The 72,089-nt window shown below is 45.0% G+C and overlaps 1 protein-coding gene, 2 long non-coding RNA genes and 3 pseudogenes across 3 annotated transcripts; 4 read left to right on the forward strand and 2 right to left on the reverse strand.

Moving 5' to 3' along the window:
* Positions 1–20,085: 20,085 nt before the first annotated feature.
* Positions 20,086–22,788, reverse strand: LOC147983275 (uncharacterized). Its single transcript, XR_015614952.1, has 3 exons — positions 22,212–22,788; positions 21,109–21,192; positions 20,086–20,916 (listed from the first exon to the last, which is right to left on the reverse strand). It is a non-coding gene; the product is annotated as an uncharacterized LOC147983275 (long non-coding RNA).
* Positions 22,789–23,088: 300 nt separating this feature from the next.
* Positions 23,089–24,190, reverse strand: LOC147983276 (L-lactate dehydrogenase B pseudogene; annotated as a pseudogene).
* Positions 24,191–25,599: 1,409 nt separating this feature from the next.
* Positions 25,600–28,497, forward strand: LOC147983277 (disease resistance protein Pik-2-like). The gene has a single exon (XM_087539476.1). It carries the CDS (start codon positions 25,704–25,706, stop codon positions 28,326–28,328), a length of 2,625 nt encoding a protein of 874 aa, XP_087395602.1. The 5' UTR covers positions 25,600–25,703; the 3' UTR covers positions 28,329–28,497.
* Positions 28,498–35,174: 6,677 nt separating this feature from the next.
* Positions 35,175–36,926, forward strand: LOC147983278 (uncharacterized; annotated as a pseudogene).
* A 2,999-nt stretch (positions 36,927–39,925) lies between these two features.
* On the forward strand, positions 39,926–40,910 carry LOC147983279 (uncharacterized). The gene is made up of 3 exons (XR_015614953.1): positions 39,926–40,203; positions 40,288–40,441; positions 40,541–40,910. It is a non-coding gene; the product is annotated as an uncharacterized LOC147983279 (long non-coding RNA).
* Positions 40,911–40,967: 57 nt separating this feature from the next.
* LOC125534812 (uncharacterized) lies at positions 40,968–43,321 on the forward strand (annotated as a pseudogene).
* Positions 43,322–72,089: the final 28,768 nt, after the last annotated feature.

Raw genomic sequence — 72,089 nt, forward strand, 5'->3', positions numbered from 1 at the left:
TACTATCTACAAAGCTAGACTTGTCAAAAAGGTTTTTTGACAAAGTTCAAGGTGTTGACTATGATGAAATTTTCTCACTCGTAGCGATGCTTAAGTCTGTCCAAATCATGTTAGCAATTGCCCCATTTTTATGGAATCTGGCAAATGGATAAACAAAACTGCATTCCTTAATGGATTTATTAAAGAAGAGTTGTATATGATACAACCAGAAGGTTTTGTCAATCCTAAAGGTGCTAACAAAATGTGCAAGCTCCAGCGATCCATCTATGGACTGGTGCAAGCATCTCGGAGTTGGAATATGCGCTTTGATGAGATGATCAAAGCATATAGTTTTATACAGACTTGCGGTGAAGCCTGTATTTACAAGAAAGTGAGTGGGAGCACTACAACATTTCTGATAAGTATATGTGAATGACATATTGTTGATCGGAAATAATGTAGAATTATTCTGTAAAGCATAAAGGAGTGTTTTGAAAGAAGTTTTTGAAAGAAAGACCTCGGTGAAGCTGCTTACATATTAAGCATCAAGATCTATAGAGATAGATCAAGATGCTTGATAAGTTTTTTTTTCAATGATTACATACCTTGACAATATTTTGAAGTAGTTCAAAAATTAGAACAGTCAAAGAAAGAGTTCTTGGCTGTATTACAAGGTGTGAAATTGAGTAAGACTCAAAGCCCGACCACGGCAGAAGATAGAAAGAGAATGAAAGTCATTCCCTATGCCTCAGCCATAGGTTCTATAAAGTATGCCATGCTGTGTACCAGATCTATTGTATACCCTACACTGTGTTAAGCAAGGAAGTACAATAGTGATCTAAGAGTAGATCACTGGACAGCGGTCAAAATTGTCCTTAGTGGAATAAGGAAATATTTCTCAATTATGGAGGTGACAAAAAGGTTCGTTGTAAAAAGTTACGTCGATGCAAGTTTTGACACATATCTGGATGACTCTAAGTCTCGATCTAGATACATATTGAAAGTGGGAGCAATTAGCTAGAGTAGCTCCGTGCAGAGCATTGTAGACATAGAATTCGCAAAATACTTACGGATCTGTACGTGACAGACCCGTTGACTAAAATTATCTCACAAGCAAAACATGATCACACCTTAGTACTCTTTGGGTGTTAATCACATAAACGATGTGAACTAGATTACTGACTCTAGTAAACCCTTTCGGTATAGGTCACATGACAATGTGAACTATGGGTGTTAATCACATGGTGATGTGAACTATTAGTATTGAATCACATGGCGATGTGAACTAGATTATTAACTCTAGTGCAAGTGGGAGACTGAAGGAAATATTCCCTAGAGGCAATAATAAAGTTATTATTTATTTCCTTATATCATGATAAATGTTTATTATTCATGCTAGAATTGTATTAACCGGAAACATAATACATGTGTGAATACATAGACAAACAGAGTGTCACTAGTATGCCTCTACTAGACTAGCTCGTTAATCGAAGATGGTTATGTTTCCTAACCATGAACAAAAGAGTTGTTATTTGATTAACGGGATCACATCATTAGAAGAATGATGTGATTGACTTGACTCATTCCGTTAGCTTAGCACTCGATCGTTTAGTATGTTGCTATTGCTTTCTTCATGACTTATACATGTTCCTATGACTATGAGATTATGCAACTCCCGTTTACCGGAGGAACACTTTGTGTGCTACCAAACGTCACAACGTAACTGGGTGATTATAAAGGAGCTCTACAGGTGTCTCCAAAGGTGAATGTTGGGTTGGCGTATTTCGAGATTAGGATTTGTCACTTCGATTGTTGGAGAGGTATCTCTGGGCCCTCTCGGTAATGCACATCACATAAGCCTTGCAAGCATTAAAACTAATAAGTTAGTTGCAAGATGATGTATTATGAAACGAGTAAAGAGACTTGCCGATAACGAGATTGAACTAGGTATTAAGATACCGACGATCGAATCTCGGGCAAGTAACATACCGATGACAAAGGGAACAACGTATGTTGTTATGCGGTCTGACCGATAAAGATCTTCGTAGAATATGTGGGAGCCAATATGAGCATCCAGGTTCCGCTATTGGTTATTGACCGGAGACGTGTCTCGGTCATGTCTACATTGTTCTCGAACCCGTAGGGTCCGCACACTTAAGGTTTCGATGACAGTTATATTATGAGTTTATGAGTTTTGATGTACCGAAGGAGTTCGGAGTCCCGGATGAGATCGGGGACATGACGAGGAGTCTCGAAATGGTTGAGACGTAAAAATCGATATATTGGACGACTATATTCGGACATTGGAAAGGTTCCGAGTGATTCGGGTATTTTCGGAGGTACCGGGGAGTTACGGGAATACGAGGAAGAAGCAATGGGCCTTAATGGGCCTTAGTGGACAGGACCAGGAGGTGGCACGCGCCCCTCCCAAGCCCAGTCCGAATTGGACAAGGGGTTTGGGGCGCAGCCCCTCTCTCCCTTCCTTCCCCTCTTCCCCCCTTCTCCTAGTTGGACTAGGAAAGGAGGAAACCTACTCCAACTAGGAGTAGGAATCCTACTCCCTGGCACGCCCCTCCTAGGGCCGGCCTCCTCCCCTTGATCCTTTATATACGGGGGCAGGGGGCACCCCTAGACACACAAGTTGATCCACGTGATCATATTCTTAGCCGTGTGCGGTGCCCCCTTCCACCATAATCCTCGATAATATTGTAGCGGTGCTTAGGCGAAGCCCTGCGATGGTAGAACATCAAGATCGTCACTACGCCATCGTGCTGACAGAACTCTTCCCCGACACTTTGCTGGATCGGAGTCCGGGGATCGTCATCGAGCTGAACGTGTGCTAAAACTCGCAGGTGTCGTAGTTTCGGTGCTTGATCGGTCGGACCGTGAAGACGTACGACTACATCAACCGTGTTGTGCTAACGCTTCCGTTGTCGGTCTACAAGGGTACGTAGATCACACTCTCCCCTCTCGTTGCTATGCATCACCATGATCTTGCGTGTGCGTAGGAAATTTTTTGAAATTACTACGTTCCCCAACACGTGTACCCGTGAAAGGTGCGGCCATGTTCCATCTCACGGGCGAGCTGATGCCACCGCCGAAACTGCTGGAGGCACTATCAGGGGATCTCAGAATACTGCACGACCATGTGTTGTCGACTGAGAAAAGCCTACTAGCCTCGAAGGATCCAGGATATCTGACATACGCGGCTCGTGTGCCCGAGGGGAAATGCTACGTCGACACACGGCCCGCGGAGGTGTTCTTCCTGCGTTTTGACCATATCTTTGAGATGTTTCTGACAAGGCGGCTCGATTTTACAATCGTCTGCCTTTTTGCGCTACATATGAACTCCTTCATGAAGAGAGAAGAAGTCACGTAAATCTGTGTGGCGGATCTGTACTACATGCACGGGTCTTTCTTGAGTCTCGGCGACTTTGAGCGTGAAACTGCTAGGAACTACCTCCAAAACTTCATGGTACACAATAAGGACCAGGAAATTGTCCTCCTGCCTTATCATCCAAAGTAAGTCAGTTCCGGACAATCCTTTCATACATTTCAATCATTACTTCTCACTCATATGGAGAATAATTTGAGGTGTCTTTTCCCCGCAGCAACAGGCGCACCGTCCTTATCGTTCTTTACCCGCGAGTCTCCCACGCCGTGTATTTCGACCCTTCCAGAGACTACGAGAAGAAGGACTACACCCACATAATGAATATTCTAGATGATGCTCTCCAAGACTTCAGCATTAGAGGTTGCCACATGCAGATCAGGAAACAAAGGAACGAGAAGATGGGTTTCGTGCATAAAACTACTTCTGCTGCATCCATGTACCAAAACCAAGCAAGAAGGATGGATTCTACATCCTCCATCTCATGATTGAGTTCAACACGGATCACCAAAAGCTTCGCATGACAAGCAGAAATGATGAACATATCCACAAGTGGCTAAAATCTCATGGAGAAGCGGATTATAAACTTAGAGATGACTTCTTTCGCATCCAAAGGGACATTGTGACGATCATCATGAAAGAAGTTGTCAATGAGAAGGGGATGTTCCACCACGGCCCTATATCGCGAGCTGACGCCCGAACTCGCATAGGCATGCAACGCCAAGACCTCACGCCATTCAAGAAGCTAGGGTCCATCCTCAATGATATGGAAGGATGGAATTTCTAGTGATTTACGATGTCGATGATGATGATATGTGTCGCTTGAACTTGTATACTTTCTGTAGCGATGAAACTTTGTGATGTCCACGGTCCCTGCCGAACTTGCGTAACGCTACTTTGGTTGTTTGGGTACGATGACATGCGTACCTCTAGTTAATTAGTTTGTGTACTGTATGTTGCATCTAGTTGCTAATTAACCCTTTCTTTTTCGTGTTGCTCTAATATATTTTGTTGCATATGATTGTACATTCTCTTGATGAACATGCATCTCTAACAGGTACCTAGTTTCTTGATGGCGAGATGGCGGTGCTATGTCGTGTACAAAGGGAAGGTTCCGGGGATGTATAACGAGTGGCCTGAGTGTCAAGCGCAAGTGAATGGGGTCTCGGACGCCAGCCATAAAGGCTTCAAAAGCAGACAAGAAGGAGAAGCTAATTACTTGAGGTTCACGCTAGCGCGAGAGAGGACTCGTAACCGCCGCCTCATGTACTGCAAGAGAAAAAGCACAAGGCCTTAGGGGAATCCTTATGTTTATAAAGATATAAATAAATATTAGCATGTCCGTGAGCTGCATAGTCACGTTACAGTACTTCGGGTTGGTGAAGAATAAGTGCAGGTGGTCAGTGTTACCCCCTTATAAAACTGAGTGAGGAGTGCTTCACCATATCAGATATCTGCATGTAGGTATTTAGTACGGGATGCTTGGTTACGAGATTAATTTTAAGTACTTTCATTCATTGTCATGCAAGAGAAACCATGTGTGCACTATTTATGTGGGATTCGGAGTCATCGGGATACATGGTAGTTACAGAAGCCTGCGAGGGTGTATGCATTGGACACCCGGTGTTGGGCAGCTCAGCGTTTCGGGCTGCATGCACTACCAGAAACTGCAATTTTTCTGTGTGTCGAATGATATTTCTGTGGGGCCCACAAGTAGCCTACAGGGAAATATAATTGAGCTGTCAGCCGAACTGTCCACGTCAGAAAATAGGAATATGGTTGTCGGTCCCATTTTGGCCCACAGGAATAGCTATATCGCTGCCGGGCCGTAACTCACAGGAAAACAATGAGCACGTTGGCGCCACGAATTCGGGCATGCACGCGCTTTTACCCAATTTTCGTGTGAAAACAGAGTTGGCAGTGCCGGACTTGCTGGATTGCAATGAAAGGCCTAGGAGCGAAAAATCGCCAAATCCCTAGATCCAAAGAATCCCCAAATCCATTTGCCATGCATTGAATGTCGATGACAAAAAGCGGCAGCCGCACATGAGACGTTTCCAATTATAGCGATATGATCTCTAGTCCTTGAGGACCTAGGGAGTCCTACTCCCATCGGGAGTAGGATTCCCCCCTTCCAAATAGTAGGAGTAAGAGAGAAGGAAGGGGAGGAGAGGGGAAAGGAAATGGGTGGGCTGGCCCCCATCCAATTTGGATTGGGCTAGGGGGGCGCGCCTCCCACCTTTTCCCTTTCTCTCCTCTATTCTATTCAGACCCAATAAGGTCCATATACTCTCTGGGGGTTCCGGTAACCTCTCGGTACTCCCAAAAATGGCCGAACTCATCCGGAACCATTCTGATGTCCAAACATAGGCTTTCAATATATCGATCTTTACGTCTCGACTATTTCGAGACTCCTCCTCATGTCTGTGATCAAATCCGGGACTCCGAACTACCTTCCGTACATCAAAACACGTAAACTCATAATACCGATCGTCACCGAACGTTAAGCGTGCGGACCCTACGGGTTCGAGAGCTATGTAGGCATGACCGAGACATGTCTCCGGTCAATAACCAATAGCGGAACCTGAATGTTCATATTGGCTCCCACATATTCTATGAAGATCTTTATCGGCCAAACCGCATAACGATATACGTTGTTCCCTTTGTCATCGGTATGTTACTTGCCCGAGATTCGATCATTGGTATCTCAATATCTAGCTCAATCTCGTTACCGGCAAGTCTCGTTACTCATTCCGTAATGCATCATCCCGCAACTAACTCATTAGTCACATTGCTTGCAAGGCTTATATTGATGTACATTACCGAGAGGTCCCAGAGATACCTCTCCGACAATAGTCATAGGAACATGTATAAGTTATGGAGAAAGCAATAGCAACAAACTAAACGATCATCGTGCTAAGTTAATGGATGGGTCAAGTCAATCACATCATTCTCTAATGATGTGATCCCATTAATCAAATGACAACTCATGTCTATGGTTAGGAAACATAACCATCATTGATTCAACGAGCTAGTCAAGTAGAAGCATACTAGTGACATTCTGTTTGTCTATGTATTCACACATGTACTAAGTTTCCGGTTAATACAATTCCAGCATGAATAATAAACATTTATCATGATATAAGGAAATATAAATAACAACTTTATTATTGCCTCTAGGGCATATTTCCTTCAGTTGGGTCATCTAATCTCTGTGTCAAAGAAAGGCTATATACACCACGGTTGAATTTCATTAACACGTCCTTATCAGGATAGCCTCTTAGAGAGTACATGATTAAGAATGCTGCCTCATTTTAGAGTACCGTATTGACCTGCTCAGTTCCATTCAGGCTGATCTCTAATTGATAAATTAACTAAGCTTCTGCTTTCTCACTAGTTAGGAAGGTTCAAGACAGAGGATATTCTACAAATTGTTCAGAAGTACAACTGGGCTAAGTCTTGACATTCCAATAGTTTGGAAGTTAAGTGAACTATTTGAAACACAAAATGAAAGTGAACGAACTATTTGAAGCATTGCAAATTATTATATCGTACTTCATCCCTATTTGCGTTGACAATGATCATTTCCCATATGTTTTTGATTTCCTTTTGATGACATGAGGTTAATCCTACATCATGTGTGATGGACCCCTAACCTATGGCACTCCTTCGCAAGATGACGGTTCAAAATTGTGTCAGCTGAAGGGGTTTTTAAACGTTTGCATAGGATGTTTCTTGGCAAGTGGGTTGGTGTAGCATTGTATTACATAGTTTGTGAAATATTGGTTTGTCATGTGTTATTTCCTAGTCTACCTTCATCATTCCGTTTAGTCTCATATTTCGTATCCCCGATTAATAAAGTAGTAATGCCATCCTTCTAACAGTTCAGAGGAAAACATGCAAATCACTCATATCCACAACTTGGCTAGGCTTGAAGGTTTAGCAGTTTATTTTATACCATAGAATCTTTCCAATAAAGCAACAATATCCGATAATAAAGTACTCCATATGTTTCAAATTATAAGACCTAACACCAAAAAATGTCTTGCCTTCTGGGACAGAGGGAGTACGCCGTAAAGCATGATGCACAAAGAATCTAGAAACAAAATGTTTTGTACCATCTTTACTCCATACCATGATCTTTTAATATTTCGACCAACTCTTAGCATGTTCAAAAAGTAACAAACATGGATTGAGTAAACTGGTTAACACTACTTGACCTATTTTTTAACCGGGATAGTCATGCGGAGTAAAGTTGGTTGGTGAGTGGCTTCCTATGTCTGTTAAGAATACCTTATTGAGAAGGTAGAGCATATGGTAGGGGACGCGGATTTGTAGCACATAGGTGCTCCACCCACTGAAATCTTACCCGGCCGTTACTCTCCCCAAATCGAGCCATCAAATGATAGAGTCATTTTTCGCGAGATAGATACATTGGATATACAACAAGGTAATACCTGAAAGCGGGCCCATGGATTTATTGACCTGTGCACTGAAGCAGAGACTGCAGGAAGTGTTTTTAGATGACCTGGTTACAATCAATCAATGCCATGCCATTGAATATTGCACTGTACTATACTTCCGTGTGAAAATGTGGAGAGATTGGTGCAGGCATAAAGATTAAAATTTGGAAACAATAGTGTTTAGCACTGACAGTGTATTTCATCTACAACACACTTCTGTAAACCAAGGATTACATGGGCCAATAATATAGACTTGACAGTACACCGCGTCAGCAACACATTTGAAAATTAGCTATGCCTTGATCCTAAAACTAACAATACATTACCAACTACTGACAACATAGGTTCAGTGAACAAGTGAGCGAAAAAGAAGCTTATATCAGTGATCATGCTTCCTGGGTAGTTAATTAGCCACTGTCCGGAATTAACACTGCAAATTGGCACTGACAACTACATGCAAGAACAGCTAAGTCGGAGCTGGCAAAAAAATTCACTGCCTTATCTTCATTAGCTGAAAACAACCCTTCATCACACCCATCCATGCACAAAAAAAATACTGCACATACATGATTCACAAAAATTAACTTGACAGTGAATCTTGACACACTGATTTCAGACAACATAGTTTGTCTGCAAATACATTCGAGCACGGTAGATCCATCAACAAATTTACAACTTTGACAGTGATAATACTTGATGAAATTATTCTGTGGTGCAACAAAAAGTAACTATAATTACATATCCATCAACAACTCATTAATCGAGCAATATAACTACTTGAAAGACCTACAGCCAACTCATTAATTCCAGGAAACTTTTTAGAGAGAAAAAATGAGGAAATAAAATGACCTGGAGAAGAGCTCGCCGCAACAATCTTATCTCCTAAAAAGAATTCCAGGAAGCCTCGAGAGAAAAATCGAGGAAAGAAATACAGTTTTCAGAGAGAAAAAACAAGGAAAGAAATATTTCAGAGAGAAAAAACGAGGAAACAAAATGACTCGGTGAAGAGCTTGCCGGATTGGTGCTTGCCTGGTCGCCGGCCTTCATCCCCAAAGTCTCAGCCCATGAAAGTCGCTGTCATGCTTCCACAGTACCTGGATTCATCAACGGCTGTGTGCGAGGTGGCGTGGGAGGTCGGATCCGTCGATGGATGGGGGCGATGTGGCAGCAGAGCTTCGTCCCAAGCACCGGCGACGCATGGGTGGCATTGGAGGCGGTGCCAGGCCGTACAGGAGGCAGGGGGAGCTGCGGTTGGCCCCGTGGGTCGAGAAGGGGCACGGCGGCGCAGGCCGGAGCATGGCCGTTGCTCGCTGGGACGGAGGAAAGCAGAGGGATTGTGGTGTGGGACGGGGCTAGTAACTCGCGGTGGTGTGGGGTGAGTGTGGGGAGGAGATAACGATGGGAACGACTACATCAAGGAGAGCAAAGAAACAGTGCAAGGCGGCTGCAAATATTAACACCGAACGGGTAGTTAATGCGGTGGGTCCAGCTCGTACAAGGGGCATGCATATACGAGATGTTTTAGAACCAGTACTCCGGCGATAAAAAACTAAGGGTCTGTTTGGTTTCGAGCCATATATTGCCACATTTTGCCACATATCATTTTAAGCAAGTTTGATCAAGTTAGGTGGGTGTTTGGTTCTAGCCACAACTAAGGCAAGATTTTTTTACGAGCAGTGAACCCCACATGTCATAGACCAAAAAATATGACAAGGTTTTCTTAGGCAAACCAAATTGTGGCTAACAATTTGAGCAGTTCAAGTTAGGCAAGTGTGGCAAAAATGATGTGGCAACATAAGACAAATATAGTCACAGTCCAAACAACCTCTAAATACATCGCATTAAACACTATCGATCCGAATCTACACGCATAGCAACGGTAGTCATGTGGGTGGGGGGAGCACCTAGGTGCTCCTGTGTAATTCCCAGAGGGTAGGTAGACACGTAGTGCTTCAGGATATCTCATCGGTTAATTTTTAGTTCAAGAAAACTGCGGGGCGTCGCATAGCTAGGCCTATATGTTGGGTCTCCAGAGCCGAAACGAGGTGAAGGCAAAACACCTATAGTTGTCGTCTAGTCTGGATCCATTCCCAGGTTATGTTTAAGTAATTTATTTGGATGGGAGAAATCTTGCAGGCACTACGTGCTTGTACATGAGGTAGTTGTAGGATCGGGAGTCACTGGAAAGCACACTAGTACGGGGGTGACTGGTTGAACGTGGTTCTGCTTTATATTAGCTTGCACAACCGGAACTGGCAGAGCTCTCCAGTGTTAAGAGTTGTGTCGAACATAGTGTACAAGGTAGGTTACAGTTGGACTTGTAGTTGTATTGTGTTTAGATAGGATATGGAGTCGTGTCCTAGTAGGACACTAGTATCCTAGGCCTCTCTTATATAGCGGGGGTGACACACGATGTAACCTATGCCAACATAATAGCACAGGCACGCGGGGGAACCGGCGGCGTGTGCCGGCGACCGGGCCGCCGGGGTGCGGTATTGTGACGGTGTCACGGGGAGGAGCGCCCGTAGTCAAGCCTCGGGGATGTAGCCATATCGGTGAACCTCGTTAACAAATCTCGGTGTCGTGCTTGTATGATTGCTTGGTCCTCGGTAGATCGACGAAGCGCCTCGGGTTAATTCTAACAAGTGGTATGATGAGCAAGGTTGATTTGAGATCCGGTTGTTGATCTAGAGAAGAGCGATGGAGACCGGCTGCAGATGAGCACGGCGTGCGTGCGAGACTTCGGGCAGTAATCGGAGATTGTCGCGTGCAAAGCGATCAAGAGCAGATCGGATGGATCCGATGGGAGCGGCGGCACGTAACACGGAAAGAGCTCGGAAGGTGGTCCAGTGTCAAGCGGTGGTGCACGGGACTGCTACGAAGCAGCAGCTGTAACAAGGCATCGAGCAGCGGCCAGATCGATCGGAAGTAGCAGCGGCACGTACGTGCAACGCGTGTGGGGCGACAGATCGATGGGTAAGGCGACGGCTTGTACGAGCAGGGTTGCAGACAGAGGCAACGAGCGACCGGTTGGCGAGCAGCTGGGCCAAAGCCTGGTGAGGCTGGCGTGCGTGGCAGGTGTGCACAGGTGGAACAAGGCCCGTGGCAGGCTAGCTCCGTTGACGTGCACATCAGCGTGCAGGAGCGCGTGGTCATGCATGGAGGCCGCAGAAGTGTCCGGTGAGCCGTGTTGGAACAAGATTTGTTTGAAAAAAGGATCGGTTTCGAGGATTTGCACAGCGTATTGAACATGAAAGATGCTGGCTATACTACTAGGTTGATCTGCATTAAAGAAAGAACAAGAAAATAGTCAGGTGAGTCACGGGTGTTAGGTCGTGGAGTTGAGTTAATTGGAGTACTTTGCTACACCTACACGTAGACAAGACTACCAGGGACTTCTTTTGGGTTCTTTGCTTGGTAAACTGGTCAAAGATGGTGGCGTGGCAGCGATGTTGTTCACCGGGCAGTCAAATTGAAACCGAGGCTGGCGACCTGTGTATAAGGCTCGGAGGAGTCTGGAGTGCGTCGTGACAAGGATCATGCATACACAGGGCGTCAAGGCAATGCACGGAGATGTGTAGAGGCGGACACGATGCAGGATGGAGCATGGTTGCAGTCGAACATACACGGCTGGGTCGGACTGGACTGTCTGACGGATCGACGGGGATGTCGGTCAAAGCAGAAGACGGAGGTGATTTCAGCGACGACGTAATATGAGCGTGATGCTGATGGTGGCCGACTTCTGGGGCGTGGAAACACGTGGTGCGGGCCTGAGGGCTTGTGCGGCTTCGATAGACTATGGCGCAGGGTTGATTCAAGACGGTGCACATGAGAGAGCTTGAAGTTGACGGGGCGCAGGGTGGCACGTACAACCACCATGGAGTCATGTTGAAGGTGGAGCTGGAGTCTGACGGATGACTACACTCTGTGCTGATGGAGGGGCTACGGCGTAAGTTAACAGAGAGTCGAAGCCTATTTCAGCGGGATAGCGAGAGACACGTGGTTTTAGACTGGGTACCAGTGGTCTGATGGAGGCGTGATACTCGGCATCGGTCGGTGATGATTGATGGTCTGCAGTGGGAGTTGAGATAGTGGGGGCTAGCTACCCGGGAGACTCGACCAGGACAGCAGAGACTCGACGCGGTGATAGCGCCAAGGCGTGCGGTAAGCACGGGACACAGCGACAGGCCAAGCCACTGGTGGTCAGACATGTGGTCAGACAAATTATGCAGGGGTGCTGAAGCAGTGTTGACGAGTAACGGATTCAAGTTGGTGACCGGGTCTATCGGTGCCAGAAGATGGACAGGAGTTAACCATGAAGAATCTGTGAAAGTGACGGAAAGTCTGAAATTGTCAAAAACAGAGAGAGTACATGGCCGTATATTCTGTGGTGTTCGGTGCTCATGGCAAAGTGCGGGTGACAAGTACAGAAGGAGGTGGAGTGCTATAGTTGTGGGACATGTCAGAGACTATCCGGGGAAAAGGGTGAGACAACTGTGAATTTGACTCAAAGTGACACAAGGCGACGGTGAAATTCCTTCAAGTTTCAGACAAGCAGTCAAGAAAGAGCGGTGACGTTGAGTTCAGGTAATTCTTATATGTGGCGTCCAATATGTGAGTTGTTCATTTTTTTCACGCAGACAGTGGTCGGTGTGTGATGTCGTTGAACGGATACTCCGGAAGTTGGAAGCACAAGGTAGAGTAATGAGGAATTTAATTTTGCTCGAGTGTTGACTGTGAAGAAGACGAGAAGGGACTACAGTTGCAGGTGGAGTCATATGGAGTCTGGGAGTAGCAGCGGTGCTCATGGCGTATCTCAAGTCCAATGTACATGAAGGTTCGATGCACGGACGAATTCAAGGTGGTGGAGAATATTCACCAAGGTGGAGTTTGTTAGAGTTGTGTCGAATATAGTGTACAAGGTAGATTACAGTTGGACTTGTAGTTGTATTGTGTTTAGATAGGATATGGAGTCGTGTCCTAGTAGGACACTAGTATCCTAGGCCTCTCTTATATAGCGGGGATGACACACGATGTAACCTATGCCAACATAATATCACAGGCACGCGGGGGAGCCGGCGGCGTGTGCCGGCGCCCGGGCCGCCGGGGTGCGGTATTGTGACGGTGTCACGAGGAGGAGCGTCCGTAGTCAGGCCTCGGGAATGTAGCCATATCGGTGAACCTCGTTAACAAATCTTGGTGTCGTGCTTGTGTGATTACTTGGTTCTCGGTAGATCGACGAAGCGCCTCGGGTTAATTCTAACATCCAGTACCCAGATATTAGTGACTGCTCAAATATGTTTACAAATTTGGGATATCATTCTAGCTACCTGGTTTGTCTCATTCCAGAACAGGTTGACTTTTGCATGCCCAGTTAACCCAGCAGTATTGAGCCCTAAGTCCTCGCCACATCCAGTGTGAAGATTTAGTTTTTAGATAGGTACCCTTGACTTTTTCAAGAGTAACATTACAGAATAAAACTGGACTGTCGGAAAATTGTGCTGATTTTTACTTGAACACGAGAACATTTCTCTAGTATTATGTACTGCTGTATCCGTATTCTGGGTGTGTGTTGTAACAAACTCTTCTCTTCTTATTTAATATATGAGGCAAATCTTTTGCCTCAGTTTCAAAAAAAAAAACGAACACCTTTTCTCTTCTGTGCTATGCTGAGAAATGAAATACAAGCGGGGATTGGAGGACAGGAATTTTGATTGCAGAAAACTAATTTTGGAAATTCAGACATCTCTTTTTATAAAAAAGGATAGCCCGGCGCACATAGCTCCAGCTTGCACAGGGTCTAGAAAAGCGTCAGGCAACTCTCTTTTATCAAGGAGGGAATTCTCGTACATAGTTGCAGGACACATGTTTATTCTTTGCACGTGCTATTCCATTGTACTAAATGTAGAACTATGCTGTTTTTCCCTGTACATCTGGTTTATTCTTGCATGTGCTATTCTATTGTACAAAATTGAACTTTACACAGTGCAACGTTATTCCATTAACAGCGTTTGTTCTACAAAGCACGTGTCACGTGACAGGTACTGCACAAGAGAAATACCAGAAACAAAAACGCACATTGTAAACTAACTAGGAGTCGCAAAACCTTCTACAGTGTGCACTATGTATCTGCTCTTATACGATTTAGATTGTCTATCTAATTTGGCAACCAAACTAAACAAGTATCCCAAATCTTTGTTGGTTGTAAGAGATCGTTGTATATGATCTTCAGCTCAGAACAATGCTTTTCTAATGAGATAGCTTTGTACTCTGTTTTACTCCTCCTCCTCCTGAATCTTAATACCCTCATAGAAAATTTGTGAAAATGTGCAATGTCATTTGAGAATGACATATTTAGCGGCTTCACTCAAATTTGTTGTATAATTGGCTTGAACAACTCATCAATTAGTAATGGCATCCCTCTGTTTTATCACAGTAAAAGAAGTTTAAGTCATAGAAGATAGAACAGCAAGCATATGACTCATTTGACAATCCTGTCCAGGCTTGAAACTTAGAAATTGGCGGTGGGACCAAAATTTCAACTCCTTTCAAGAGGTTATATCTAACACAAACATGTCACAAGTAGTTATATTGACACAATATTTTACAATTTCCGAATACAGAGAAAATCCACTAAAATTAGTTATATGTTGACGCATTGGGAGTTAGGAAACACAAAGGCCTTAGGAAAATGAAAATTACTTAAATCATTGCAAAAAGACGTAAATAATTTTTTGATAAATTTAGCATGTTCACAAACTTATAAACTAAACCCAAGTAAGCCAGGCCCGGTCCCGAGAATTTAGGGGCCTGGGGCGAAATTACAATTTGGGGCCTCACAATGCTGCTAACGATAATTGAAACACAAAGGTAATTAAAGACATGCCTTCTCAAAAATTCTGAAATGGTGTCATCTAAATGGTGGCTGTGGTGGAGCCCTCTATCAGTGACTCGCCTTTTGACATTTCCAAGTGGGGCAGGTGGTGATGTCTCCAACCAGGGCACGCTGGAAATCTAGCGCCCGTCGCACGCAACCAGCAATGTGGTGATCGTGCATGACATCAAGCCAATATCACTTTACCATCTAATTGCAAAAACTACAATCACGTGCATAGGTAGAGGAAGTCTTCTTTTTTTCTATGGTGAAACCGATGGCATAAAGATAAAACTACGTGGCACAAAATTTATAATCACTTACTAGATAAAAACACAATCAACCGATATGAACAAATTAAGACCAGAGCATGATATAGAAAAATTATATAAATAAAGCTGACAGAACAATCAACCATCAATTTGAAATAATATGTATCCAAACTTTAAAAAATATTGAAAGACACCAGAAGAAAAACACTAAATCTTGTGTTTCTAACGATGATATAATTCATACTGAACCCATTGTGATCCCTAGCCCAACCTAGTCTCCCAAACCAGCACTTAACAACATGTTGCGGTAAAACACCTAAGGCATAGATGGCAGAGGAAAAACAAGTCAACTTTATCCTTCCAGTGTCTAGGGACGCGGAGAAGAGAACCGATACTGGAGCTCTAATGGCAGACTGATGGTTGAGGAAAGGGTTCTTCGTGCTCAGTACCTGGGTGGGGCCCCTTTTCTTGCCGGTGCCCAGGGCCGCGGCCCCCTCCTTCAATAAAAGAACGCCCTGGGGTAAGCAAGTGAGCATTTGTTGTCCTTGTTCGTGATATGCATAGTCACCTCAAAGTAGATATGATTGGTGGATGTCTAACTTGCTACCAATGCATGTTACCACTGCCCTCTTCATAATTAATATGAACTCATCGACACGACCTTTTGCCAAGTTTGGCCAAATATTTCAAAGCTATTTTTATTGAAAGTTTTGGCTCTTGCGTTAAACGTTCTTTTCATAGATAGTTGTAGGAAATCTACTTTGATTTTTGCATCTAAAGATACATACAACTAAAACCATGTCAATGGGTAAATGCTTGTTGCTGAATGATAAGTTCAATTTATGGGTAATGTCCTTGTACTTCAAGAGAGAGACGACTACTTGAAGCCTACAAATAGTTCATCTCTATTATTGCAATATACATGGTCAGGGAAATGTATATGTTTGTATCATTTGAATTGCTAGGCATTAGGTAATCCATTTCCCATGCTAGGAAATCTGGTAGCCATCACATGGTAGTGTTTGATAATTTTGTAGGACTAGGAGGAATTGGGTAACCATGTATACACTTGAAACGCAGTTTAAGATCCAAACCCGCAGGTTGTTAAATGAGAGCTAATTGGGGATTACCAAGGTCTTCCAGTCCCTCAGCACTTAGAAAACTCATATGGTGTATATCAACCCTTAAAATGTTACCCCATGAGTAGTGATGTGGACATTCGCCATTGAAATGCTCCATAACATTGAAAACTTTCTACCCGGGTTAAGAGCGCATGTCGAACCGATCTTGTAAAATTTAGAGTAGCAAAGGTATTAATCATTGAACTCCTTATATTTGCTCCTCTAAAAAAGTGTGGTTACTAACTGATCCCCTACATTTGTTAAACATTAATTCATTTATTTTTGGGCCATAGAGTTAAACTTCACTACTCAGTTATTTCATTAAATGACATCTTGATAACATACTACACTAGTTCTTCGGTAAGAGAAGTAATCGAAAGAAAGCTACAAGAAAAAATACAGATCTCAATAGAAACACTACTTCCTTAAGTGCTCTCGCTAGTCCGACCAATACATTCTCCATCTCATCATTGCTTACATTGTTGGGTTTTTTTATGTTAGGCTTATTGAGCTTGCAGACTTCTTTCTTCTTTGCTTCCTCAAGCTTGGACATTACATCATATGTAGTCTCATCACAGGAAGTAGTGCACCAACATCTAGCAGATTTCTACCAATCAGTAGATCATTGTATTTTCTTCCTAATACCAAAACTTGCATCCCACCTACATACAAATTTAAGTAGACAATGAGCTATAAATAGCGATGAATCGAAAAACAACTATAGAAAATTGCACACACTTCATCATTTCCACACTTGTATACAAGGCACAACACCTGCCGCTAGTAGTGATCAAACTTGATGACCAATAGAGGCTTGCAGATGAGTTGTTGGCGAGGGCTGAGACTGGCTGACGGGCAGATGTAATTGTGCCGGTGGTCGACCAACAGGTCAGATGTGAGTGCTGAGATGAGGAGGACATAACGCAATGCGACACGGATCAATTGAGGTGGCTACACGGTTAGGTCACCGTTGAATCCCACCAAAACACGACAAATGTTGGGGCCAGGTGCATAGAATCATACGGCAACAATGGGCATAGATCCGTCGATTTAGGTGCGGACGATGATAAGTGACCGAAAGAGACTATGAACTATGCACTTCACTATACCGGATACCCATCGATACTTAAAGGGTATAGTGATGTGAATTGGATCTCTGATGGTGATGAGATGAAGGCCACTACTAGGTATATGTTTACTCTTGGAGGTTGTGTTGTTTCCTAAAAGTCTTCCAAGCAAATGATCTTAACGAGATCGACAATGGAGCAAGAATTAACAACACTAGACACGTCTGGTGTCGAAGCAGAATGGCTTCGAGATTTTTGCCTGGACTTGCCATTGGTTGAGAAGCCGATTCTGGTCATCTTATGAAATGTGATAATCAAACCATTATTCTCAAAGTAAAGAGTTGAAAGGACAACATGAAGTCCAACAAACACATAAGAATAAGATTAAAAGCTGTGAGAAAGTTATGAAACTCCAAAGTGATAGCATTGGATTATACCCAAACGGCTAAGAATCTGGTAGATCCCTTTACTATAGGGCTATCACGTGTTGTGATAGATAATGCATCGAGGGAGATGTGTACGAGACCCACGTGAGTTGCCGTGGTGGTAACCCAACCTATGTGATCGGAGATCCTGTGAAGTAGGACCTGAAAAAACAAGCCAGTGGTGAACTGAGGAGAGTGGCTTCACTAACCCACTCTGTTAGAGATGCAATGCTCTCGGAAATCGTATGGTAGGTTGACTAATGTCTTAATGTGTTCCTAAGCTTATATAAGCAAGATGCTATCGTACATAGCGATCTTTGGAGGAACACACCTATATGAGTCCGACTACCAGTCACAGTCTTTGAGATTGGTGTGATCTCTAATAAGCTCATGAATAGGCCAGGAGTGTGACTAATATGCTCCACCCGAGGAGTCAGCCTTCAGCAGTTTAGTACTAGTAAGACATGTAGTGAACTTGCGCCAAACTGAAAAGTCGAGGTATAGTCCATTGTTTAGTTGAGAATGAGTGTAGCTGGCTACTTGCGCTAGTGGAGCTCAACCTTAACAACCACTGAAATACTGGTATATCAAAACAGTGTTTGTAGCAAAGGACAATATGGGCCCTCGAGATCTGGCGCGGATTGTTGAAATATTAGGGTGGGCCTAGGGCCCATCTAACAATTTCAGAAAAATCTCTAAGGGCCCATGTGAGTTAAATGACAATGGATGTGGTGGGAAGTTTAGTCCCATACTACTAGTTAGAGAAGAAGTTGGACCTTCTTATAAGGGATTCCCTTCCACATGCTATTGGAGCCTAAAAAGAGAAGTGGTTCCCGCGCGCTCCTCAGCCGCCGCCCACCTCGCCACACCACGCCTCGTCATGATGCGTTGTGGGTTGCGGGAATGAGCCGAGCCAAACTCACACCTATGCGGTCGATGATCCGAGGCGTCAGATCATGGACAATTATCGACTCGGACGTGGGTCCATGCCACGTCTCTCCACGCGGCTGCGCTTATGTATGTGAGGCATCTGCCAACCCTAGCCGTCACGTGAAACATATCACATCTACCTCCACACACCCGTCGTTCCATTGCTGCTGCTGCCGCCGGTGATCCCATCCCGTACGCCGTGTACACAATCAACGAGAGAGCAGGCCTCCAAAGTCCTACCTCTTTGGATCCTGTATGGGAGAGGGGTGATTAGGTGGGGAGCGTCACATACGTGACTACTCGCCGCCGTTCGCCCACGTCTGCTGCATCGTCTTCATCGTCACCATATTCATCGACGTCGACAGAGCCGCCGACAATAGGCCGTCGAGGACGCTGTTGCTGAGACCGCTGCCGCGGCAGCTTCCGCCTGGCCTACTGGAGGGTATAAATCATTTATCCCGCTCATGTTTATTTCTGTGTTAGCCGTACTAGCATTATGTGTAGATGTGTCTACTGTTTGCGTAGTACGTGCTTATCTAGGTCGTAATCAATATGTCGTAAATTATGTCAATGCCATGTTCATGATTATTTCCTAGATTAAGTTAATCGATAAACTGCCAGTTTACTCAGCAACTATACCACCTTTTTATTTCCTATAGAGCCCAAATAGACAAGAAGAGTATATCTTCCAGTTCGCTTGATTCTAGACGTGTTGGCCGTTGTGAGGAACAGGAGGTTGCTTGTTCTGTAACAGAGCTGTCTTTATACTAGGTCGGACATACAAGGAATAGGGGATTGCTTGTTCGATCCGTAGTAGCTTTACAGCCTAATAAAGCGGTCTTTGTATTAAAGAAGAAGGTGGTGAAATATTCCAGTTCCCTGCTCCTTGGGAAGAAAAGAGGAAATATTCGAGTCTTTGAGGTTCCGCTATAGTATACATATGCTTTCATTGACGTGCACAGTGTAGCAAGTATTACTCCTAGAATCTAGCTCTGACGTATGCATGCGTGCCATTGTGGGCACAAATTAAACGTCCGACTCCTTTTTTATTTTTTTAAAGAAGCAGGAGCACTGCTATGTCATCTAAGGAGGAGGCAAGCAAGTCTTTACATATAATTTGATAGGGTTACACAAGAAAGTAAACACACACACACGAGAACAAACTTAAAAAAAGGCTCCACCTCTGGGGTGCCACATACAGCTATGCGCAGCCCCACCTTTTTCATTCACTAGTGGTTGGGGCGCACCCTTGGTGCGCCGCCTGAGAGGAAATTAGGGTGGTACCAGATTGGATGCGCCCCTTACACCGTCTTTTTTATTCTTTGTGTTAGTCTTCTGGATACAAGCTTTGTTAGTGTTGCATACTATATTTGCATGAGAGCACAAGATAGTAATATAAAAGTATCACAGGTGCAAGTTGCTGACTGAAGCAATATAAACAGTGACAACATAGATCCTAACAGTGATAGTATGGACACTAAGATCAGTGATAACAAAAGACAATAGTAATTCAAAAGGAACTGATGAGAAGTTTCAAAAGTAAAGCATCATACGGCACACAGTGGTAATCTAACACGTAGTTCCCGTGCGGCAACTCCCCAGTCAGCAACGACCCAGTGGATTGTCAGTGACAACATGGGCACAGGTGCAGCCCGCCACCCCACCACTGCCTTATGACTGAATAACAGAAAAATAGGTTTTTGTTTGCAGAAAAACAGAAAAAAAATACGTTAACAAAAGAACAAGAGGATGACAAAATGTTGGGCAATATCATACTCAGTGCAAAACCAATGGAGAATCAGGCTCCAAGCCGCTAATGGAGGCAAAGGATAACATGTCATCCTTGGAAGCCGTCGAGAAGTTGAGTGGGGCCACCGTCATCCTCGGGTTCTCCTTGAAGTAATTGTTGCACCATCCAGAGTACGAGCATGGTGTCAAAAGCTCGGCTGTGGCACTGTCAGCCGACACCCGGCAGGGCATCGAAGTCATGATTATGGCCACTGGTCCTCCTGTTAAAACTGTGTGTCTTCCTCGGAACAGACTTGGACCCAAAGATCATCTCATTCTCTTTATGCAATAGATTGTGCAGGTTCTTCTGGTCCTCTGGTAAGAGTCAGTGAAGAAGACTGATGACTTTTGTTGTGAGTGTAGTACTTGAGGATGTGGAATTTATACCCGATATCGTCTCTTATCTTCCTCTTTCTGTACTCTCCTTAGTTTTTGCTCTTCCAAAATGGCAACCATATGAACCTTCGCATGAAAATTCAGTGCATCGGATCTAGTGTGCTTGTTTTCTGATAATCATGGTGAGCTAACTCAGCGACTTACTGCATGATGGCGTATTGCTTTCATCCTCCCAGGCAAATGTCTTGTCTATCAAGTTGTCAATCATAGCTGTACAAATGTAGCTTCTGATCATATTACGTACCAAATGAGCGACTGAGTGACCAACCGAAGAAACAAAGATCACAGTGGATCTTTTTGAAAGTAGGAAGTATATTGAGCTTATGAATGATGGAGCATAGCTACTTAAAAATTATTATACGGAAATCACTACAGTGTGCAAATGAAGAAACGAAGACTCACTTGGAATCTTTTGAACAAAGTACCCCTGCTTGCTCTACACGCTTGAGATTCAAATGGGCACCCCTGCCTGTACCTGTTATCATCCTGCAGTAGGGCATATGCAAACATTAAAGAGGGCATTACCTAAATCATAGCTTGGCAGCCAAATTGAATATTCAGTACAAGCATGCCAATATAGAGAAGAAAAATGCGGAAATCATATTAAACTGGTGGACCATGTGCTAGCATATTTTCATGAAAATAAACATGATTGATTATATTCCTCAAGCCAAGTCTCTTTATCACAGGCCAATAGCCATTTGTTTACTCTCTTCATGATATCTTTCTTTGTTATGGATTCGTCGTTTGCTTTTGCAATTTGTGCTTCAATGTTGGAAAGAAGTTTGCAAGGATCCACTAGACCTGTAAGTGAGAAGGTTCTAGGATCGTTCAAGATATTCAGCAGGGGCATTTTTACAATTGTAGGTGCGAGAGAAAGAGATCAGCGCGATAAATACCAGTCAATTAGAGCAACGATCTTCTCTATGGCTCACTATATTATTTTCAGGCTAACGGCTACTGTACTCAAATGTCCTATTCCACAACAAACATTTAAATTTCAACAACCAGAAGGAAGTCTAATAAACAACTAATATACTATTATTTTTGGAAGAACACAAGTAAATGGGAATAAACTCTAAAAAGTAGACCGTATTTTAGGATACCATGAAACACAAAATTTTCCAAGTAATACCAGATTATATTCATGGATAATTCACCTTTTATTTCTTGGGTTTAACACAAAGTATATCCACGTAAGAGACAATTATTTGATAAGAAAATCCATTTGAGAAAATATAAAGTGCAGCTTGCATTTGACAAAAACCCAGGCATATTCCTACAAAATGGCCAGCTTTAAGCATAGAAATGATAACTATATCATACATGACTCCTGACCACCAGACCATTACACAACACATAATGGCAGACATAGCGCTGAACTTCACACGGGTAAAGCACAAGCACATCAAAGGTTTCCAGTAAAAGCTAATAGGCACATAAGACCCAAGAAATGTTTAGAAGCATTAGAATTTAGCATATATGGGATTTTGTAAAAGAAATACCTCAGATTTTGGAGAGAAAATCAAGGAGAGCATGGATATGTAGCCCCTGACTTCCCAGTCACCTTGTCCTTGGAGAAGGTGCAGATCAGGACGGGAAATGAAGAGGGCACGAGCGTTGTGTTCAAAACAAGATTGAACTTACAGAATACCACAAGACCACATGGTATTTGGTTTGGTCACCCAAAACAAAACATAAAAAATAGCAATTTCTGATCTATAGGAATTAGATTAGAAATTGGTATTTTTTTGTTATGTTTTCAGTTACGGACCATTTCCAACAAAAAATTTGTGTGGTGTTCTTAAGTAGATTTCACCTGTAGGTCATCTTTGATACTTAATGTTACCTGTAAATCAATTTAGTGCTATCTTAAGTAAACTGATGAAAAATGTTGCCATACGGTTCTTTTGTTTACTTTTGTAGATACAATGGTACCCATGCTGAACAGAGGTTCTATTTAGTAAATCTGTTATTTAGTTTCAAATGTCAATATGAACAGAGTAGCTATCGATCACCAAATACATGATCTCGGAGTAATTATCCTCCCACTAAACAAACTAAGAAAGTGTAGCTTGTTCGGCGAAAAAACAACACTAAAGATTCCACGTCAAAAAAATTCATGTTTAGTAATTCTAGAAAGCAAACATCAACCGATACTGAACTGAACCCACGTTTAGTAAAGTTGTTACCTAGTGTCAAATGTCACAAAAATTTCCAACTACCGCACTTACCCAGCCATCCCATAGTTAATTAAACATATGAACAATGTAAGTATAGGTTTCAATCTACCAAACACATGATCCGAAAGTAATCAACAAGCCTGGCCGTACGTACTACTGAATGTCGACACTGAGCTACTAATGGACACTGACGACACTGTCACATGGTTAGACCAGTCAACGACAGGTACATGCTCCCACGGCGCCACTGTCGCGTGGTGGAGATGGATTCAGGATTCAGTGAGTTATTTATCTGTACGTCATGCGCATTGACGTCGAGGTGCTTGGCGATGAGGAACCTGAAGCGGTAGGAGTCAAGGTTGGTGCCGCAGCCGATGACACGGCTGGCCGGGAAGCCGGAGAGCCTCCAGGCGACGTAGGTGAGCATGTCGACGGGGTTGGAGACTACGAGAAGCAGCGCCTCTGGGGAGTGCTTGGCCACAGACGACACGATCTTGCAATACAGGGGAACGTTCGTTTGCAGCAGGTTGAGCCTGTTCTCACCTGGGATTTGCCTAGCCCCGGCCGTGACGATGACGAGGTCGTAGTTCTTGGTGACGGCGGCGTTGGTGCTGGAGACGATGCAGACGCGTGGGAGGAAGGCGGCGGTGTGCTGCAGGTCGAGGGGATAATCAGATAAACATGAAGATGTACATAGAGATTGTGTGCAAGAACACAAACAGGAAGAGGAACACTGAAGGAGAAAATTAGTTGCAGGTCAGGCCAAATAAAAAGTCTAGTTTAATTTGATAATACACATACCAGGCACATTCAAAAGAAAGATTCAGTTACTTTATGCAATTGCTGATGAACTGCAATTGCTTATCAGTTCAGCAGGACATTGGGTGGATCTCTACTTGGGGGGATATTTTTTACAGAACAAATAGACTTTGAACTAACAAGAGAAAAGCAACAGTGGCATACCTGAAACAATAGAGCTGTCCAATCTCGGCTCATAATGGTCTAAGCAGACACACCAACGAACGGTTTGGGATTTGCACACTCCAAACCAGCATTCGAGCAACAAGGCATGACAAATTTATAGAAGTAGCACACACATAAGATGAAGCTCCTTCATGACAGCGAGCTCATCGATTTCGGATGCCTTCGGGGTGCCGCAGCTCACCGCCTTCTCCCCAGCCTACACAGTCCACACCCAAGCGAACTCAGCACGGAACGGAGCCACCAAAAAAATACAAATTTTCCACGAGCGAAAATGGTAATAGTAGTACCAGGAGGAGGTTGTTGGTGGCCTTCCCCATGGCGGAGAGGACGACGATGGGCGTCTCCTCGGGGAAGCTGAGGATGAGATCGGTCACCTCCCGGATCCATGCGGCCGACGCCAGCGACGACCCGCCGAACTTCATCACGACAGTGAACCCCGCCACTGCCCCGGCCCCATCCGACGCCTCGCCCTTCTCGAGAGTTGCCGCCGCCGCGGTGTGCCACTGCTGGCACTACAGTGAGGAGCCAATGGTGGAGGCGGCGGAGCTCGGGGCGGGGATGGGGGCAGTGGATCTCAGGGGCAGAGATTGGTGGAGGAGTGCTAGCCGGCGTGGGGAGGCCCGGCGCCACACACCAAGGCATGAGGACGGCTGCATGAACTGACGGCAACCCTAGTCCCCAAACGAGAGAGAGAGATTTGTGGCAGAGGTTGGGTGCGTCCGGAGAGAAAGGATGGGAGAGGTGGAGCCGAGCCCCCCAGGCGTCCCCTTCTCATCCCCTCCTCTGCCTGCCCCGCGCTCGCCCTCAACCGCCGACCCCGCCCACATCCGCCCCTCCCCGCGCCTCCTTCAACCCCTGCTGCTTCCGCCCGCAGCCGCCGCGCCTGCCTCGTCCCGATCGCCGCCATGGAGGCACAGCTGTGTTGACGGGATAGATGAGGAGGGGGGAGCGAAAGGGGAAAAGGAGGAGGCGGCCATCGAGGGGAAGGAAGGAGGGCGAGACGAAATCGACACAGTACATCGCGAATACCTCCTGCACACGTGGACTGCACGAGACTGCGCCCTTGATGCGTACGTTAATGCTTCTCGATTAGCCCAAGCACACGCCAAGTAAGAAATGATTTATGCTCGAAAATCCTCCCTTTCCTGTCGTTCCAAATGTTCTCACACGGTGTACATGATAATCGCAGCCAAAGAGAGCACCCTGCTGTAGATTCTTGCTCCACCATCCCTCAAAAGAAGGTTCATCCTGCCGTGGTCATAAAATAGGCAACCTAGTCCAATGCTAGCCCATATGTGTGTAAACAAAACAATATTTCACATTGCTAAATTGATCTCCAAACCCATGCATGGTATTTAATTAGAGCTAGCTAGTGCGTGTCTTTTTAAATCTCAATTGTCCTCCAACTCATTCATGTTCTTGTCTAGTTGGATATGGATATGTACTAAGATCGAGTTAGACAAAAATGAAAAAATAAGATTGACGAAAGGTTATCACTATGTGGGGCAATCATAAAGAATCAATTCGCTATTGCTTGCTTGCCAATTGGAAAAGTATAAGGTATAATATTCGACTCTTTGCCCTCCGGCTGGGTTTTCCTCCTTTGCTTCCTCTGTGCGCGTGGTATGGTGTGGTGTATACACTACAGCAATAGTAGTGTAACAACTAACAACCACTATAAATGCTGCCTCGCCCGGCCATGACAACACACCTCAATTCGCATGCAAAAGAGCAAGGCGCCTCCCTCTCGATCCACCTAGCAAGCTAGCTACAATATAATTGAAGATGAACTGAGTTAAAATCAGGCAGGCTCATCAGAGATCCTCGACGATGGCCGCCCTAACCCAAGGCGCCATTGACGGGCTGCTGGGCGTCCTGGCCAAGGCGATCACCGACGAGGCACAACTGATCGGCGGCGTCCCCGGCGACATGCAGTTCATCAAGGATGAGATGAACAGCATGAATGGGTTCCTGCTGCACCTGACCAAGACGGAGGGCCAGCACGACGACCAGGTCCGCGCATGGATGAAGCAGGTGCGCGAGATCGCCTACGTCGCCGAGGACTGCGTCCAGCGCTACATCCATGACATGGTCCCGAATGAAGCTGCTTGTTGTGGATCCCTGGGCGCCCTTGCCGCCATCGCGCACCTACTCCTCCTCCACCCCAAGAAGTTTCGTCGGCTCCACAACCTCGGCAAGCAAATCACTGAGCTCAAGGCCCGCGTGCGCGATGTCGGCGAGAGGCGGTTGCGCTACGGCGTCACTGTCCCGGCCGGTCCGGACGTCAAGCTGGCGCCAATGACGCCTGCTGGCCAACAAGAGGAGAAGAGGAAGGCCTTTGTACGCGCACTGGATCTGGAACTGCAACAAGATGTCGTCGGCAGCAAAGCATGGTGGAGGGCCAAGCATCAGGCCCGGCTTCGTTCAGCTCTCCGCCGAGCGACTGCTGTGGGTGGCCTGCTTCCTGCTGCTCTCCCATCTGTTGTATTGAGATATATATCTTTCAGCAGAGAGATCGTCGGTCGGCTTCCTCCTCTCGTACAATCTGAAGCTGCCACGATGCACACCATCCTGAAGAAATGTTCTCGGGATGACGGCGTCGACGATGCAGCAGCATTCAGATGCACGAAGAAGATGTTCCTCTGTGCTCTTTTTGCTTACCCTTATGCCACAAATCAAGAGCTGGAGAAGCTCAAGGAGAAATTAGAGGGACGAGCCCAAGATCCCAAGAAGGAAGTGATGATCTTCTGCTACAGCATGCTGTCCATGAGCCAGAAGAGTTGCCTGCAGTATCTAACTGCTTTCCTCCATGAGACGGAGATCAGCAGGACAAGCATGGTCAGGCGATGGGTCGCCGAAGGGCTCGTAGGTAAAGAACCAGGAGGAGGAGGAGGAGCAGGAGGAGGAGGGACGACTCCAGAAGAAGAAGGCGAGTGCTACTTCACTGAGCTTGCATTTCGAGGCTTCATCCGTCCTGCTCGCTTCAGCGATGCCGGCACGGTCAAGAGCTGTGTAATGGAGAAGCCAGTCCGCGATTTCATTCTCGGCATCACTGGAAGCGAGAACTTCGAGGTCTCGTTGCCAGCTCACCTCGAACGCCAGCTCAAGATCCGAGGGATAGTTCAACGGCTTCAACCGCCGCAGCAAGTGCAACGACGAGCGGCGGATCATTGGAGGAAAATCATCCCTCCCTGTTGCAATAACCATTGCAGCGACAGCGCTTCGCCGGAGGAGGATCATCCCATGGACGCGCTGGTGGATTTCCTCAAGAAACTCCCTGAGCTATACCGGCTGAATGTGCTGGATTTGGGAGGCTGCAAAGGCCTGAAGAAGCGCCACCTCAAGAGTTTTGGCGATGTGCTATGGCTCAAGTATCTGAGCCTTCGGAACACAGACGTCTCCCACCTGCCTACCTGTCATATCAACAAGCTCACATTGCTGGAGACCCTGGACATCAGGGGAACAAGCATACGACCTCATGACACGAAGAAGATCAACCTGCCAAAGCTAAAGCACTTCCTCACCGGTCGGTACCTCACGCCAGGCGAGAAGGCGTCGCTCATCGCCGTGCAAATGCCTCGCAAGATCGGGTCGATGAGGTGCATGGAGACACTATCCCACGTCCAAGTCTCCAAGTACGGAACCGAGCTACGAGGAGTTGCGAAGCTGCGCCAGTTGAGGAAGCTCGGTGTGGTCATCCATGGCAATGCTGACAGTACCGCACATCTGGGTCGAGTGCTGCATGCGCTGTCTGGATGCCTGCGCTCATTGTCAGTTTTCGTCACCACCCAGGGATGGACTCTCGACGAGGTTTCGTCTTCCTCCACGCAAGAGATGATGATGGGCGCCGCCCCCAGGCCCAGCTTCATCCTCGAGAACCTAGATATCAAGGGAAAGATCAGCGGCCTGCCTTCATGGATCACCAAGGCCCAGAAGCTAGCCAATGTCACTCTACGTCACACTGAGCTGAGTGGAGAAGATGCTCTGAGGAGGCTTGCCAGTGTCCTAAGCCTGCGTTGCCTCAAGCTCAACGGCGCCGCATTCACCGAGCAACAACTCGTCTTCAGGGTTGTCCAGTTCAAAGCTCTCAAGATCCTCGTCCTCGAGGGTGGCCCCATCACCACCGTCACCTTCCTCGCCGCCGACGCAGCTCCTGCGCTCGAGAAGATTGTGTGGGCCATAGGCAGCAGCAGCAGGGTACGTGATGGGGAGGACCTCATCGTTGGGATCAACTACATTCCCAATCTGAAGGCGATTGAGCTTAGAGGCGACTTCAACACAACGAGACTCATGGACTGGGTGCAAGACACTGCAGAATCTACAAGTGATCCAAGGTATCGCATCCGCTACATGTCCTCTACCGCCCCCGTTGGGAACGAATTGATCACTGAGGTCCCAAAAACTGCAAGGCATACTACCGTATCAATTCCGGTTGCCGTTATCAACCAGCACTAGCTAGCTGGAGTGTCCGTGTGAGGGTGCTGCATACTAAGTTTGTGGTGAGTCACCGTGCTGGGTCACGATTTGCTGTTTAATTTGTCGCGTGTGTGTGTGTGTGTGATTGTGTGATATATATGTATGTATATACGTATGATCCGATTGAGTGATGCATGATAATAATTTATGTTGTTGGTTGTTGAAAACAAATTATATTATCTCAGTAAATATATGTGGACTCTATACTTTATATACTGCTTTTGACTGAACACTGCATAGGTGCATGTGCTTACATCAATGATTTTGAATAAAAAAATAATTATTTGTTTTTTCTATGCCTAGGGTTTGGCATGCTTCTACTGGCATTTTCGGATGCCTATAACATCACATGCTTCAAGGAAAAATTTTAAGATTTATGTACACCCCGCAGAAAAGTAGTATTATCCGACCCATATATCTTACAGATACTTGCGTAGTTTGTAGGTATTTGCACACTAAACTAAGTAGTAATTAATGTAACTGAAAGCTCTATGTATTGAAGAGGATTGTGCTAACGAAAGAGCTAAGAGCATCTTCAACAGAGGCGCTAAAAGTAGCCCGCACTGAAAAAAACATCAATTTAGCGCGTGGAGCATTTCCAACAGATGCTGCAAAAGCCAGCATGCTGCAAAATTCATGCAGCGGGCAGGGAATTTCTGCATCGCACGCGGGTCGGCGTACAGTGTGCTGGACAATTTGAAGACGACGAGCGAAGACCAACTACTCTGCTCCCTCTCACTAGTGCAGAACCGGGCAATAGCACCGGTTCGTAAGGCCCTTTAGTGCCGGTTTAGGAACCGACACTAAAGTTTCGGCACTAAAGCCCCCCCCCCTTTAGTACCGGTTCAGCACGAACCGGTGCTAAAGGGGATCCACGTGGCACGAGCCAGCTCCGGGGGCCGGGAGCCCTTTAGTACCGGTTGGTAACACCAACCGGTACTAAATGGTTGTGGGTTTTTGTTTTATTTTGTATTTTTCAATTAAATTTGTGTTATCAATTTAATTTAGGATTGTTTTACGTTATAATGAGTTGTAGTCGTCATCATCATCATCATCATCATCATCATCATCATCGCATATTAATAAATAAATAAACTCTAGCTAGCTAAAAATCATCATAGTCGTTTAATTACCACTATTTAATCATCATAGTCATTACCGCTAGCTATCTAATCATCATCAACGCTGCCTAGCTTAAAGAGGAAACATTCACTTTGTAACAGAAGCAAAGATATCATCAAGTTCAACATAATCATCACCAACATCGAAGTTCAGGACACGGACATGAGACAAGTACTAATTAAGAGCATGAACTAGTAGCTACTGATCCTGCTGCTCCCTCTCAGGTAGAATAACATAGAACATGTATAGCTCTCCTGATTCATCATACTGGAGCATGCAGATGAATCTGTCTCCTAATCTTGGGTTGCGCTTCTCCTTGCTACCCCCTAGTACTTCTCTGCGATCGTTAACAATTTTGCTCCAATCTTTCACTATTAAGCATTCTTCGCTTTCAGAAATCCTGAATGCACTCATGTGCAATGTAGGAAATCTTGGTCGTAAGCTAACCATTGACATGCGACCTTTTGTCTCGATCCACTGAGGCACAACTGTCATCGGAAGTCCCTGTTGAAGAACATCGTATAGTAATTAATATACTAAGCAATGAAAGTTTAGCTTCAAAAATAATGTATGCAAAAGATGCACTAATTAAGGACAAATATTTAAAATCTTACCATCTTTCGATTATAGATGTGACCGTAGTTCAATACGATCACCATTGGTCGGACGTTTTGAGTACTAACATTTCTAAGTTTAGGAAAAAAATTTGTCTTGACAGTATTAAGATTCTCAAGCCATGAAACATGATGACTTATCTCCTCGCAGTTTAGTTGAGCCCCGGGGCAGTAGTAGGTCCTGTCTACCAAGCGCCGGACATGTTTGCTTGAACCGAAATAAGCTGACAATACAAATTAGTTGTCAACTATTTTTGAATAAACTGTATGAAAGACATAAACATATGCATGCATGGTAGAGAAAAACTCACCAAATGGTAGAACTGGAGGCGTTTGCACATCGACCCAGATGTCTATATTACCTTCAATATCATCTTCCGGACGAATATCAAAGGTGATAACCATATCAGGCTCAAATGCATAAGCCTTGCATAGTGCTTGCCAAGTTTTGCATTTAAAATGGGTGTATGTGTCTCCATTATATAATTTGACGTTGAAAGTATACCCATGCTCCGTCTTCAAGTAAACTCTCTTTACCTCCATATCATCTATAGCACTAAAACCTATCTTATCCAAGACAAAAATTCTTGCATGGCAGGGGATGCGCTAGTAGAATAGTGAAAATTTAAAATTATAAGTTGAAGCAAATGAAGCATAAGTTTTGCATTCAAATAATAATTGACAAAGTGACTTACTGTATCAACTTCGAATGTCTCATCCAGCTTGATGCTGAAACGCCTACCATCAACAAGGAAATTTTGGTCACACAGGCCGCGCTGGTCTTCACAGTGTTCGCACATAATGAAATCTTTTTCGTCATCAATGACATTTTCTATGTTCATATAGGTGAAACATTAAACACCTATATCTAGCCAAATATATATTCATCTAACATTTGACATTAATATATCTAACTATATTCATCTCTAACAATTGACATTACTATATATTTAACTTTTCTATCGAATTCATCTAACATTCGACATTAATGTAACATTTATATAAACTAAAAATATATAAAAAATTAAATAAACAGAAAAACTCATTAACAAATAATATTTTAATTAGATCATCAAATCTCAGATACCTAAATTTTCTTACTAAAAATAAACTAGTTATATTAATTATTCAACTAGTTCAAATCTCATATACCTAAATAAACTAGTTCGACAATTTTCTTACTAAAAATAAACTAGTTATATTAATTATTCAACTAGTTCAAATCTCATATACCTAATTAATATCTAGCTATATTCATCTCTAACAATTGACATTAATATATATTTAACTTTTCTATCTAATTCATCTAACATTCGACATTAATCTAATATTCGATCATCTAATTAACTTTTCTAAAAAACAGAAAACAGAAAATGTGTGTGTGTGTATGTGTGTGTGTGTGTATGTAAAAAATGTGTGTGTGTGTATGTGTGTGTATGTATGTGTGTGTATGTGTGTGTGTGTACTGCAGTGCCGCCCCGTACGCCGCCGCCCCGTACGTACGAGCGGGGACGCCGGCGTACGGGGCGGGGGCGGCGGCGTACGTACGGGCCGGTGCGCGTGGCGCGGGTGCGAGAGAGACGTACGGCCGCGGCGATGACGACGGACGGCGGCGGCGTTCGGGGCGGCAGTGCGAGACGACGACGACGACGGGCGACGGCGGGGACAGCGACGATGACGACGGACGAAGGGCGACGGGCGGCGACGACAGGATCGAGCGGCGCGCGCGGCGATGTTTCGCGAGAGGTTGGAGACGAAGTGGGGAGATGAAACTGAAATTTTCATAAGTGCTATATATATATAGGATGGGCCTTTAGTACCGTTTCGTGGCTCCAACCGGTACTAAAGGCCTATTTTCGCCAGGCCAAGCGGCGGGAAACGAAGGCTTTTAGTACCAGTTGGAGCCACCAACCGGTACTAAAGGGGGGGCCTTTAGTACCGGTTGGAGCCACCAACCGGTACTAAAGGCCTTGCGCTGCCACCCCAAAGTTTAGTCCCACCTCGCCCGGCGAAGGGCAGCCGCACTGGTTTATAAACCCAGCCGCGGCTACCTCTTCTATTTATATAGTTTTTTCTTTTCTGCATTATTTATTTTCTTCTATTTATTTTTGAGTAATTTTTTTGTATAGTTTTTTATTTTCTGCATTATTTATTTTTTTCTATTTATTTTCTTCTGGAAATTGAATGTTGCATACTGAACAATTAGGTAAATGACCGAAAAACAACAAATGATGTCAGAACATGTTGGAAATTGATGACATCGCTTTAAATGCTGGATACTGAACACAAAAGAAGTCCGGAGTTCAAATAAGTTTAAAAAACATTGAAGTGGCCATGTAACAGATGAAGTGCGTCCAGTTTTTGCCGTGACCCTCTCTACTCTTTCGCGCATGCTATGCGGGTGATATGTTTATACCATGCCAAGTTTCAACATTTTCAGGATTCATTTTGTAGTGATTTTCAATTTCACGGTCATTTAGCTCTCTAAACAATTAGGTAAATGACCGAAAAACAACAAATGATGTCAGAACATGTTGGAAATTGATGACGTCGCTTTAAATGCTGCATACTGAACACAAAAGAAGTCCGGAGTTTAAATAAGTTATTAAAAATAAAAAAGAGGTGCAATGATGGTTAATTTGCTTCAAGCCATTCGGAATAGTATAGACTGCACTGCACATAGCTCAGTGCAATCTATGCTATTCCGCAAGGCTTGAAGCTAATCAACGTGTAGGTGAGCATTGCAACTCTTCGTCATTGTCTGTGCACTCACGGCTTATAAACCGCTCATACTGCCTCTCTCTTGACGAGGTGGGACTAAAAACAGCTTGTCATAACCTCGTTAGTACCGGTTCGTGGTACGAACCGGCACTGAATGGTGATGGTGGGGCCATAGCCTGACCGCAGGCTGACACAGCCTCTTTAGTACCGGTTCGTGGCATGAACCGGTACTAAAGGTTCGCCACGAACCGGTACTATTGATCGCCGCCACGAACCGGCACTAATGTACACATTAGTGCCGGCTCTAATTCAAACCGGCACTAATGTGCTTCACGTTTGACCCTTTTTCTCCTAGTGTCTGCTCGTCCCGCTTCGAGCTCGCCGCTGCAGCCATTCCCTGCAGCTCGCCGCTGCCGGCTGCCGCCATTTCTCTGCGTGCTCTTCTCTGCTCGTCCCTGCACGGGGTGAAGCCGACGCTGCCCTTCTGCTCACCGGCTGCAGCTCGCCACCTCGAGTTCGCTGGCCCGGAGCGCGTGCCGGCCGGGAGCCGTTGTTGCCTTCTGCTTGCTGCCTTCCTGCAGGTCGCCACCTTCCTGTAGCTCGCCGCCTCGAGCTCGCCATCCGGGAGCGCATGCAGTGGCCGGAGGCGAGCGGTGCGTGCGGAGCTTGCGATTACAATCGATTGCAGGCTAGCTTGCTCCAACGATTAAGGGAAGCTAAAGCTAGCAAGCTCGCGTTTGCGATTCCAACGATCACATGAAGCTAGCTCGCGTGCAGTGGCTGGCAGAAGATGATTTGCAAGCTCAGCAAGGTAGCTTGCTCCAACAATTGGGGACCTAATTGCATTTTTGTTTTGGTTAGATGGACTTATTTGTAAATGTTTAGGGACCTGTTTGTTGTAGATATATTTGTTGCGCTTTATATTTTTAGTGGGTCTGTTGGACTGTTGCCCGCTGTCCGCTATATTTTTGAGCCTCTGCTGGACTGAATTGGCCACGGCGTGCTAACATTACTAAAATGGCGCTCTAAAATTATTTTAGCACGCCAGTTTTTTGGGCTTCTATTGAAGATGCTCTAAGCAGTCTAGATCAAAGCAGATGGATCTAGGAACGCTTATAAATGCAATCGCCAAGAGTGTACAAACTAGAGACCTAAGCGTTATCATGAATGAACGTGAACCATGCCCAACACATCCCCACTTGCATACCGTCACTATGCAAGGATAATTATCTATTGGACAATGGAAATACGACATGATGATTCTTCTACGTAAGCAACAAAGCAACTCAAAGTAGTGCTGCCCAGCCATTACATGAAAGAGCATCATTAATATGAGAATGATAACAAATAGATCTTCAAAAAAAGGTTGGGAGATTACAAATCAAGATCTCCATACAACCCCAATGAAAAACAGAGACTTTATCCCATAATCATACATATGTTGATGCAAAAAGGGGGTAAAAGATGCTCTATAGATCAGGTGGACCTCATGACACGAATGGCGGCAGGAGAGCCCTAGGCCGACCGGCCTGAGCTCGGCTTGGGGAGTTTTCTCCTCCTCCCAAGCTCTGCCTTGGGTGGCCTCCTGTAGATCCAATCTTTTCTCCGTTTTCAACCTTGTGGCAATGGTGGATGGTGTATGCGTCATATTTCCTCTCTTCCCCTCATCTCCTTAGATGTGGTCCTTCAAGATGTTTTTATAGAACTTCGTGGGTGGCAGATCTAGATGAATGGTCGGTGCAAAAATGCTAGATGCATCGTTTACTTCATGCCAACGAAAAGGGAAGCTTTAACAGGCCTTGGAATAGGCCAGACTAATCTCCTATAAGGTCCTAGGCCGACCGGCCTAGGCCCTTTCTCGCCCATCCGGTCCTACTCTTTCACGTGTAGGCCCTTCATGATGACCGTCCTCCAATTATCTATTAAGCTCTTCATGAAAACCCTCTGACTACGTCGTATTTCCTGTCAAAACAGAATATGGTCCAAACTACAACACATATGCAATAATGGGTTATTTCATGCGCCAAGTGGTGGGTTAGAATAAGAATTAGTCCAAAAACACCACTTGAATGACATAAAAAGGTGTCAATAATGAGCGCCAAAAAAGATTAGAAGAGGCAGCTTTTAGGCCGACTTTGGTAGGGCTTCCCAACCGACTCCTGGTGAAGCCCTACCAAAGGGCTTGAGCAAAATAGCGCCATCATGGAAGCCCCACTATATCTGCTCTCTGGAGAAAATCAGTGGAACGGGAGCCAAAAACACTGGCTCCTGCGATTTTATCTCAGCTGCGGTGCCGAAATCCTGATTTTCCCTTCTGTGCGGGGCCGGAGGGCACAGGGGAGCATGCGGGCTCGGAGGCGCTGACAGCATGGTGGAGCAGGCGCGGCTGGAGGGTGTTGGTGGCGCGGGAAAGCAAGAAAGGTAGGAGTGGGGAGTGTCAGCCGGGGTGAGGCGGACGCGGTGCGGGTCTGGAGGGATTGAGCAGCGCGGTGGAGTAGCTCGGTAGGCATAGAACAAAAAACCAAACCGGTTCACTGATTGAACTAAAAAACCGTGAACCGGTGACCAGACTGGTTCAGTTCAATCAAAAGATTGCTCATGCAATTGGACTGGTGTGAACTGATCGAACCAGCTGGTTTTGTGTCAAACTGATGAACCAGTTGACCATTTTTTCAGTGAACAGTTTGATGTTTGGATATTGATTTTGGAACTTTCGATAATAGACTATTATGTTATTTCTATGTGATTCCATCAGATATGTTTTGGCAATAAAACTTGCATATTACTCATTGAAATTATGAGAAATATGTATTATATTGACAACGATGAACCACTTGTTTGACTAGTGAACTAGTGGTTGCGTCGATGAAATAGTAGCATGACCAGTTCAATCTCCGGTCCGGCTTTTCACTCTATGTCGACAGGACGTAGGCAGAACGGAGCAGAAAGGCGTGCACGGAGGGAAGCGTCGGGCAAGGCCAGAGTGTGCTGGCGCAAGGATAACAACGGTGGAAGGATGAGGATGAAAATATAGAAGAAAAGAAAAAAAGGTACATATATTATTGACTACATAATAACCCATGAATCGTTGGTTAATCTATAGTTTTATTATTAGCTTTTTTATATGAAATCATAACATCATAAATTGAAACAAATGTAAAACAAACAAGGGAACAATTGAAATTTTATCTCTTTCATTCATTCATAGAAGACAGGAGAAGCTATTTTCCTAAACATTTATCAAAAGGACTTCAACTCCACTACACAAGCCACTCCAACAGAGAGGCTACAATCGAAGCTATTTTAGCCAGCCGGAACTCTACCAAACCCTTATCTACCATTTTTAAGAAGTTTCTCCCCACTTCTCTTTATTCTCTCATCATGCACACTGCCCACGTCAGGGATTTGCCACGTCACCACGACAAAAAAGACCCGCTTTTTCCCTCAACCGCAGACAGCACGGCCGCCGGTCCTCCCACACAGATCGGATCCCACCCACCTCAAGACCAGCGGCGGTGCACACCGCGCCATGGCCGCACCGCACTCCTCCTTCGTCGGACCGCCTGCACCGCCTCCTCCTGCGCCGCATCCCGCACGACTGCCAGCCGATCCCACCCACTTCTAGCCCAGTACCAGTGCTCACCGCGCCATGGCCGCCCCGCGCCTCCACCGCCTACTCCTTTGCCAGATCGAGTCCTGCCGCCACCTCTAGGCCTACTCGCTTGCTTGCACCGCCCGTCCACCACTGTGCGCTGCCCGCTGTCTGGCATCTGCTTCAGCCGGCCGGAGGCCGCCGGTACGACGTCTCCTGGGCGTTGGGACGCGGACAAGGCGCAGTCCCGTTGCTGCTGCCCCAGGTCATTGAGGAACATCACTATCTTGTTGGGCGCACCCCCTACTCTGCTCCAAGCCTCCAGGTGCAGTTGGGATGCAGGTCGTCCACCATTTGGCCATCGGTGTTGTTGCTCTACTCTACCCTTTGGCCATCGGCGCTGTAGTTCTGCTCCACTGTTTTTCATCGTTGGTCGGGAAATCGGTTTATCCACGTCTTCCCCAGGTTAACAGAGCCACATTTACTTCACTGATTTTGACTAAACTTCTCGGTGTGGAGGTGATGTAATCACATTGTTCTTCAGTAGTTTTTAGCTTGCTGACACTAACTAGATGGCCCACACTTTCCTCTTATCAATTAAACGGTTCAACTAAAAAGCAAAGAAACCCTTCTGTTGCATGTCATTGATGATTGACTCTTCACTTCATCTTCCCACGATCTCCATAAGTAACTGATGTCCTCCTATCCTACTCTTTGTACACCCGTCGCTTCGCTTACCTATTTCACCCGATCCGTCGCTTCACTTATCTGCCCCGTCTTACCATCACCATCCACATTGGCCACCACACGCTTCAGTCAGCGGTAGTAGTCGTCTGCGGAAGCCATGGCTTGGTCGGCACTCGGGAGAAGGTTTTCCCGGACAATTGCTCCATGATCTGCTGCCACGATAAGAGATACTGCTAGTCAAAGAGTATTACAAGGTACGCCCGAGATCACAAAATAATACTTGAAGTTGCAAATTTACCTTTAATTGGTTTGATTTTCTTTAGCAGATTGTGTCAAAATCCCTTTGAAGAATACAATGGTGCCATCCACTGAAGGCAACTCATGTTCCTCCTTGTTCTTAGTAGGATTACATTAATCTTGCCATGGAAGAAATCAGAAGCAATTACCTTGCTTAAATACACAATTCTCCGTTGACGGTATGACTTTCATACCCTTCTTTATCATTCAATACATCTGAATTAATTTTGGATAATCGAAATATGTTATGTTTGTAGGTCACTTTTGTTGTTAATGTTCTTATCAATGATGGACAATTCTAACTTGCTAGGCACGTTATGGATATATATATATATATATATATATATATATATAAATATATATCTTATTTTCATGTCTACACTTCCTGCTTTGTATAGTTTGTTGGAGTTGTGTCGAATATAGTGTACAAGGTAGGTTACAGTTGGACTTGTAGTTGTATTGTGTTTAGATAGAATGTGGAGTTGTGTCCTAATAGGACACTTGTATCCTAGGCCTCTCATATATAGCGGGGCTAGACACACGATGTAACCTATGCCAACATAATAGCACTGGCACGCAAGGGGGAGCCGGCGGTGTGTGCCGGCGCCCGGGTGGCCGGTGTGCGGTATTGTGACGGTGTCATGGGGAGGAGCGCCCGTAGTCAAGCCCCGGGGATGTAGCCATGATGGTGAACCTCGTTAACAAATCTCGATGTCATGCAGGTGTGATTGCTTGGTCCTCGGACGATCAATGGTATGCCTCAGAATTATTCTAACAAGTGGTATCAGAGCAAGGTTTGATTTAAGGTGCGGATGTTGATCTAGAGGAAGAAGTGGAGTGGAAGAATTCGTCAAATCGATGGTCGGGTGCACCGATCGGAAAATCGATGGTGTCGGCGAGTTGCTACGTTCGTTTAGCAGTCAGGAGGAATTGTTCGTACGGAAGCTGTTCCAGCCGGATCTCGCTGAATTTGTGCGGTAGTAGGAGTCCTTGCTTGTCCGACTCGACGAGTTCGGTTGCGTGTGACCAAGGTTGCTCGTGGGCAACGGCCTAGCACGTGGCAGGCTGGCCCAATGGGGCTGGTAATGCGTTCTTGCAGGCCTAGGTCCTTGTGTAGCCGTGGTGGATTAGAGTGGCCGATGCAGGCAGCTGCTTGCACTATGGAGGGAGTCTCGGACAAAGGATACGAGCGGAGCACGAGATTGGTTTGTTGGGAAAAAAAGAGCGGCCAGGATCACGTGTGTGTACAAGAGCAGTTTTGGTTGGATCAAGTTCGATCTATTTCCTTCAAAAAGAAAAAAGTTCGATCTATTTTTCTGCTATCAGGTGCACGGAGAAGCAACAAGCAATTAGTGACAGGAAAAAAGAAGATTTGTGCAGTTTGCATGGAAGTTTTTTTTCTGGGTCGGTTTGCTGAGATGGCTTGAAACACGTGGACAGGCTGCGGAGGCGCGTGGATAAGTGCGTCATACAGGATCATGCATACACATGGCGTCTAAGACATGCACAGATGTGCAGACAGACACGACGCAGGGTGGAGCATGATTGCAGTTGGATATTTTTCGGCTGGGTCAGACTTGTCAGTCTGATGGATTGACACAAGTCGGTTGGTATAGAAGACGGTGGTGGGATCGGCGACAGCGACATAGGTGCATGATGCTGATGGTGACCGACTTCTGGGCGTGGAAACACATGGTGCGCAGGCCCGAGGGCTTGTGCGGCTTCGACAAGACTATGAAGCGGGATTGATTCAAGGTGGTGTATACACGGAGCTTGAAGTCGATGAGGCGCAAGGGTGGACTGATTATCTACCATGAAGTCATGTTGAAGTCGGAGCTGGAGTCTGTAGGACTTCACTCGGTGCTGATTGAGGGGTTGCGGCGTAAGTGCACAGAGAGTCGAAGCCTATTCAGCAGAAAAAGCGAGGGACACGTAGTTCGGACTGAAGCCCAGTGGTCTGATGGATGCGTGAAACTCGTCATCGATCGGTGATGATCGGTGGTACTCTGCAGTGGGGGTTGAGTGGTGTGGTTTTGCGACCCTTGAGACTCGACCAGGACAGCGGAGGCTCGACACGATAATAGCGGCGAGGCGTGCGGTATGCACGGGAGATGGAGACGGGCCAGGGCTCTGGTGGTTATACATGTGGTGAGACAACTGCGAATTTGACTCGGGGTGACTACAAGCAATGATGAAATTCCTTCAAGTTTCAGACAGGCGGTCAAGAAAGGAGCGGTGATGTTGAGTTCAGGTAACTCTTATGTGTGACACCCAATATGTGAGTTGTTCACTTTCACGCAGGTCAGTGATCAGTGTGTGATGGCGTTGGACTGATACTCTGGAAGTTGGGAGCACAAACTAGAGTAACAAGGAACTTAATTTTGCTCGAGTGTTGACCGTGGTCAAGAAAAGGAGGGACTAGAAGTTGCGGGTGGAGTCATATGGAGTCTTTGAAGTAGCAGCGGTACTCATGGGATAAACTCAAGTCCAATGTACATGAAAGTTTGACGCATTGGTGAATTCAAGGTGGTGGAGAACAGGCCCGAGTCTAAGGGTGTGCTACCTGTGCGCTTGCACAGGGCCCCCTCGCTTTCAGGGGCCTCCAAATTTATTCCCAACAGTATATATACTAAGCTAAAAAATGTAACCTTTTGGGCCTCTTGGCCTGGTGTCCTGGACCTGGAGCAGCCCCGACTAGTCTATGCCTCATCCATAGGATCGATCCAATGAAAAAAGAAAAAAAAAATCAGCGATCAATCGTCATCGACACGAGCGAAGCAACGAGGTGTCTCTTCGTCTATTCGTCTGGCACTGGCGGCAGGTTAGGGTTCTTCCGATCCTTCCTTTCCTTCGTTACAAATCTCATGATTCCGTTCCAACTTCCAGCGCTGTAGGCCCTTTTTAGGATTCAAGAGGACAGGAGCAGCATGAACGGCCGGACACCAGCAGAAGGGAGGACCTGAACTGAATCACCTGAAAGGCAAGGAAAGTTCAGGCCAATCTCCCGATCTTCATTTTTTAAGCGTCGTCACGTCAATACCTAGTAATCCTGACATCCTGTGAGCCCTTTGGCCTTTACTTTGAAATTTTGATTTCTGCCAGCTGTTTGATTCTTCCAAAATCTTACAGTTAATTTTAATATTCTTTTCATCTATTAGGTGTCTAGTATTGCAAGATCCAAGTCATGTCTGCATTTAGAAAACATGAATCTGGTTACAAAAAGCGTTTGAAGAAACAAAAAAAGAGGATTTAACTCTGTCTCAAAAAGGAGATATGGATAATTTTGTCATAAGAATACCACAAGTGTCTCCCGATAATCAGTCACTTGATAGAGAGCATGCTCCGGATAATAATGTTGACAATGATCCTAGCCCTAGAGATGCCGAGACAAAGATAGAAAATAATGTTGAGAGTGAAGAAAATTGTGATGACATCGGGGCTAGTAATACTGATGGTAACTTGAATACTTCACCTACTGTAGACGTTGGTGATTCTTTTCAGTTTGACATATTTGATCCAAGAAATTGGGATTCCCTTAATTCTAAGAAAATCAATATTTTAGCACAAAAGGGCCCTCAAAGGAACATGTCATTTAAGAAAGGTCATAAGGATAAATATAAAAGGAGGTTTTCTGCACTATTCTACACTAGAATTCTATCGAATGGAGAGCATTGCAATAGGGATTGGCTTGTCTATTCTGAGGAACTCGATAAAGTGTTTTGCTTCGGTTGTAAATTATTCGCAAAAGGGTATCGAAAAGGTAATTTGGCAAATGAGGGGTATAATGATTGGACACATCTTGGCACTAGACTTAAAGAGCATGAGACAAGTGCAGATCATGTTTTGAATATGACAACTTGGTATGAGTTGCGTACTAGATTACAAAAGCATGAAACAATTGATAAAGCTGCTCAACGACAACTTGAGAGTGAAAAGGAGCACTGGAGAAAAGTTCTGTCCAGAATCGTTTGCATTGTAAAATTTCTTGCCAGGCATAATCTAGCCTTTCGTGGTACTAACAGCAAATTGTATGAAGATAGCAATGGCAATTTCTTGGGTTTGGTTGAGATGTTGGCTGAATTTGACCAGGTTATTCAAGAGCATGTCCGTCGTATTACAAATGAAGAAACTCATACTCATTATCTTGATTTTAATTCAGAATGAGTTGATACACCTGCTTGCTTCCGCTATTAGGTATGAGATTGTTAAGAAAATAAAGAGTGCAAAGTACTTCTCTGTCATACTTGATTGTACCCCAGATGCAAGCCATCAAGAACAAATGTCTATAATCATAAGTTATGTTGATTCATCTTCTAGTCATGTTTGCATAGAAGAATCCTTTCTAGGATTTCTAGATGTAAATGAGACGACTGGGCAAGGGCTTTTTGAAGTGCTAGAGAATGAACTAAATCCTCTTGATCTTGATATAGATGATGTGAGAGGACAAGGTTATAATAACGGGTCAAATATGAAAGGAAACCAGCAAGGTGTCCAAAGGAGACTTTTGAATGTAAATCCTAGAGCATTCTATTCTGCTTGTGGTTGTCATAGCCTTAATTTGACACTTTGTGATATGGCTAAGACTTGCGGTAAAGCTAAAGACTTCTTTGGAATCATCCAACGCATATATACGACTTTTGCTAATTCTACTAAGAAATGGCAGATTCTGAAAAATAACATAACAAGATTAACTCCCAAGTCAGTGTCAACTACACGCTGGGAGAGTCGTGTTGACAGTGTTAAAGATATTCGACTTCAATATGCAGACATTCGGGAGGCCCTACTTCAGGTACCCAATATTTTCATATTGTTATGATGTAATTCTTTAGTTTTCTCTAACTATAACATATATTTTCTTTATTTTCATTTCAGGTATCTGAGACTGATAATGATACAAAAACGAGCAGTGAGGCTAAAGATTTGGCAAATAATGAACTTGGAGAGTATGAATTTATAGTGGCGATAGTCATTTGGTATGAGGTATTGTATGCTGTTAATTTAGTAAGCAAACACTTGCAAGAAAAGGATATGCTTATTGATGTTGCTATTGAGAAAGTGCAAGGATTGCTTTCTTTCTTCAAGGGTTACAGGGACACTGGTTTTTTAGAAGCATTGGAGACAGCCAAAGTAATTGCACTTGAGATGGATATTGGTACAACATTTCGTAAAAGACGTGAAATTAAAAGAAAGAGACATTTTGATGAGAACCCGGATGATGCAAATGTTGCCACACAGTCTGCAGAGGAATCATTCAAAGTCAACTATTTTTTACGTATTGTTGATCAAGCAATTCTCTCGCTTACAAGCAGATTTGACCAATATCAGGGTTACCAGAAAATATTTGGTTTCTTGTTTACCTCTGAAACATTGCAGTCATTGGATAAGAATAGCTTGAAAACTTCTTGTGACAATCTTGAGGTTGCTCTTAAAAAGGATGGGAAGTCTGACATTGATGCTAATGAACTTTATGTGGAGTTGATGTTTCTTCAAAATTTCATGCCAAAGGAAAATATTAGGCCAGTTGAAATTCTAAAGTTTTTGAAGCGGCATGATTGTTTCCCCAATGCATGTATTGCATATAGAGTTCCGTTGACTATCCCTGTGACTGTTGCTTCGGCAGAACGAAGCTTTTCTAAATTGAAGCTATTGAAGTCCTATATGCGCACTACCATGACACAACAAAGGCTCACTGATTTGGCACAATAGCACTGGAGAGTAATCTATTGGACAAGATTGATTATGACGATATTATTGAGGATTTTATTACAAAGAACACTAAAAGAATGATGTTGTTTAAGTGAAGACCGAAGACCATACAATCAATAATAGGTACAATTTTTATATTTTCCAGTTGGTATCTAAGATATTATGAACTTTATATTATTATAGTTATGTTTATGTAGTGTTTTTCTTAGTGAGATAAGGCCCATTTTAGAGTTTCGCACAGGGCCTCCGATTTTGCCGGCTCGGCCCTGGTGGAGAATATTCGCCAAGGTGAAGTTTGTTGGAGTTGTGTCGAATATAGTGTACAAGGTAGGTTACAGTTGGACTTGTAGTTGTATTGTGTTTAGATAGGATGTGGAGTTGTGTCCTAATAGGACATTTGTATCCTAGGCCTCTCATATATAGCGGGGCTAGACACACGATGTAACCTATGCCAACATAATAGCACAGGCGCGCAAGGGGGAGCCGGCGGCGTGTGCTGGCGCCCGGGTGGCCGGTGTGCAGTATTGTGACGGTGTCACGGGGAGGAGCGCCCGTAGTCAAGCCCCGGGGATGTAGCCATGATAGTGAACCTCGTTAACAAATCTCGGTGTCGTGCAGGTGTGATCGCTTGGTCCTCGGACGATCAACGGTATGCCTCGGAATTATTCTAACATAGTTCAACAATTAGAGTACGACACTGTTTCAATTTAGGCCATGATTGATACTGCATGATGCTTGAATCTGCCAGAGAGTAGCTGTCGGGTCAGCCATAGATGCATGCCATTGTTTCGGAGCTCGAGAGGTCAGATCAAAGTATATGTAATTCAGTTTCCTTCCTTTCGCTATTTAATCCAGGTTGTGTTTTTTCCAGTATGTATAGATAGTTGTAGTGGTTCTTCTGTGAGTGTGTGACAACTTCGAGCTTAAGGTGCTGAACCCAATTTGTGTGGTGCGCAGTCCATCTTGACATCACTTCATGTAACTAAATTTAGGGCAAATATGTTGCCCTGAAATAACTTCTTATTATTGAAACATTATACCCTCGAGGGCATAAGTTGTGCCGCCATTATGGGACCATACCATATGATTCAGCCTACATTGACATCTTGGAAGATGCCATTATTTCTAACATGTTGGAAGATGCCTAGGTTTACACGCACGGTAGTCTCGAGCAGGTACAATTTGTGGCACCATGATAGAAGATCATCACGAACAATGGATGACCATAAGGTGAGGAGGATGGAAATTAGAAAGAGAAAAGAGAGAGCGACGAAGAACCAAAAAGAAGAAGCAACAAGGGCACACGCAGGAGATCGAACTGGAGAAAAGCAAAAAAGAGCACGGACTGAAACCCATAAGGTAATCCAAAAAGAAAAAGAAAGCATAGAGGAACAGATACCTGATGCAAAAAAAACTCAAAGAAATCAAGCGAAAGAACAAAAAAAGATAATAAAGTACATATCTGGAAAGAAAAATATACAAGACCGAGCAAATCTCAAAATATTATGGAAATTCTTAATTAACAGAGACCTAATTTTTTGCAGATATATACGGTTGGTGGCCCACCACAGCCCCCGGTTTATGTATAAACCGGGCGGCTCACCACAGCCCTCGGTTTATATATAAACCGGGTGGCCCATCGCAGCCCTTGGTTTATATATAAACCGGCCTGGTCACCTCAGCCCTCGGTTTATGTATAAACCATGTGGCTCATCTCGGCCCTTGGTTTATACAGACGGTGACACGTGGTTGTCAACGTTCGGCTAGCCGTCATGTTACTTTATTAAATCGAGTGTCTTGTGTGAACAGTTGGCTTAGGTACAAACCATGTTTTTTTTGCGATGGCACCCGGCTTATACCTAATAAGCCGGTCCAGTGTAAGCCGTGTACTATAAGTCGGGAGTTTTCTTCGGTTTATATGTAAAGCAAATTCCGGTCGACATAAGCCGAGTGTATTAGGTACACAGTTTATATTTTTTTTCCTCCAGAGAATAGTTCAGTGTGCCAAAGATCATATTGATAGCCATTAGGAACCAAATTCGCCCCCCCCCCCTCCCTTAAAAAAAAGTGTAGAAGTGCATGCTCTAGCCAATGAAATCTGGCTTCCTCAGGCCTAAACGTGGGAAGAAAGTAGGCTGCAATTTAATTGCGCTAGTCGGGTCTTGAACTCAAGACCTCTTGGCTCTTATTTCATGTAGAAGTGCATGGTCTAGCCAATGTAACCAAAAGACCGATCTGATGGAAGAGACTAGGCAGCACATTATACGTCAAAAAAACCTATACATTTACTAGCGCCTCAAAGTTCTAGCACAACATACATTTACCATTTACGTTTTCAATTTTAGAAAACCAACCCTTTATTCATCAATTAATAATGATTACAGGGACGGCCGGCCACATGATCATGAGGCTATCAAAGCCGAATATAACGGCCAGCATTTAGGTGAATCACAAACGTAGCGAAGTGACGAGGTTGAAAATTAAAAGATGGGCCTTCATGAATAAAATTGCATTAATAAAACCCTCTCCTGGTGTCATTAATATCCTTTATGATACGCTCCCTGGTGTGATTTCCTTCAATATAATTCTTAATCCCATTGACGACCATCATGCAATCAGTGGCGTTACGTCGACCCTCGAGCAATTTTACTAGGCTCCCTTTTAATCCCCTCTCTTCTTTTGTTTTTTGAGTGAAACACCTTGCATTCCAATATTACGATGGACCAATCAAATCGGCGGTCACAGCACGAGATATGTCATTTGGGAGGTCCCCATGCAACACATGGCCTTTCCGGTTACCTCTAGCACCATGGGAAGCAAGCACATGTGCTGCCTCATTAGATACCTTGGCGCAATACATAACTCTATAGTCAATGAACCCAGCCCTCAATTGGAACCTTGCCTCACGGAACAGCACTCCTAGGGGTCCTCAATCAGCAGAGGACGAGGAACATGCTTGCTGCAGCGCCAGGTATCTGTTTCAAAAATGACTAGGCCCATACTATGTTGTTCTACCAGCTTTATGGCCTATAACAGATCCTCGATTTGATAGAACTCCAGCCGCCGCCAGGGCAACATCACCATCAGCAGCCCGGGCGATCACACCCCAACCACCATAACCCGTACCCGTGTCGAAAGAAGCATCAAAGTTCATTATAGCGAAGCCAGGCGGAGGGCGAGACCATTTCGGCGAGGAGGTTTGGTCCGTAGTGGGATTACCCCTCATGAACTGAGACCACCCCAGAGTATGTCCAACCTTGGCAGTAAAGGCTTCGACTGTGAGACACTGCTGATTATGGTTCGCCTTATTCCTCCCAGCCCACCATGATCAGAGCAAACAGATGACGCGAAGCTTATTTTCTTGATAGCATCTTCAACAGGCGCCGGTCGCGCCGCGCGCAAAAAACACATTCTCCACATCTGCATCTGTGAAACGATTTGGTAAGGTGAAATGTTCCATGAGCGTTTTCCAAAGCAGAAGTTTTTCTCTGTCGTCGACAAAAGTAACTTCTGGACGTGGCTTTGCTGGCTCTCTCCATTCTTGAAGGGAGATCAGGACTTGGTCCTTCACAAGAACTCCGCACTGACGAATGAACTTGTCCGCAATCTTCTTAGGCACTAATGGTTCGCCATTAGGTTTGATGGCCTCGATATTGTACTTTACGCCCTCCTTCAACTTTTTGTTCGGGCCTCGTTTCCTGTTGCCTGAAGATTAGCTCGATCCGGATGGCTGAAAGAAGAAAGATCGATTCGCTAATATATCTTTGAGTCATTTAAAACATGTGATGATCACTAGATGCCTGCTTATATAAATATATATACCTCACCGGTCTTTGTTGTTTCAAGATCCACATTTTCTTTGTCATGTTCATAGTTCATGACTTCATCAATTCGGTCGTCGCGATCGAATATCATATCACCCTCCCCGGTGTTGTTTAAATATTCGGAGCAGTCATAATCTTCGTCATTCTGATCATCATCTAGCCCGCGAGGATTGCATATGATATTGAATAGGGCCTCTTCTCCCTCACTGCCAGTATTGTCCGCCATAGGTTTTATTTAACTAATCCAAAAGAAATATATTCAAATTATAATGCATGGATGCAATCAATTAATAAGGAAAAACTGAATCAATCATAGTACATAATAAGCATCATTGAATATAATCTCGAATACGTCATCTCGAATAATAAATATAATCTCGAATACATCGTCTCAAATAATAGATATAATCTCGAATACAATGTCTTGAATATTATATATCGAATACATCACTAGCTAGCTAGCTAGCTAATAAAGATTGAATACTAAAGAGTAATCTAGGCGGTGGACAACCAAAGTGACGGAACCATCACTGGATCATAGCTCGGGTGATCTCCCCAAAGAACCTGCCAGGTATTGGAGAACCTGACGTCCATAGCAGCCATGTAGAGATAGACGTGCTCGTCCTCCTCCCTGACACGGTGACGTACCACCTCCGGCGGGGCCGGCTCCCTCCGCACCGAAGTGGCCCACGCGAACGCCACCAAAGGAGATCAGGGTCGACGACGGGACCCGGGGCCAGGTTCCTCACCAAGCGTCGTGCCCCTAAAGGTAGCACCTCCCAGTGCCAGCCCGGCGGAGCCCAGTCCTGGACATGGGTCCTCTGAAGCAGGACGTCGTCGCGAACGGGTCGACGGCGAGGATGCGGGCCGGGCATCGTCGGCAACAAATACTATATGCCGCAAAAGTAAAGTAACAGTTTTAAAATGATGGATTATGATTTCATATATGCAAATTCTAAATTTTATAACTAAAACTAACATTTCTAATATTTCTATAACTAAAACTAACATTTCTAATATTTCTATAACTAAAAAACATTTCTAATATAAGTAACATTTCTATATAACTAACATTTCTAATATTTCTATATAACTAACATTTTTAATATTTCTATAACTAAAAAACATTTCTATATAACTAACATTTCTAATATTTCTATAACACAGTGTGTGTGTGTGTGCGGCCGGGGCAGGAGCTCACCGGCGAGGCGCGACGACGGGGGGCAGCGAAGGGAACGGAGACGGGCGGTGACGACGGGGATGGGGACGGGGCGGCGATGACGGGGACGTGGACGGGCCGGGCGGGGACGACGGGAGTACGGGGCGGGGCGCGACGACGGGGCGCGGCGCGGCGACGGGGATGACGGGGACGGGGACGACGATGGACGGCGACGGGGGCGGCGGCGAGGGGCGGCGGCGACGGGGCAGAGGAGAAAGAAGCAGAGGGAGATGAGAAACTGACAATTTTTTTGAAGTGTTTTCATATATAACAACCTTTAGTACCAGTTGAAGCCACCAACCGGTACTAAAGGTCTGTTTTGGCTAGGCCAAGCGGCGGGAACGGCACCCCTTTAGTACCGGGTGGTGGCACCAACCGGTACTAAAGACCCCCCTTTAGTACCGGTTGGAGCCACGACCCGGTACTAAAGGGGGTGTGCTGGCGCAGGTGCGGTGCGGCAAGTTTAGTCCCACCTCGCTAGCCGAGGGGCGTCCCCACTGGTTTATAAGCCCTAGTGCGGTAGCTCTCTCGAGCTCCTCTCGAAAGCAGGCCTACTGGGCCTACCTGTTTTGTGCTGTCCTGTGGGCCTACAGGGCCTTTGCGGGCCTGTATCCTGGCCCAACAACACGTTGGGTTTCTAGTCGTATGCAAGCCGCTTTGGCCCAGTAGGTGGGCTTTTTTATTTTCTTGTTTTTTTGCTTTATTTATTTTTGTTTTATTTATTTTTGAGTTGTTATTTGCTGTATTTAGAATTTCTTTGTGAATATTTTTCCTTTAGGTACAAAAAATTACAAACTTTCTGTTAGTGCCTGTAGTTTTCAAATTTGAATAGTTTAAATTTTGAAATATTTGAAATTTCTGTAAATCACTAGTTTGTGAATAACTTAACTTTGAAAATAGATTTTTCAGTGATTCTTTTTTCTTATATTTAATATTAGTGTGTTTTATCATTATATTCAATTTGGTAATGCTTAGGTTATTTAAAAAATGAAATGCCTTTGTAACAGATGAGTTTTCGTTTGAAACCCTGATACTTCGAAAGAGATTATCCATTTTGTTCACGAAGTGCATCTAGTTTGTTTGCATATAAAATTTCTTCGTGTTTCAAGTGCCAAAACACATAACTAGCTACCCTAACTATTACAGAGATTCCCTCCTGGGTGTGAAACACAGAAGAAAGTGATGATAGTGAAGCCGATCACATCCCAGATATTTGGGTGTGAAACTTTTTCTTCGCGTGTGTCCCTTTGCGCCGTAGCCATGGAAAATCTTCATCATTTAACTGGATGCTCGGTCAATATTCGCTGTGAATGGAGCAATTTCATCAAACTTTTCATAATCTCCTGACATGTCTGTCTTGTCATCCACTCCCACGATGTTTCTCTTCCCAGAAAGAACTATGTGCCGCTTTGGCTCATCGTACGATGCATTCTCTTCCTTATCTTTTCTTTTTCTCAGCTTGGTAGACATGTCCTTCACATAGAAAACCTGTGCCACATCATTGGCTAGGACGAATGGTTCGTCTGCATACGCAAGATTGTTGAGATCCACTGTTGTCATTCCGTACTACGGGTCTTCCGTTACCCCGCCTCGTGTCATATTGACCCATTTGCACCGAAACAAAAGGACCTTCAAACCACGTCGATAGTCAAGTTTCCATATGTCCTATATATAACCATAATATGTTTCCTTTCCCGTCTTGTTTTCTGCATCAAAGTGGACACCACTGTTTTGGTTGGTGCTCTTCTTATCTTGGGCGATCGTGTAAAATGTATTACCATTTATCTTGTATCCTTTGAAATTCATTATATTCGAAGATGCTAACTAGGACAACAAGTACATGTCATCTTCAATAGAGGCGTCATGCATGGTACGTGCCTGCAACCAGCTGGCGAAACTCCTGGTTTGTTCACGTGTAATCCAGTCATCAGACCACTCCGGGTGTTTGGAGCATAGCAAATTCTTGTGTTCATCCATATACGGAGCCACCAAGGCGAAATTCTGTAGAACTGTGTAGTGTGCTTCAGTGAGAGAATGTCCGTCCATACATATTATTTCTTCCCCTTCTAGCGTGCCTTTTCCATCCAGTCTGCCCTTATGCCGCAATTCAGGAACACCAATCGGCTTAAGGTCAGGAATAAAGTCAATACAAAACTCAATGACCTCCTCATTTTCATGGCCCTAGGAGATGCTTCCTTCTGGCCTAGCACGGTTATGAACATATTTCTTTAAGACTCCCATGAACCTCTCAAAGGGGAACATATTGTGTAGAAATACAGGACCCAAAACGTTAATCTCTTCGCATAGGTAAACTAGGATGTGCGTCATGATGTTGAAGAAGGATGGTTGGAACACCAACTCGAAACTAACAAGACATTGCACCAAATCATTCTCTAACCTTGGTATGATTTCTGGATCGATTACCTTCTGAGAGATTGCATTGAGGAATGCACATAGCTTCACAATGGCTAATCAAACGTTTTCCGGTAGAATCCCCCTCAATGCAACCGGAAGCAGTTGCGTCATAATCACGTGGCAGTCATGGGACTTTAGGTTCTGGAACTTTTTCTCTGCCATGTTTATTATTCCCTTTATATTCGACGAGAAGCCAGACGGTACCTTAATATTGAGCAGGCATTCAAAGAAGATTTCCTTCTCTTCTTTGGTAAGAGCGTAGCTTGCATGACCCTGATGTATGCCGTCTTTTCCGTGCATACGTTGCTCGTCCTCCCGTGCCTCAGGTGTATCTTTTGTCTTCCCATACACGCCCAAGAAGCCAAGCAGGGTCACACAAAGATTCTTTGTCACGTGCATCACGTCGATTGCGGAGCGGACCTCTAGATCTTTCCAATAGGGCAGGTCCCAAAATATAGATTTCTTCTTCCACATGGGTGCGCGTCCGTCAGCGTCATTCGGAACAGGTTGTCCGCCAGGACCCTTTCCAAAGACCACCTTCAAATCCTTGACCATATCATGTACATCAGCACCAGTACGGTGGCGAGGCTTCGTCCGGTGATCTGCCTCACCTTTGAAATGCTTGCCTTTCTTTCTTACGGGATGCCTGCTCGGAAGAAATCGACGATGTCCCAGGTACACATTCTTCTTACAATTAGCCAAATATATACTGTCGGTATCGTCCAAACAGTGCGTGCATGCGCGATATCCCTTGTTTGTCTGTCCTGAAAGGTTACTGAGAGCAGGCCAATCATTGATGGTCACAAACAGCAATGCCTTTAGGTCAAATTCTTCCCCCATGTGCTCATCCCATGCACGTACACCTGTTCCATTCCACAGTTGTAAGAGTTCTTCAACTAATGGCCTTAGGTACACATCAATGTCGTTGCCGGGTTGCTTAGGGCCTTGGATGATCACTGGCATCATAATGAACTTCCGCTTCATGCACAACCAAGGAGGAAGGTTATACAAACATATAGTCATAGGCCAGGTGCTATGGTTGCTACTCTGCTTCTCAAAAGGATTAATGCCATCTGCGCTTAGACCAAACCATACGTTCCTTGCGTCATCTACAAACTTCATCCTGTACTTTCTTTCGATTTTTCTCCACTGCGACCCGTCAGCGGGTACTCTCAACTTTCCGTCTTTCTTACGGTCTTCTCTATGCCATCGCATCGCCTTGGCATGCTCTTTGTTTTGGAACAAACGTTTCAACCATGGTATTATAGGAGCATACCACATCACCTTGGCAGGAATCTTCTTCCTGGGGTGCTCGCCCTCGACATCACCAGGGTCATCGCGGCTGATCTTATAGCGCAATGCACCGCATACCGGGCAAGCGTTCAAATCCTCATACTCACCGCGGTAGAGGATACAATCATTAGGGCATGCATGTATCTTCTGCACCTCTAACCCTAGAGGGCAGACAGCCTTCTTTGCTTCGTACGTACTCTCGGGCAATTCGTTGTCCTTTGGAAGCATATTCTTTATCATTACCGGCAACTTTCCAAATCCCTTGTCAGACACATCATTCTCTGCCTTCCATTGTAGCAATTCCCGTGTGGTGCCCAGCTTTTTCTTCTCACCTACACAATTCGAGTACAACATTTTTTTTGTGATCCTCTAACATGCGCTGCAACTTATTCTTCTCCAAATCACTTGCGCAGTTTCTCTTTGCATCGGCAATGGCCCGACCTAGATCATCAAAGGGCTCATCCGATTCCTCTTCTTCAGCTTCTTCCCGCATTGCCGGCTCAGCTTCTTCCCGCATTACCGGCTCAGCTTCTTCCCTCATTGTTGTATCATTGTATTCAGGGAACCCATGGCCAGGATATATAGCTGTCGTCGTCCTCTTCTTCTTCATTGTCTTCCATCATAACCCCTCTTTCTCCGTGCTTGGTCCAAACATTATAGTGGGGCATGAAACCGGACTCAAACAGGTGGACGTGAATGGTTCTTGACGTAGAGTAACTGTGACCATTCTTACAGCCAGCACATGGACAAGGCATAAAACCATCCGCCCGCTTATTTGCCTCAGCCGCAAGCAGAAAAGTATGCACACCCTTAACAATTTCACGGTCATCTTCAATACACAGCACCGAAAACACCAAATTAATAAAATACATAAAGTTCATACATAAAGTTCATACAACACTTAAATGCAACAAACAAATAACTCTCTAGCTAAAGAATTTAAATGCAACAACAAATGCGATCAAGATCACAACTAAGGTAACAATTGATCCAACAGCATAATGATACCAAGCCTCACTATGAACGGCATACTTTCTAATCTTTCTAATATTCAAGCGCATTTTCTCCATATTAATCTTGTGATCATCGACGACATCGGCAACATTTCCATCTTCTCCCCCTCAATTCTTTTCAATTTTTCTTTCAAATCCTCGTTTTCTCTTTCAACTAAATTTAACCTCTCGACAATAGGGTCGGTTGGAATTTCCGGTTCAACTACCTCCTACATACAAATATCTATGTCATCTTGATGGGCATAATTTTTCATAAACACGAAATCCAACAAATAGTTTTAAAAGAGAATATACACATCCGAATCATAACAAGGGCGAGGGCCAACGCGGACAGATATCAAAACGATGGCACTATGTATAACAAACAACGTATGGGTAAGATAATTATACGAGTAACTATATATCCAAATCACACAAACATCAATTTTTTATATAAAATTTCATGAACAAGAGGCTCACCACAAGGTGGTGCCGGTGACGGGACGGTGCGGGCGATCGACGGTGGTTACGACGGAGATTTAGAAGGCACTAAGTAAACCACACCTACATATGCAAACTAAGTGTTATTTTGACCTCAATTTGCATATAAATCAAATACTACCACATATAATTCCTCCCAAATTACAAAAACCCACAATTAATCACTATATAAACCAATGCAAGAGCTAATCTAGCAATGAGAGATGAAAGGACAAAGTTGCTAACCTTTGTGATCATTTGAATGCATGGGGGCCTGCAAATCTTGACAAATTTGGGGCAAATTTTGTGATGAACTCGAGAGGAAGAAGGGAAGAGCAGAGGAGAGGGAGAGGGGAAAGGGGGAAGAACAGAGTGCTGGTGGACGAAGGGTTTATATAGGACGACCTTTAGTACCGGTTCGTGGCACGAACCAGTACTAAAGGTGCTGGAGGGGCCCCACTTTGACAACATCCTGCCACCACTCTCATTAGTACCGGTTCGTGGCAGGAACCGGTGCTAAAGGTTCGCCACGAACCGGTACTAAAGAGCTCCTCCCGCCTAGCCGTTGGAACCGGCACTAATGGACACATTAGTGCCGGTTCTGTTACAAACCGGGACTAATGTGTCGCACATTTGACCCTTTTTCTACTAGTGATAGTACTCGCCAACCACACTGTCTGCCAGGTACCCATCGATTTACACTGGGCAAATAGCGAAATACTCGGCGTACACGGTTGGAAAAAGCAATCCTGAGACTCCCCTCGTGTCGCCTCCCCCTGGGTGACCATGGGAGAAATCCTAGCCACCACCTACTCCATCCTCTCCCTCCCCTCGTTGTCCCAGGAGGCCGTCGGGAAATCCCGTGGGCCACCGGTGAAGGGGACAGTGGGCCCCTAGTGCCTCGCGGCCATGGCATGGTTGGGAGGGCCAACACATGGTGGCACATCGGGTCGGCTGCATGGCCTCTTCCTTCGGGTGCTTTTCCTGGCGGCGCGCCGTGGAGGGCGGCTTCGACATGGGGCGTCAACCGATCTGCAGCGCGAGGATCCCGGAGCGGCGGCTCCGGACATGGCGGTGATGCCGTCACCTCCTACGGGGACGATGGGACTGGAGGCTGCTCCTTGTGGCGGCGCCGAGGAGGGTTGGATCACGGGTTTCCTAGCTCAGGTTTGTCGTAGGAGGTCCTCATGGCGACGATCTGGCAGAGGAGCTTAGTGGCCCCACCGCTGTTTTTAGGTTGCCATCAGGAGATCGTGGCCAGGAAGGGGCGATTAGCTTGTCCACGCATACGGCACCACTGTTCCCTTCTCCTCCGCTGTTTCTGACCGATGGCGTGGGTGCCTGCTGATTTTGCTTCAATAATGGAGGCGGTCCTAGAGTTCTTCTAGCGCCAAGACGGTGTTATGCTTGATGCCGGCCCTCTTCAATTTGGTCGTTGATGAGTTTCGGCAGGCTCCGCGAAGATCTCCTTTGGGTGCTTGACACATGTAGATTGCTAAATCGCATGGGATTTGGTCGTGTGCGCCTGTATTTTAGCGTGTTTGGCTTCAGGAGGGCGTGACGTGAAGCTTCATTGTCTGTTGACATTATGGGATATGTCGGTACTTTGATTTCCATGTTAAAGACAATCGTGGAGAAGGTTATGGTGGCTAAGGTCTGAGACCTAGTAATGGCAGATCGAGTATTGCAGGTGATGAAGACTTTGCTTGGTGTTTCATGACTTGTAGCACCGGCATCAGTAAGTGTGGGCGGCAGCATAGGAGGAGTATAGTGTCTTAGCTTGCAGGGTGAAAACCCATGGTCCGACCTTAATTGGTTGTGCATGACAGTGGTTCTGTTAAAGGCATTGTTTTTGAGTGCGTGGATTTTCTTCAGGGTGAAAACCTAAGACCTATGACCAGGCGACAACGACACTTATGGACTATTTCTTTGTCGGAGGCATCCGTTATGGTGAATTTGGACTTCGTGTGTTGTCTTGGTGGTGGTTTGTGCTGTTGTTACAAGGAATTGCTCACTATAGCAGGATATTTTGTTTTTCTTCTTCTTCTTTTCATTTTTGGGTTGTGTGCATCCGTAATGTTTTTAGGACATTGCGTTGTTGCATAAGTTGGGTGTAATCCGTATCTCCGTGATATTAATATAGTCCCTTTGTAAAAAAAAAAGAAGTTGTATGAATATGTCAAGATTTATGTATGCCTTTTGTACCACATATACATTTTTTCCGCAATAGCTCTAATGACGATGATGACGGACCACGACGATGATGGTGATCCTCATATCTGAATCTTCAGCTGAGGATTCTGTTTCACTTCTATAGAACCATAACATCCTACTAGAAAGTTTGAAGTGACAAAGAGTTCTATGGCGTTTGAGAGTTCCAATCTACCCATGAATTGCATTTTGGCTCAGGTTTTGGATGAACACATAATGCGGTAATAATATCTCCTATTCTATCAGTGCTATGACAGATTTAAATGGGAGGACATGAGACAAATCGCCCGTATGCACGACTAGGCCAGGCTTGAAGGTTCACGATTTCACAGCGAACATAGCTTCATGAAGATGTATATTTGATAATAAATACAAGATTCCTTAAATATGTTTTACATTGATGACTTGGTAAATAAGGAACGCAGGGCCTTAAGAGAACTGATACGCTTATAATACCCTTAAAAGGAAATAAATAAGTAAGAGTATCTACAACCGCGGACAGCAAATCCAATGCCTCAAACACATGCGGACGCGCCCCGGGCGCGTCGGCGGATAGTGATCGGTGATGGCTCAAATTCGCTCCTCTACATCCGGATACCTCATGCTACAAACCATAGATCCATACAAAAGCAAGCAAACGATGAAATCCACATACTACGTAGAACAAATAACCTATACTACTCTAATCCTTGTCGGAGATGTCCACTATATCCATGCCCGGCTTTGGGTACATGGGCGGCGGTCGCAACTCTGACTCTTGCTGCTCCTCAGCGTCTGGCTCCCGGTACATGGGCAGCAATCGCAGCTCCAGCTCCTGCGGCTCCTTCGCATCCATCTCCGCTTCAACCTCGTCGAAGAGTGCGTTGGTCGCCGCCCATTCCTGCCCGATGAACTGTCGGTTGGCCTTTGGACAGGTCTCATCCTGGATGGACTCTAGGATGGCCTACTACTTCGCCATCTTAGCCGCTTGGGCGACCGCGAACTCTGCCTCCATGTCCTCCATTTTGAAGCCCAGAGCCGGTGCCAGCTCCTCCGGCTGCTTTGCCTCCTCCGAATCTGCCACCTCCATCGGAGCCGGCTACTGCTCCTCTTCCTCCTCTGCCTCCGGCTACCCCGCCTCCTCCCACTCCGGCGAGTCCGGAGGCAAGCCGGCCACGATGCATACAGCGCGCGTCGCCCGGATCTCCTGCTCAATGTGGAACCGGTGCTCCGACGTGAGCATAGCAGAGGTGGTCTTCTTTTGCCGAACCATTTCAATGTTGGACGGCGTGGGAAGAGCGGTAGAGCGACAGAGACCTGACGGCCGGCCATCCATGTTTGCCCGGTTTTGGCTAACGGAAACTCATCAATTATTTTCCATTTTCTTTTTTTAGAATGACCGGGGTCACAACTTTCTCAAGCACCCGGGGAAAAACACCCGGCAAAGTGCCTACGGTCCGTAAGTAAAATCAAGCTCAAATTTTGCACCTTTTGAGTTGGTTTGCTATTTTTATAAATTAATTGATTTTCTAGACATTTAACATGAAAAAACGCTCTTGGGTTCGAAATAACATGTAAGTTAGCTCGGAAGAGAATAAAACTTGGCATGGCTTCTTTATAGGATCCTTGTAGGGTGTGGTAAAAATTTGAGGGTGTTACAGCAAAACCTTGATGCATTTCGTCTACAAATTGAACACTCTTTGCCAAAGTATCAGGGTTTTCAAATGAAAACCACCACCTACCAAACAAAACTCAGTATTCTTACATCATTTCTCATTCCAATTTTTGTTGTGTTACCATTGGAAGTACTATGCTCAAAATTTGATGACTTTTTGAGTTGGTTTGCTAAAAGGACATTAATTAATTTTTGGGCCATTAAGGAGGGCAAAAAGGTTTTCGGTTCAAAATAGTGTGCAAACCTGCTCAGATCTGGATGAGAGTTGGCAAGTTCTCTTGATATGAACCCTGTAGGATTTAATAAAATTTTGAGAGCTTTACAACAAAAATTTAATGCACTATGTGTACAAACTAGACACACTCTTGGGTGATGTATCGTAATTTCGAACAGAAACCACCACCTATCGCACATGACTCAGTTTATACACATCAATTCCTGTTCAAACTTTTTCTATGTTAGTACACACCGTCGGAAGTGGCATGCTCAAATTGTAGACTATTCTGAGATTATTATATAATTTTTTTCAACAATTTTTTACTTACTATATGTGTTGCGGGTGGTCAAGTATGTCGGCCGTTGCTAACTTTTGGAAATTGGTCAGGGTCACCAAATTATTGCCGGCGGGCAACCTTCGTGCCCACCAGTGATGCATGAAAAAACAGTGGGGGCACAAGTTTGTCACCCGCCACTACTTCTTTATCTCACTGCTAAATTTGTAAACAAACTACGAGTGGCGTGTGGTAAGTTCCGCCCATCACTACTGTCCACCACTACAACACGGTGCTTAATTAGAGGCGTCATGATGGTGGCATTTTCTAAAATGCATTGTTACTTTGCAGCCCGGAGGCGTTTTCAAAAATTGCCTTAAAAGAGCAGAGTATTTGAGGCGTTTTAGAAGAACGCATCAAAACCGAGATTCAACAGTGGCAAAACTACAAAACTCCGTGGTTCCGTCGTACATACAGAGACGCATTAGCTGAACGCCGTGGATCCTTTTGGCGGAATTTTGAATTGGGCCTCCCTGTATTAGATTTTAGAAGGCGTTTCGACGAATGGTATAGGCGTAGGTTGGCTGTTGCAGCGGTGGCCGCGCAAAGGGACGGTCGCTCAGGGCGACGAGCAGCTGCAGGCTGGCCTGTAGAGCGGCTGGTGTGTTACGGCAGGCCAGTGGCTGAGCTGCTGCGGCTTGTGTCGTGAGGGCAGCCGGCGGCCGAGCTGCTGCGGCGCCCATGCATGAGAAAGACGCTGATGCGCGTGACTCAAACTCAATCCTGAATAAGCCGACTTCAAGTCGAAACAATTCTGGCGCGTGAGCTCACAGTGAATCAGTTTAGTCCCACACGGCTTACCGAGTAAGAGTTGGACCTACTTAAAACTAGGAAGCATCTTTACTTTACTCATGCGTTCATCGGGTGCGCGTGCCTCTTTATTTTTCTATTTTTCTCCACGGTTACAAACTTTGACCCTGTGTGCATGTGTATATACACACACACATACCCTGGCCTAGCAAACATAGCAGGAAAGCTAAACATAATAGAATTTTGATTACAAAACCAACACGTACTACCTAACCGATCTTGTTCTATCTGTACTGGACACAAAGAGTCCACACACGTGGGAGTTTAAGATTATTGGTCACGTACAACTTTTGTTGGCGCTGGCTTCTCGCAGCACCTCTTCCTCTACCTCCCAATCTCTCCCTCTAATGGTTTGTCTCACCCAAGAACACATACCGGAATTGGACGACTCGACACATACACACACACACGCCAAGGAAGAAACCAGCACCAGCTTTGCTCTCCTCCGTGGTGACATGAATGCTACATTTTTTCCCAGCCCTCACGGCTTCCTTCTTATTCATTAGCTCAACTTATATAGCAGTACAAGAGACTCATGTACGCACAAGCTGGACGCCGGCCACGAATACCATGACCTGCCCACAAACTAATTACTAGCTACATGCATGCCCACAACCAGCACTTGCGCAACCTCCAACAGCCACAGAATCTGGCTATGCACTCAGGACTCAACTACCACTAAGACCTTTTCTCGGCCACTAACTAACAACACGACTTGGGCAATCTTGCATGCACTAACCAACACTACTAGCTTTCCATGTACACGTGATCACATCCATATGTTGGTACACAGCCGCAGCTTTTAGTGTCACATCTCAACTACATGCATGCATGATCTAATCAACTACTTTTAGCACTCATAACAAGATTAGTTCCAACAACTTTGACTCCTAATCAGCGGCTACCTTGATTATCATTTGCCTAAATCTAGTATAACTCGTCATCAGCCGTACATGACTAGACCAAGATCAAAGGCACGATCATTTTCAAAAGAGTAATGGTGCAGTCGAAATATAATTCAGAAATTAAGTGTGTCTGAACATAATTTTCAGAATGAGCAACATTAGAGTTTAGTTCAGACAACAAAATGTGGATGCCTCAAACTGCCTACAAAGAAGAAAGATTATGCAACACGAGTTTCTTTGTGCTGAGCTGAAAACTAGTAAAGTTAACTTTGCTATATGAAAACTTCAATAAACTCTCCTTAACAATAGTCAATAAACTCGGAATCCGAACAACTGCTGTAACCCAATATGTCTCTGTGTTGTACAAAAGAAGTTGCAAGTCTGATTCAGAACACGAACAAACAATTAGCAAAGGTGAATCTTTGGCCCTGCACTCTGTTTAACTCTGACCGAGTCCTGGCTCCTAATAGCCTCTTAGATATTGTGATCCAAAACTATGTCATATGATGATCTGTTCTGTACCTACTAGCTTAGTTCTGTTACTGGTCAGTTTGCATGAAAAATGAACTAAGCTTCTGTTCTATCACTGCAATGGGGAAGTTCAAGTTGGAGGACAGGAGGCAAATGGCTCGTATGCACAATAAAGAGCCCTGCTATGCATATGATATATTCAGTACGGTTTTAGTATGATGTTCCACAGAAGCCTTTGATGCATTAAGACAAAGCAAAGGAGACCACGGAATGAAATATCATATTAGAATCATTAGCTCAACTGTCATATGTACAGTACTTCCGCACAATAATACTAAGCTTTGAGATCCTGGCGTTGACTCTAGGCAATGTTTTCAAACTCTGTTAAGGAAGCTTTTATGCGACTTTAAAGGGGAAATCCACTACAAACTTTGTTTATGTTGATGTTCATTTGCGAGAGAATTCTGGTTTTTACCTTCTATTTTGACATTTTTACACTAATTACCCCATTTAGCGAGAGTTCATCCGTTTTACCCCATTTAGCAAAAGTGTTGCCGCAATTTACCCCATTTAAAAATTTGTGAGCGTTCTGACCGATTGGTCCCGATTGTAAGGTCGGGCTAGCATGCAGGGTGTTTTTTCTGCACACAGAACAAGATTGCCCTAACTTCTCCTGACCAGCCAGGCTCGATGGTTTTTCTGCATACCAAAGCAGCTCGGGAAACATATACTAATTCTCTGGCAGTCAAAAAACTTCTAAAACATCATTTATCTAGTTCATTCTAGACTATGTATTCAGATATGTACGCGCATCAGAGTTAGTGAAGCAATATACACTGGTAGAAAAAGGGCCTATAGTCCCGGTTCCGGAACCGGGACTAAAGTGTCGGTACTAATACCTCCCCCCTTTAGTCCCGGTTCAATCCAGAACCGGGACTAAAGGCCCTCCACGTGGGCAGTGCGCAGAGCCCAGTCAGGAGACCCTTTGGTCCCGGTTGGTGGCACCAACCGGGACCAATAGGCATCCACGCGTCAGCACTTCTGTGGCTGGGGTTTTTGTTTTTTTTTTTCGAAGGGGGGGGGGGGGTTGGGGGTTTTGGGGGTTTAATTTAGGTGTTTCATATATTGTGTTAGCTAGCTATAATTAATAGAGAGAAGTGTCCTCTGTTATGTCCGTGCTTGGTCGACGCTACGTACTATACATACGTATAGAGAGGACTAGACACGCTAGCTAGCTAGTAAGCAAACGAAGGAAACAGAAGATCGTCATGAACATATATGCATACAAAGAGAAGTGATATCGACCACCTCTCCTTTTCCGAGAGATTGGTCGAACAACAAGTTCTCGTATATCTATCTGACACTACCGGCTACATATATACAATAATTATCTCTTACAAATATAATCATACGGACTCAGGGTCCACATAGAATTCTCCGTCTTCAGGGATCACGTGGTCAAGAAAGAATGCCGCCAATTCCTCTTGAATTGCTCGCATGCGAGCTGGTGCTAGGAGTTCATCCCGCTTCCGAAACAACTAATTTGAAGAAGTGGGTCAATACATATATATATATATATATATAAATGAATGAAACTCAACACAAATGATGGTAATAAAATAAAATTGTGAATGTTGTTATTTACGTACTTCATATTGTTCGTTAGAGTACCCGCCCCGCTCACAGGTCGTGTGGCGGATGGACTCACAGATGTAGTATCCACAGAAATCATTCCCTTGTTGCTGCCACAACCACTTTACAAGAAATAGAGGTCAATCAAACTGATAAGCAAGAATGCTAAATGGTATTGATGAAACTAGCGCTTGAATCACTAGGAGATGCGCGGAACATGCTACTATAGTACTTACTTTCGGGTGTCTAAATTCCAGCTCCTTCGGCAGTCCCGAAACTGTTTTGGTGAATTTTCTCCAAACCCTGCCGGACAAAGAAAACAATTACTTGATATCAGGAAATGAACAAAGTTGCTGATATGGTGGATAATGATCGATTTAACTTACTTCTTGAGGATTTCAGTCATGTCCGCATACTCCTGGGGATCTTTTCGTTTAGAGTCCAAGACGGTTACTACTCCCTGCTCAAGCTTAATCTCTAGGAGAATATAGTGGAAACTGCACACACATGCATAACTTATGAATTACATTACTATAACCTTGACTAATATATAAGGGAAACCGAATACGCACAAGACAGTAACACTCACCTGAAGTTGTAAGGAAAGAGTATTATATCTTTGTTTTGATTTATTACGAACGATCGTAGCAAGTTGGCCTCGGTAGCTGCGGCATGAAGTTTAACCTGAGTTGCATCTATGAGATTTGTGTTAATGAACCCAATATCACCGACTTGTCTTTTCTTCAATTCGGCGATCTTCAATCTGCATAATATAGTGAGGATGATTATAAATACATGCAATGAAAGAGCTAAGCTATATAGAGAAACTTAATGACAGAAGTAGTACTACTTACAGACAGTAGCAGGCGACCGTTGTTTTATCGAGGGACAATTGATTGAAAAACTGATAGAACTCCTCAAATGGAACAGGCAACAGATCAATTCCAACGAGGTCATGCTCCTTTTTAACTTTCACATACAAAGTACTCCTCCCCCAGAGTCTCTGCAGATTTTCAAGTACCAATCATGCAATCTTCGCATCATCGTTGATAGAGATCTTTCATCTTTGACGAGAGGCTTCCCATACTCGTATCTTTGTATCTGCACGTCCATGGGGTCATAATGTACTTCGTCGGGCAGGTAATCTGCAGGATTGCTATAACCGGGCACCATCCTCGGATCATTATCGATGTTGTGGCTAGGCACCTTGAGCGGGGGGCACGATTGCTTCGCTTGTTCGCTGAGCTGGGCAATTTGTTTCCCAGCTCGTCGTTGTTTCAGCCTTTGATCACTGACAGTACTTCCCGACCGCTCCGCTTCGGCAAATTCCTTTCCAATAATGCGGTCATAGTTTCCTTTCGGCGAATCAGACTTCGGTGGTTTTGTCAGGGCAGCCAGAGTGCGCTTCACTTTCACCCGATCTACCTTCTCCTCCGGAGGTGGATGTTTCTTTGCTTTCACCCCTTCAAAGAATTTCTTCACTTCTTCTCGCGCGATCTCGGCGTTCTCCTCCTGGGTCCTCTCGTATGGTAACTTCTCTGGAGTCTTCAGAGAAGGACCGAATCTGTATGTCCTCCCGCCTCCGGTTGTACTGCTAGACGCCGACCGAGAAGACGGAGCGGTTGTTTTCTTTACTTGCTTAAGAGGCGGAGGAGAAGGACTACGACGCGCCGGAGCAGCTGGAGCGGCGGCAGGTCTCTTCCGCCCTTGCTGACGAGGCGGAGAAGGAGGAGGCTGGCTGCTCGAGCGCGTCGGCGCAGGCGGAGAAGTAGGCGGAGTGCCGCCACGCGCCGGAGAAGGAGCCGGCCGAGGGCCCTGATCGTCACTCGCCGGAGGAGGAGGCGGTGGAGGCGGAGTGCCCTGACTCGCCGGAGGAGGAGGAGGAGGCGGTGGCGTCCAGTTCGGAAGGTTGATGAGCTCCTTCCGCCATAGGCATGGAGTCTTCAGAGCAGACCCCAGCCGAGTCTCCCCTTCACCGGTAGGGTGGTCAAGCTGGAGGTCCTCAAATCCCTCTGTTATCTCATCCACCATCACCCTAGCATATCCTTCTGGAATCGGCCGGCAGTGAAAAGTTGCGCCGGCTTCAGTAGGATAAACAGAGCCAACAGCCGCCTTGACCTTCAAATTCATCCATTGCGTCATAAGGTGGCAATTTTGAGACTCCGTTATAGCATCCACGGGATAGCTGGCAGGAGCCGTCAAGGCATGCTCCAGCTGAAGCAGCTCGGTGGAAGTCACGCTGCTTCTGCGCTAAGATGGCGGGGTAGCTTTGGGGGAGGCTTCGGCAGTACGTTTGCTGCGATTTGCTTCTCGTTCCTCTATCGCGTCTACCCTTGCTTGCAGCGCCTGTATTTGGGTCTGCTGCACTTTTTTCCTCCTCTCATGGGATTTGTAACCGCCTGCGTCCGGAAACCCAACCTTCCACGGAATGGAGCCTCGCGTGCCTCGTGTCCGTCCAGGGTGCTCCGGATTCCCGAGGGCCATTGTGAGCTCGTCGTTCTCTCTGTCTGGAAAGAACGTCCCTTCCTGCGCTGCTTCGATATACTGCTTAAGCTTACTGACTGGTATGTCCATTTGATCGTTCGTCCAAATGCACTTCCCTGTTACAGGGTCCAGGGTTCCGCCAGCCCCGAAGAACCAAGTCCGGCAACGGTCTGGCCAGTTAATTGTCTCTGGTTCCATCCCTTTATGAACCAGATCATTCTCAGTCTTGGACCACTTAGGCCGGGCTACGAGGTAGCCACCTGACCCCGTGCGATGGTGAAGCTTCTTCTTCGCAGCATTTTGCTTGTTTGTCGCCGACATCTTCTTACTCTTTTCTGATGTCTTGTGGGCCACAAATGCGGGCCAGTGATCTCTGATCTTCTCATATCTGCCCTTGAATTCTGGTGTCTCATTATTTTCGACAAACTTATTCAGCTCTTTCTTCCACCTCCTGAATAGTTCTGCCATCCTCTTCAGAGCAAAAGACTTGATTAATTTCTCTTTAACTGGGTTCTCTGGATTATCCTCAGGCGGTAGGGTGAAATTTGACTTCAGCTCAGTCCAAAGATCTTTTTTCTGCATATCATTGACATAAGACACCTTAGGGTCTTCTGTAGCCGGCTTAAATCATTGTTGGATGCTTATCGGGATCTTGTCCCTAACCAGAACCCCGCACTGAGCAACAAATGCGCTCTTTGTCCGGAGGGGTTCAATAGGTTGGCCGTCGGGCGCGATTGCTATGATCTCAAACTTTTCATCCGAGCTCAACTTTTTCTTCGGGCCTCGTCTCTTTACCGAAGTTGTGCTCGATTCGGAGGGCTAGAAAAAAGAACAAAGACTTAATTAATATGTGCACATACCAAAACAATGAATGCATCAATCAGCTAGTCAGCATAGGCTTAAATAATATATATACCTGGCCGGACTCGGTTCGGTCATCGGAGCCATCATCACGGTCTCCTTCTTGCACCGGCATTGGGTCACCGGAGCCGTCCTCATGTTCTTCTTCTTGCACCGGCATTAGGTCACCGTAGCTAGCTTCTTCACCCTCTCCTTCCAGACCATCGGTTTCATTGAGAAACAACGAGATGGCATCACTTCCTTCTGCGATTATGTCCCTCAACAACGCTTCTTTTGTTGCTTCGTCTAGGGCGGTGTCCATAGTTTCTACAAATATTTACAACATGGCAATTATTATTCAAACATGACAGATGGATATATTAGTGCCAAACGTAGAACTAGCTACAGATGGATGACGAATGCCCCTCTTTGGTCCCGGTTGGTGCCACGAACCGGGACCAAAGGCCAATTTTCAGCAGCCGAAAGGGCGGGAAGCGGCGGCCTGTGGTCCCGGTTGGTGGCACCAACCGGGACTAAAGGGGGGCATTGGTCACGGTTGGTGCCACGAACCGGGACCAATGCCCCCTTTAGTCCCGGTTGGTGCTACCAACCGGGACCAATGGCCTTTGCTGTCCTGCGCTCAAAAGTTTAGTCCCACATCGCTAGCTGAAGGGCGCCGGCACTGGTTTATAAGCGCGGGTGTGCCTCCCCATTTGAGCTCCTCTCTAATGCAGGCTTTCGGGCCTAAACTTGCTACTGCCTGTGGGCCTATTGGGCCTTCTGCGGGCCTGAATCCTGGCCCATGTAGGGTTTCTAGTCGTATTCAGGACGTGGAGGCCCAGTAGGAGGTATTTTTTTTTGTTTTTTTCTTTTTTATTTCTACATTTTTTTGGTTTTTTATTTTTTTATTTCTACTTACAACTAAATACTTACAGTTTTTTAGTGATTTCTTTTTCCTTTTAGGTCACAAAAATTATAAACTTTCTGTTAGTGCCATTAGTTTTAAATTTTGAATAGTTTAAATTTGAATTTTTAAAAATTTGTGTGAATCACTAGTTTATGAATAACTTTACTAGAAAAATAGAATTATTTTCTATTTATTTTTTATTTATACTTACAACTAAATACTTATAGTTTTTTAGTGATTTCTTTTTGATTTTAGGTCACAAAAATTATAAACTTTCTGTTAGTGCCATTAGTTTTAAATTTTGAATAGTTTAAATTTGAATTTTTAAAAATTTGTGTGAATCACTAGTTTATGAATAACTTTACTATAAAAATAGAATTTTTTTCTTCTTTGCTATTTATTTTTTATTTATACTTACAATTAAATACTTATAGTTTGATTTTAGGTCACAAAAATTATATTCTTTTTGCTATTGAAGAATATTATAGTTTTATTTTAGTTGATCATGACATATTATTTTAATTGATTGTTTTTATTTTCATAAAAGTTTTGTAGTTCATTCTGTTTGCTATTAATTCATTCTTTGAGCTAAATGACTCTGAAATTGGAAAGCATTTCAAAATGAACTCTGAAAAGGTTGAAAGTTGGCATGGTATCATCATTTCACCCACATAGCATGTTCCAAACAGTAGAGAGGGTTATGACAAAAACTTGATGCACTTCGTGTACAAAATGGACAATCACTTTCGAAGTATCAAAGTTTCGAACCATAAGACATGAAAGCATTTCAAATGAACTCTGAAAAAGTTGAAAGTTGGGATGGTATCATAATTTCACCCACATAGCATGTGCATGTACAAAACGGACAATGGTAGCATGTTCGTCTGTTACTAATTTGGCATGGTATCATCATAATAGTTGCGGGAGAAAGTCTTCACTTTTTCTTCGGTTGTGTCATTTGCTTATTGCGCCGTAACCATGGATAATCTTCATTGTTTATCAGGATGCTTGGGTCAGCCTTGACATTGAAGGAAGGAATTTCATGAAACTTTTCATAATCTTCAGACATGTCTGTCTTGCCGTCCACTATCAGGATGTCCCTTTTTCCTGAAAGAACTATGTCGCGCTTTGGCCCATCGTATGATGTATTCGCTTCCTTATCTTTTCGTTTTCTCGGTTTGGTAGACATGTCCTTCACATAGATAACCTGTGCCACATCATTGGCTAGGACGAACGGTTCGTCAGTGTACCCAAGATTTTTCAGATCCACTGTTGTCATTCCATACTGTGGGTCTACCTGTACCCCGCTGCCTAACAGATTGACCCATTTGCACTTAAACAAAGGGACCTTAAAATCAGGTCCGTAGTCAAGTTCCCATATGTCCACTATGTAACCATAATATGTGTCCTTTCCGCTCTCGGTTGCTGCATCAAAGCGGACACCGCTGTTTTGGTTGGTGCTCTTTTGATCTTGGGCAATCGTGTAAAATGTATTCCCATTTATCTCGTATCCTTTGTAAGTCAATACAGTCAAAGATGGTCCCCTGGACAACAAGTACAACTCATCACAAACAGTGTTGTCACCTCTGAGACGTGTTTCCAACCAACTGCTGAAAGTCCTGATGTGTTGACATGTAATCCAGTCGTCGCACTACTCCGGGTGTTTGGAGCGCAGACTGTTCTTGTGTTCATCGACATACGGGGTCACCAAGGTAGAGTTCTGTAGAACTATGTAGTGTGCTTGAGACCAAGAATATCCGTCCCTGCATATTATTGAGTCTCTTCCAAGAGTGCCTTTTCCAGTCAGTCTCCCCTCATACCGCGATTTAGGAAGACCTATCTTGTTAAGGCCAGGAATGAAGTCAACACAAAACCCGATAACATCCTCTGTTTGATGGCCCATGGAGATGCTTCCTTCTGGCCTAGCGCGGTTACGGACATATTTCTTTAGGACTCCCATGAACGTCTCAAAGGGGAACATATTGTGTAGAAATACGGGCCCCAGGATGACAATCTCGTCGACTAGATGAACTAGGACGTGCGTCATGATATTGAAGAAGGATGGTGGGAACACCAGCTCAAAACTGACAAGACATTGCGCCACATCACTCCTTAGCCTTGGTACGATTTCTGGATCGATCACCTTCTGAGAGACTGCATTCAGGAATGCACATAGCTTCACAATGGCTAATCGGACGTTTTCCGGTAGAAGCCCCCTCAATGCAACCGGAAGCAGTTGCGTCATAATCACGTGGCAGTTATGAGACTTTAGGTTCTGAAACTTTTCTCTGGCATATTTATTATTCCCTTTATATTCGACGAGAAGCCAGTCGTGACCTTCATACTGAGCAGGCATTCAAAGAAGATTTCTTTCTCTTCATTCGTAAGAGCGTAGCTGGCAGGACCTTTATACTGCTTCGGAGGCATGTCGTCTTTTTCGTGCAAACGTTGCAGGTCCTCCCGTGCCTCAGGTGTATCTTTTGTCTTCCCATACACGCCCAAGAAGCCTAGCAGGTTCACGCAAAGGTTCTTCGTCACGTGCATCACGTCGATTGAGGAGCGGACCTCTAGGTCTTTCCAGTAGGGTAGGTCCCAAAATATAGATTTCTTCTTCCACATGGGTGCGTGTCCCTCAGCGTCATTTGGAACAGCTAGTCCACCGGGACCCTTTCCAAAGATTACGTAGTGTAAATCATTGACCATAGCAAGCACGTGATCACCGGTGCGCATGGCGGGTTTCTTCCGGTGATCTGCCTCGCCTTTGAAATGCTTGCCTTTCTTTCGACATTGATGGTTGGTCGGAAGAAATCGACGATGGCCCAGGTACACATTCTTCCTGCATTTGTCTAGGTATATACTTTCAGTGTCCTCTAAACAGTGTGTGCATGCGTGGTATCCTTTGTTTGTCTGTCCTGAAAGGTTACTGAGAGCGGGCCAATCGTTGATGGTCACGAACAGTAACGCCTTAAGGTTAAGTTCCTCCTGTCTATGCTCATCCCACGTACGTACACCGTTTCCATTCCACAGCTGTAAAAGTTCTTCAACTAATGGCCTTAGGTACACATCAATTTCGTTGCCGGGTTGCTTAGGGCCTTGGATGAGAACTGGCATCATAATGAACTTCCGCTTCATGCGCATCCAAGGAGGAAGGTTATACATACATAGAGTCACGGGCCAGGTGCTGTGATTGCTGCTCTGCTCCCCGAAAGGATTAATGCCATCCGCGCTTAAAGCAAACCATACATTCCTTGGGTCCTTTGCAAACTCATCCCAGTACTTTCTCTCGATTTTTCTCCACTGCGACCCGTCAGCAGGTGCTCTCAACTTTCCATCTTTCTTTCGGTTCTCACTGTGCCATCGCATCAACTTGGCATGCTCTTCGTTTCTGAACAGACGTTTCAACCGTGGTATTATAGGAGCATACCACATCACCTTCGCAGGAACCCTCTTCCTGAGGGGCTCGCCATCAACATCACCAGGGTCATCTCGTCTGATCTTATACCGCAACGCACCGCATACCGGGCATGCATTCAGATCCTTGTATGCACCGCGGTAGAGGATGCAGTCATTAGGGCATGCATGTATCTTCTCCACCTCCAATCCTAGAGGGCATACGACCTTCTTTGCTGCGTATATACTGTCGGGCAATTCGTTATCCTTTGGAAGCTTCTTCTTCAATATTTTCAGTAGCTTCTCAAATCCTTTGTCAGCCACAACATTCTCTGCCTTCCACTGCAGCAATTCCAGTACGGTATCGAGCTTTGTGTTTCCATCTTCGCAATTGGGGTATAACCCTTTTTTGTGATCCTCTAACATGCGATCGAACTTCAGCTTCTCCTTTTGACTAATGCATTGCGTCCTTGCATCGACAATGACCCGGCGGAGATCATCATCATCGGGCACATCGTCTGGTTCCTCTTGATCTTCAGCAGCTTCACCTGTGGCAGCATCATTGGGCACATCGTCTGGTTCCTCTTGATCTTCACCAACTCCCCCCGTTGCAGCATCACCGTATTCAGGGGGCACATAGTTGTCATCGTAGTCTTCTTCTTCGCCGTCTTCCATCATAACCCCTATTTCTCCGTGCCTCGTCCAAACATTATAGTGTGGCATGAAACCCTTGTAAAGCAGGTGGGAGTGAAGGATTTTCCGGTTAGAGTAAGACCTCGTATTCCCACATTTAGTGCATGGACAACACATAAAACCATTCTGCTTGTTTGCCTCAGCCGCATCGAGAAACTCATGCACGCCCTTAATGTACTCGCGGGTGTGTCTGTCACCGTACATCCATTGCCGGTTCATCTGCGTGCATTATATATAATTAAGTGTCCAAATTAATAGAAGTTCATCATCACATTAAAACCAAAGTGCATACATAGTTCTCATCTAACAACATATAGCTCTCCAGAGCATCTAATTAATTAAACCATACATTGAAACTATGTAAAACATTTCAATGCGAAAACAAATGCGATCATAATCGCAACCAAGGTAACAATTGATCCAACGGCATAATGATACCAAGCCTCGGTATGAATGGCATATTTTCTAATCTTTCTAATCTTCAAGCGCATTGCATCCATCTTGATCTTGTGATCATCGACGACATCCGCAACATGCAACTCCAATATCATCTTCTCCTCCTCAATTTTTTTTATTTTTTCCTTCAACAAATTGTTTTCTTCTTCAACTAAATTTAACCTCTCGACAATAGGGTCGGTTGGCATTTCCGATTCACATACATCATAGATAAATAAAATCTATGTCACGTTGGTCGGCATAATTTTCATAAACAATAAATGAACCAATAGTTATAAAGATAATATACATACCAAATCCGAATCATAGACAGGACGAGGGCCGACGGGGGAGGATACCAAAACCATCGCACTATATAAGATGCAATAATAAATGTAAGAAAATGATACAAGTATCTATCTAAACATACAAGTAAGAATATTTTTCCTTTCAGAAAGAAGATAAGAACAAGAGGCTCACCGCGGTGGTGTCGGTGATGAGATCGGCGCGGGTGATCGACAGCGGTGAAGACGGGGACGGGGCGTGACGGACCGCTAAATCTAGACAAATCTCGAGGAAAATGGAGTTTGGAGGTCGAGCTTCGAGAGGAGAAAGCTTAAGTAGTGTGGCTCGGGCATTCCATCGAACACCTCATGTGCATAGGAGGTGAGCTAGAGCACCACAAAGCCCTCTCCCCCTCGGTCAGAAAAAACAGAGCACTGTGCTCTGCTCTTGCGCGAGGGGGTATATATAGGCACCTCATTGGTCCCGGTTGATGACATGAACCGGGACTAAAGGGAAGCCTTTGGTCCCGGTTCAAGCCACCAACCGGGACCAATGGTGGTGGGCCAGGAGCGAGGCCCATTGGTCCCAGTTCGTCCAACCAACCGGGACCAAAAGGTCCAGATGAATCGGGACCAATGGCCCACGTGGCCCGGCCGGCCCCCTGGGCTCACGAACCGGGACCAATGCCCACATTGGTCCCGGTTCTAGACTGAACCGGGACTAATGGGCTGAGCCGGCCTGGACCATAGCCCTGTTTTCTACTAGTGATATTTACACCACTTCTAATGTGATCCATTTAATCATGGATACTTAAGGTGGTATATGATAATAGTGAAGAAAAAGATACATGATTTCATATTATATCAACAACAATTTCTCCTATAATTTATTCAACGGGACATGCCATGCTGATCAAGTACAGTCATCTCGTCACAATACTTCTTCGAACTAGAAACGAGTAGTCTAATCCTACCTAATATACATCCTAGAGTGAGGATAACTAGCCACAAAAATCTCGCAATACAGGAATCAGGCAGTTTACCGTCAGGAAAGTATAGAAGGAAACGCAGGAATACAGATGTCAAAGATTTTACCCTCAGTTGGCTGACAGCAAAGAGTGACAACAAACCCAAAGTCCATAAATAGTACTTTGTTGTCAGCTTTTTATCGGGCAGATGGCAAAGTCTTTGCTGTCAGCCAATCTTACTCTTTGTCGTCCACCCACAGACGCAAAATCGGCATCTACGCCGTCAGCTATATTCCCTCTTTGCCGTCAACCTCATAGATCATAGACGGGAAAGGAAGTGGTAAACTTTAGAAGAAGAAAACACAATAATGTTGCTCCCGAGCGATGAAGTCAACACATGCGAGTGCACTTCCCTATCTTTGTTCACCTATTTTTGAAAAGGGAAAGGCCCCGCCGTGCCTAGTGCTGCCTTTCGTTCAAGGTTTTTTGCTGGAAAACATCCGATCTAGTAATCTTCAACCATGGCAGTACAATGTACACCAG

This window comes from Triticum urartu, chromosome 2A, assembly GCF_056163025.1.
Source record: "Triticum urartu cultivar PI428250 chromosome 2A, HENAU_Tu73, whole genome shotgun sequence".
NCBI lineage: Eukaryota > Viridiplantae > Streptophyta > Magnoliopsida > Poales > Poaceae > Triticum > Triticum urartu.

Coding starts and splice junctions, on each gene's coding strand:
- LOC147983277 (XM_087539476.1), top strand. CDS start 25,704: ATGGCCGCCCTAACCCAAGGCGCCATTGACGGGCTGCTGGGCGTCCTG.